The sequence below is a fragment of the Pristiophorus japonicus genome, chromosome 9 (genome assembly GCF_044704955.1).
Source record: "Pristiophorus japonicus isolate sPriJap1 chromosome 9, sPriJap1.hap1, whole genome shotgun sequence".
NCBI classification, from domain to species: domain Eukaryota; kingdom Metazoa; phylum Chordata; class Chondrichthyes; family Pristiophoridae; genus Pristiophorus; species Pristiophorus japonicus.
The window spans coordinates 24,109,432-24,181,520 of record NC_091985.1 but is presented as its reverse complement, the minus strand read 5'-3'; the positions used below and the strand labels follow the sequence as shown (position 1 = coordinate 24,181,520).

Genomic DNA, 72,089 nt, shown 5'->3' with positions numbered 1-72,089 from the left:
ACTTTTTCCATCATTGACATCAATCAAATGTTCAACATGTCCAGCAACAGAATACAAAGGCAAAGCAGGCGGATGGTCCCCTCCCCCCAGACATTACAACAAATTGCATACACCCAGATGGAGATATAATACAGCCATCACCTGCAGACATGCGCCTCACTTTCCTTCCTCCCGCCCCTTCTTCTCCCCACCTCTACCCCTTCCCCTCCTCGCTCCACGGCGCCTGGCCCAGGACCTCCTCAGGTGGTGCCTCATTGGGGGGATGAAGGCAGATGCGGTGGTTGCATGGGTACGGGAGCAGGGGTGTGCTGAGGGGGCAACATTCTCTGATGCAGAAGCAGGATCTTGGTCCTTGCTCTCATCTGTCGTTCGCAGTGGTGGTGCGGAACCTAGGGGTGGAGTGCCGCGCTCTGGGACCACTGGGAGGCCTGTGCCAACAGTGTTCCTGGCTATCGCATCCAGGGCCTTCACCATCCGCGGAATGTACTCAGTCATGGTGGTCAGTTATCGGGATATGCCCCCCAATGCTTGGATGAGCTGGTCACCAATGTCTACAGTCCTCCTGGACAACTGTACCATCTCCCCGCTGTCATGTGGCGCTCGTGGACCAGATCTGCCGCGTCCACGAGGCCTCCGCGGGGTCGGTGCCGTCCTGGGGACAAATGGGGTGCCCTGAGGCGAGGTGCTTGGGGCCGGCACCTCCAGAGTGGAGGCGGGAATGACCAGAGGACCACTAGATGGCCTTGGGGTGGAATGGCTTCTGGAGCGTGGCGATGCACTTTCCTCGAAGTCCACGCTCTCATCCGTAGAGAACAGACCCAGCGGATTGACGGGCGAGAATCGGAGCTCCTCAGCAGATGTAGGATCGTCCGGAGAGTCGGGCCCCGCGCCCCACTTTCTGGCCTCTGGTCTTGCCTGGGGCTGTGCTACTGGCTGAGCTACAAAACACAAATGAGGTTATTAGAGGAGAAGGGGTTGCTAGGGTCACAAGGTGATTCCAGCGCTACACACAGCATATTCACGACAAAAGCACCACCGCTCTCAAAATCATCGCAGACCTCACATTTCATGACCATCAACACATTTGCATTGCAATGATTTTCATTAAGCCAGCATTATTTCTAGGACTATTTTAGAAATCATCTATCATATATGATTGTTCGGATATGAGTGGGTGTGGCATCTATTGACTTTACATCACGCAATGGTGTAAGCTTTACTCACGTGGCATACTTCAGGGTCTGCAGATGGTTGCATGGCCCTCCGGGGGTGCTTCCCCACGAGTACGAGCACCCGCTCCTCCATCTCTGTGATGTTGCTGGGGACTGGTGGCCCCCCACCCATTCGTCTCTGCACGGACCTCATCGTCGATAGCTTCTGTAAAAGGTGACAGGACGACATGGCATGAGATCATTGCTTGATATCATTGCTAGGTACTGTCACAGGGACTGATACAACACATAACCGACAGATGTAATCATGATTATTATGAAAATTATCATTCTTTACCTAAAGACGTACACCGTGACCGCAGGCTTTGAGTAAAACATTCCCGGTAAAAGTGAAATACCTCACATCTGATGATAGTCACTCATGACAGTTACAAATCAAATTATATAAATACATGTAAATCAATGTAATACTTTTGCGGATCCCACAAGGTCATTCCATCATTTGCGGCATTGGTTGCCCTCTCTCACCTTGATGGTCGCCGTCAAGACCACCTCTGCTATCTCAACCCTATATCCTCTGGTAGGCCTTTGGGGTGGGCTTCCCACGCCCTCCCTGTGTCAAATCACCCCAATGTGTCTCGATCTCCTGCAGGAGGGAGGCATTTGACTCGTCCGAGAACCTCCTGGCTCTTTTGCGCCCTCCAATGTGCTCCTCTCCCACCTCACTGCTCTCTCCAGTGTCAGGCTCCACAGTGTGTTGTGTCGCCTCCTCCTCTCCCTCCATTATAGGCCAAATTCGGGCAAATATCTGGCTGGTAACAGTTACCTTTTGTTTTCCTATTTGCTCTAAAGCTCTAAACTCTTCCCAAAGCAGCCACACCACACCCAGACACGCCTTCACTCCTTCTCAGCTCCCTCTCTCTCTGTCTCCTCTTCTGCGCATGTCATGATGATCCTTAACCTTCTGAATCACGGGAATCAAGCGTTGCCATGCTGTTGCTAAGGACGGCGACACTTTACAGCAAACGGTCAGAGAAATTTAATGCTGCCGTCCATTTCCTATTGCTCGCGGTAACGCCCAATTTCAAAAATGGAGACTAGGGGCTTTGAGAATGGGTGACAAGCCGGCGAACTGAAAATCCATTTTTACCGCACATGCCCATTTTTGGGCGATCTGCACAAAGGTGTAAATCTAGCCCATAGTGTCTGGGTACACGGGTTTATAGTACGGGCCTGTGTGTGTACACGGGTTTACGGTACGGATCTGCGTGTACACAGGGTTACAGTACACGTTTGTGTGTGTGTACACAGGTTTACAGTGTGGGTCTGTGTGTGTACACGGATTTACAGTATGTTTGTGAGTGTGTGTGTATATACACGGGTTTATAGTACAGGTGTGTGTGTGTACACAGATTTACAGTATGGGTCTGTGTGTGTGTGTGTTTGCACATGGGTTTACAGTACGGGTCTGTATGTGTGTGATATACAGATTCACAGTACGGGTATGTGTGTGTGTGCGCACGTGGGTTTACAGTACGGATCTGTGTGTGTACACAGGTTTACAGTACGGGTGTGTGTGTACACTTATTTACAGTGTGGGTCTGTGTGAGTAGCGGGTTTACATTATGGGTCTGTGTGTGTGTATACTCAGGTTTACAGTATGGGTTTGTGTCTGTGTACTTAGGTTTATAGTACAGGTCTGTGTGTGCACGCGTGTTTACATTATGGGTCTGTGTGTGTACATAGGTTTACAGTACGGATCTGTGTGTGTGTATGCGCGTTTACAGTACGGGTCTGCACGACAGTCATTTCAAGCTGATTCCCATTGACTTTTTCTTTGGAACAGAGGGGGCTGAGGGGAGACCTGATTGAGGTGTATAAAATTATAAGGGGCTTGGGTAGAGTGGATAGGAAGAACCTGTTTCCCTTGGCGGAGGGATCAAGAACCAAGGGGCATAGATTTAAAGCAATTTGGAGACGTTTTAGAGGAGATATGAGGGGAAATTTCTTCACGCAGAGGGTAATGGGGGTCTGGAACTCACTGCCTGAAAGGGTGGTAGCGGCAGAAACCCTCACCACATTTAAAAAGTACTTGGATGAGCACTTAAAGTGCCATAACCTACAGGGCTACGGACCAAGAGCTGGAAAGTGGAATTAGGCTGGATAGCTCTTGGTTGGCCGGCACGGATACGATAGTCCGACATGGCCTCCTTCTGTGCTGTAAATTTCTATGATGTTGGGGGAGATGGCCCATCAGGGGAAGGCAGCAGCAGCCAAGTTCATGGCACCATGGGTGGCTCTGCTGCACAGGAGGGCAGGAAAAAGAATGGGAGAGCTATAGTGGTAGGGGATTCAATTGTAAGGGGAATAGATAGGCGTTTCTGCGGCCGCAATCGAGACTCCAGGATGGTATGTTGCCTCCCTGGTGCAAGGATCAAGAATGTCTCGGAGCAGCTGCAGGGCATTCTGGAGGGGGAGGGTGAATAGCCAGTTATCGTAGCGCATATAGGTACCAACGATATAGGTTAAAAAATGGGATGAGGTCCTACAAGCTGAATTTAGGGAGCTAGGAGTTAAATTAAAAAGTAGGACCTCAAAGGTAGTAATCTCAGGATTGCTACCAGTGCCACGTGCTAGTCAGAGTAGAAATAGCAGGATAGTTAAGATGAATACATGGCTTCAGGAATGGTGCAAGAGGGAGGGATTCAAATTCCTGGGACATTGGAACCAGTTCTGGGGGAGGTGGGACAAGGACAAACTGGACGATCTGTACCTGGGCAGGACCGGAACCGATTTCCGAGGGAGATCATTCGCTAGTGCTGTTGGGGAGGGTTTAAGCTAATATGGCAGGGGGATGGGAATCTATGCAGGGAGACAGAGGGAAGTAAAATGAGGGCAGAAGCAAAAGGTTAAAATGAGATAAGGAAAAGTGGAGGGCAGAGAAATCAATGGGAAAAATCAAAAAGGGCCACATTACAACATAATTCTAAAAGGACAAAGAGTGTTAAAAAAACAAGCCTGAAGGCTCTGAGTCTCAATGTGAGCAGCATTCGTAATAAGGTGGATGAATTAACTGCGCAGATAGCTGTTAACGGATATGATATAATTGGGATTACGGAGACATGGCTCCAGGGTGACAAAGGCTGGGAACTCAACATCCAAGGGTATTCAATATTCAGGAAGGATAGACAGAAAGGAAAAGGAGCGTTACTGGTTAAAGAGGAGATTTAGCAATAGTAAGGAAGGACGTTAGCGTGGATGATGTGGAATCTTTATGGGTGGAGCTACGGAACACCAAAGGGCAGAAAACGCTAGTGGGAGTTGTGTACAGTCCACCAAACAGTAGTAGTGAGGTTGGGGTGGCATCAAACAGGAAATTAGGGATGCGTGACTTTAATATACATATTCATTGGGCTAACCAAACTGATAGTAATACGGTGGAGGAGGATTTCCTGGAGCGTATAAGGGATGGTTTTCTAGACCAATATGTCGAGGAACCAACTAGAGAGCTGGCCATCCTCGACTGGGTATTGTGTAATGAGAGAGGATTAATTAGCAATCTTGTTGTGCGAGGTCCCTTGGGGAAGAGTGACCATAATATGGTAGAATTCTTCATTAAGATGGAGAGTGACACAGTTAATTCAGAGACTAGGGTCCTGAACTTCAGGAAAGGTAACTTCGATGGTATGAGACGTGAATTGGCTAGAATAGACTGGTGAATGATACTTAAAGGGTTGACGGTGGATTAGCAATGGCAAACATTTAAAGATCACATGAATGAACTTCAGCAATTGTACATCCCTGACTGGAGTAAAAATAAAACGGGGAAGCTGGCTCAACCATGGCTAACAAGGGAAATTAGGGATAGTGTTAAATCCAAGGAAGAGGCATATAAATTGGCCAGAAAAAGCAGCAAACCTGAGGACTGGGAGAAATTTAGATTTCAGCAGAGGAGGACATAGGGTTTAATTAGAAGGGGGGAAATAGAGTATGAGAGTAAGCTTGCAAGAAACATAAAAACTGACTGTAAAAGCTTCTATAGATATGTAAGAGAAAAAGATTAGTGAAGACAAATGTAGGTCCGTTGCAGGCAGAATCAGGTGAACTTATAATGGGCAACAAAGAAATGGCAGACCAATTGAACAAATACTTTTGTTCTGTCTTCACTAAGGAAGACACAAATAACCTTCCAGAAATACTAGGGGACCAAGGGTCTAGCGAGAAGGAGGAACTGAAGGAAATCCTTATTAGTCAGAAAATTGTGTTGGGTAAATTGATGGGATTGAACGCCAATAAATCCCCAGGACCTGATAGTCTGTATCCCAGAGTACTTCAGGGCGTGGCCCTAGAAATAGTGGATGCATTGGTGGTCATTTTCCAACATTCTATAGACTCTGGATCAGTTCCTATGGATTGGAGGGTAGCTAATGTAACACCACTTTTTAAAAAAGGAGGGAGAGAGAAAGCAGGGAATTATAGACTGGTTAGCCTGACATCGGTAGTGGGGAAAATGTTGGAATCAATTATTAAAGATGTAATAGCAGCGCATTTGGAAAGCAGTGACAGGATCAGTCCAAGTCAGCATGGGTTTATGAAAGGGAAATCATGCTTGTCAAATCTTCTGGAATTTTTTGAGGATGTATGTAGTATAGTGGACAAGGGAGAACCAGTGGACGTGGTGTATTTGGACTTTCAAAAGGCTTTTGACAAGGTCCCACACAAGAGATTGTTGTGCAAAATTAAAGCACATGGTATTAGGGGTAATGTATTGACGTGGATTGAGAACTGGTTGGCAGACAGGAAGCAAAGAGTAGGAATAAATGGATACTTTTCAGAATGGCAGGCAGTGACTAGTGGGGTACCACAAGGTTCTGTGCTGGGGCCCCAGCTGTTTACATTGTACATTAATGATTTAGACGAGGGGATTAAATGTAGTATCTCCAAATTTGCGGATGACACTAAGTTGGGTGGCAGTGTGAGCTGCGAGGAGGATGCTATGAGGTTGCAGAGTGACTTGGACAGGTTAGGTGAGTGGGCAAATGCATGGCAGATGCAGTATAATGTGGGTAAATGTGAGGTTATCCACTTTGGTGGTAAAAACAGGAGGGCAGATTATTATCTGAATGGTGACAGATTAGGAAAAGGGAAGATGCAGCGAGACCTGGGTGTCATGGTACATCAGTCATTGAAAGTTGGCATGCAGGTACAGCAGGCAGTGAAGAAGGCAAATGACATGTTGGCCATCATAGCGAGAGATTGAGTATAGGAAGAGAGAGGTCTTACTGCAGTTGTACAGGGCCTTGGTGAGGCCTCACCTGGAATATTGTGTTCAGTTTTGGTCTCCTAAATCGGCTAGGCTTATACTCACTGGAATTTAGAAGAATGAGAGGGGATCTCATAGAAACATTTAAAATTCTGACGAGATTGGACAGGTTAGATGCAGGAAGAATGTTCTCGATGTTGGGGAAGTCCAGAATCAGAGGTCACAGTTTAAGGATAAGGGGTAAGCCCTTTAGGACCAAGATGAGGAGAAACTTCTTCACTCAGAGAATTATGAACCTGTGGAATTCTCTACCACAGAAAGTTGTCGAGGCCAGTTCGTTAGATATATTCAAAAGGGAGTTAGATGTGGCCCTTAAGGCTAAAGGGATCAAGGGTATAGCACGAATGGGGTGCTGAAGTTGCATGATCAGCCATGATCATATTAAATGGTGGTGCAGGCTCGAAGGGCCGAATGGCTTACTCCTGCACCTATTGTCTATATTTCTATGATTCTATGACTGGGAGATGACAGTTGACAATCATGTGTCATAAGAACATAGGAAATAGGAGCAGGAGTAGGCCATACGGCCCCTCAAGCCTGCTCCGCCATTTAATAAGATCATGGCTGATCTGATCATGGGCTCAGCTCCACTTCCCTGCCCGCTCCCCCATAACCCTTCACTCATTTATTGCTCAAAAATCTGTCTCTCTCCACCTTAAATATATTCAATAACCCAGCCTGCACAGCTCTCTGAGGCAGAGAATTCCATAGATTTACAACCCTCTGAGAGAAGAAGTTCTTCCTTATTGCAGTTTTAAATGGGCGATTATATTTTCGGAGTGATTACTTGCACTGCATTTTAGGCTCTCTCTGTACATACGCACCTGCTTGCTACTGCACGTGTGCACTCATAAGAACATAAGAACATAAGAAATAGGAGCAGGAGTAGGCCATACTGCCCCTCCACAGCTCTCTGGGGCAGAGAATTCCATAGATTTAAAACCCTTTGAGGGAAGAAATTCCTCCTCATCTCAGTTCTAAATGGGCAACCACTTATTCTTAAACTATGTCCCCTAGTTCTAGATTCCCCTATGAGTGGAAGCAGCCTCTCTGCATCTACCTTGTCGAGCCCCCTCAGTATCTTACATGTTTCAATACGATCACCTCTCATTCTTCTAAACTCCAATGAGTACAGGCCCAACCTGCTCAACCTTTCTTCATAAGTCAACCCCCTCTTCTCAGGAATCAATCTAGTGAACCTTCTCTGAACTGCCTCCAATGAAAGTATATCCTTCCTTAAATAAGGGGAGCAAAACTGTACACAGTTCTCCAGGTGTGGTCTCACCAATACCCTGTACAGTTGTAGCAGGACTTCTCTGCTTTTATACTCCATCCCCCTTGCAATAAAGGTCAATATTCCATTTGCCTTCCTGATTACTTGCTGTACCTGCAAACTAACTTTTTGTGTTTCATGCACAAGGATTCCCGGGTCCCTCTGTACTGCAGCACTTTGTAATCTCTCTCCAGAAATAATCATTTGTTTTTTTGTTTTTCCTGTGAAAGTGGATAAACTTACACTTTCCCACATTATACTCCATCTGCCAAATGTTTGTCCACTCACTCAGCCTGTATATATCCCTTTCCAGATTATTTGTGTCCTCCTCACAACTTGCTTTCCCGCCCATCTTTGTATCATCAGCAAACTTGGCTACATTACACTCGGTCCCTTCATCCAAATCATTAATATAGATTGTAAATAGTTGAGGCCCCAGCACCGATCCCTGTGGCAACCCACCAGTTACCGCTTGCCAACCGGAAAATGAGACATTCATTCCGATTCTCTGTTTTCTGTCAGTCAGCCAATCCTCTATCCATGCTAATATATTATCCCCGACCCTGTGAGCTCTTATCTAGTGCAGTAACCTTTTATGGCACCTTATCGAATGCCTTCTGGAAATCCAAATACACCACATCCACTGGTTCCCCTTATCCACCCTACTCATTACGTCCTCAAAGAGCTCCAGCAAATGTGTCAAACATGATTTCCCTTTCATAAAACCATGCTGACTGCTTGATTGTATTATGCTTTTGCAAATGTCCTGCTACTGCTTCGCTAATAATGGACTCCAGCATTTTCCCAACGACAGATGTTAGGCTAACCGGTCTATAGTTTCCTGCATTCTGTCTCCCTCCTTTTTTAAATAGGGGCGCTACATTTGCGGTTTTCCAATCCACTGGGACCTCTCCAGAATCCAGGGAATGTTCGTAGATTGCAACCAATGCATCCACTATCTTTACAGCCACTTTTAAGACCCTGGAATGCAAGCCATCAGGTTCAGGGGACTTGCCCACCTTTAGTCCCATTATTTTTTCTTTAGTGATAGTGATTGTATTAAGTTCCTCCCTCCCTTTAGCCCCTTGATTATTATTGGGATGTTTTTAGTGTCTTCTACCGTGAAGACCGATTACAAAATATTTGTTCAAATTCTCTGCCATTTTCCTGTTTCCCGTTATGAATTCCCCAGTCTCATCCTCTAAGGGACCAACATTTACTTTAGCTACTCTCTTCCTTTTTATATACCTGTAGAAACTCTTACTGTCTGTTCTTATATTTCTTGCTACATTACTCTCATAATCCATTTTCTCTCTCTATTATTTTTTTAGTCATTCTTTGCTGGTTTTTAAACATTTTCCAATCCTCTGGCCTCCCACTAGTCTTGGCAACATTGTATGCCACTGTTTTATACTTCCTTTACTTCCTTAGTTAGCCACGGATGGTCATCCCTTCTCTTGAAGTCTTTCCTTCTCACTGGAATATATATTTTTTGAGAGTTATGAAATATCTCCTTAAATGTCTGCCACTGCTTATCAACTGTTTTACACTTTAATCTATTTTCCCAGTCCACTTGAGCCAACCCTTCATACCCTTGTAATCGCCTTTATTTAAGATTACATGGTTTGAGACCCAACTTTCTCACCCTCCAACTGATTTTGAAATTCAACCATGCTATGATCAGTCTCTCCAAGAGGATCCTTTACTATGAGATCATTTATTAATCCTGCCTCAATACACAGTACCAGACAGTACAAGATAGCCTGCTTCCTAGTTGGTTCCACAACGTACTGTTCAAGGAAACCATCCCGGATATACCCAATCAATATGAAGATTAAAATCACCCATGATTATTGCCGTACCTTTCTTACAAGCCTCCATTATTTCTTGATTTATACTCTGTCCTACACTGTAGCTACTGTTAGAGGGCCTATAGACTACACCCACCAGTGACTTCTTCCCCTTATTATTTCTTATCTCCACCCAAACTGATTCTACATCTTGATCTTCTGAGCTAATATCGTTTCTCACTAACGCACTGATCTCTCCTTTTCCTTTCTGTCTGTCATTCTGATTTGTCAAATATCCCTGAATATTCAGTTCCCAGCCTTGCAACCACGTCTCTGTAATGGCTATCAGATTATACCCATTTATATCTATTTATGCCGTCAACTCATCTAGCTTGTTACGAATGCTGCGTGCATTCAGATAAAGAACTTTTAATTTTTGTCTTTTTACCATTTTTCCCTGCTTTGACCACACTTTCTGATATACTCTTATTTTTATACATTCTGTCCCTTCCAGTGTCAAACTGCAAACTTCCCTAACTAAACTCCAATTAAACTCTGATGAGTTTGCGTCGTAAAAGGGGATTTCTACTTTAAATTCAGCTCCATGTTAGCAGAATTACATGGTATAACACTCTTGTCGTGAAAGAGTAGGGCTGAAATCTGGCCTCCCGATAAGGCCTCTGGCTGCCGGAGAGCGTCAGCACGGGGCAGTGCGGAATGGCCGCCGACTTGCTGCGAAATGACCGTCATTAGCGAAATTCAGCTCCGGGCTTGTTGCTGCGGTGTGGAGATCCGCCTCGCCTCCCCCCACTGCTGCACCCCCCCCCCACTGCCACCCCGCCCCCCCCCCCCACTGTCACCCCGCCCCCCCCTCACTGCTGCCACCCCCTCACTGCTGCCCCGCCTCCCCCCACTGCTGCCCCCACCCCACTGCCGCCCCGCCCCCCCCCACTGTCACCCCGCCCCCCCCCCCACTGCTGCCCCCCCCTTACTGCCGCCCCCCTCACTGCTGCCCCGCCCCTCCCCACTGCCACCCTGCCCCCCCCCACTGCTGCCCCCCCCCACTGCCACCCCGCCCCCCCTACTGCCACCCCGCCCCCCCCCACTGCCACCCCGCCCCCCCCACTGCTGCCCCCCCCACTGCCACCCCACTGCCACCCCGCCCCCCCCACTGCCACCCCGCCCCCCCCCACTGCCACCCCGCCCCCTCACTGACACCCCGCCCCCCCCACTGCCACCCACCCCACTGCCACCCCACCCCCCCCCATTGCCACCCCACCCCCCACCACTTCCACCCCGCCCCCCCCACTGACACCCCGCCCCCCTCACTGACACCCCGCCCCCCCCACTGCCACCCCGCCCCCCTCACTGACACCCCGCCCCCCTCACTGCCACCCCGCCCCCCTCACTGCCACCCCGCCCCCCCCCACTGCCACCCCGCCCCCCTCACTGACACCCCGCCCCACTGCCACCCCGCCCCCCCCATTGCCACCCCACCCCCCACCACTGCCACCCCGCCCCCCCCCACTGCCACCCCGCCCCCCCCACTGCCACCCCGCCCCCCCCCACTGACACCCCACCCCCCCCACTTCCACCCCGCCCCCCCCCCACTTCCACCCCGCCCCCCCCCCCACTGACACCCCGCCCCCCCCCCACTGCCACCCCGCCCCCCCTCACTGCCGCCCCCCCCACTGCCCTCGCTCCCCGCCCACTGCCACCCCACGCCCCCCCACTGCCACCCCGCACCCCTCACTGCCGCCCCCCCCACTGCCACCCCGCCCACTGCCGCCCTGCCCCCCCCACTGCTGACCCCCCCACTGCCCTCGCTCCCCCCCCACTGCCACCCCGCGCCCCCCCACTGCCACCCCGCCCCCCCCTGCCACCCCGCCCCCCCCACTGCTGCCCCCCCACTGCCCTCGCTCCCCCCACACTGCCACCCCACTGCCACCCCGCCCCCCCCACTGCCACCCCGCCCACTGCCGCCCTGCCCCCCCCACTGCTCCCCCCCCACTGCCCTCGCTCCCCCCCCACTGCCACCCTGCACCCCCCCCCCCCATTGCCGCCCCCCCCACTGCCGCCCCCCCCAATGCCACCCCGCTCCTTCTGATGTGTCATTAAAGGCACCATCAGAGTACGCACTACAATGGAGCCGCCCCAGGAGGGAAATTCACCTCCAAAAGTTTTCCGGCCGCCGATTGGTGCCCCTGACAGCTTTTTCTGTCGGTACGCTCCTTGTTGGTCGGCGGCGCAGCCGGCAATGCCAATTAATTTTTTTCTCGGCCGACTACCAGGTCGGCCCAACAATTATGTCCCCGGGTTCAGCCGGGCTGCCAAGAGGCAGTGCGCCACCCCCTCTTGGTTGCCAGGCCGCTGGCCCGGTCAAAACCCTCCCTGATGGCCCAGTGGACATAACTTAAAAACATGCAGAGCTCGCAGCGGCCCTCCCCTTTAACTGATTGGGAGAGACATTGTGATGCGCCAGCGCGATGATGTCACCAGCCCGGCGCTGATGACTGACAGCGGTCGAGACTCTGTCCTGCCCCCACTTCCGCCCTGCTCGTGATGGTCACTCCGTCCCGCCCCCATTATGACCGACTGCTGCCCCGCTCGCAAAAAAGACAAAGAGCTGAGTTTCGCAGGATGGGCCATCCAAAACACCGTTTCCGGCGGGGGTGTATCCTGCAACTTAACTCGGCGGGTTAACACAGGCTCGCTGGGGCCAACTGGCCTGCTCCAAAGGGAGATCATATGCATTCTAAAACTAACAGACCTCAAAGCATGGTGGGGAAGCATTGGATCTTCAGCCCATTGAACCACGTTTGATCCCTCGACATCACTGAGCAGGGGGCGGGTGGGGGCAGTGAGGGGAAAGAGTGGCGGGGGAGGGCGGGGGGAGGTCAGGTTCTTTCCAACGGGGTTGTGGGGAAATTGCAAAGACAAACCTTGGGGAGAGCTGCCCACCAGTGCACTCAATGTCACTCCTGGCGGCTGACAAGACCGGGGTCTGCGATGCTGTTACGTCCCCGGGCGGTGCGTGTCCTAGAGGGCAACCGAGAGAGTCTGAGCAGAAACATAAAAGGGCTTCAAAATAATGTGAACAGCTTCAGAAAGTGGGATAATTTCCTACTATGTCTGCTTTGTCACGGAATGCTATCCTTAACTCCATCCAATGGCTCGGATGGTTAACACAGCAAGTAGCTGGTCCATGCATTAATATCCTTGGATATTATCTCCTGGTCTTAAGGCTAGATCATCTTAAATTAGTTATGTCTAATGCTGAACTGAACCTACTTTAATAACTAGGGACTTACTACTCAGGGAACATTTTGAGTCACGTAAGGACTAAGGGCAAGTCTTGCGCATCTCTGATTTCCTTCGCTCCACCATCGGTGGTCGTGCCTTCAGCTGCTAAGGTCCCAGGTGCTGGAGCTCGCTCCCTAAACCTCTCTGCCTCTCCATATCCCTTTCCTTTTTTAAGTCTCTCTTTAAAACCTACCGCTTTGACCAAACTTTTGGTCACCTGTCCCAATATCTCTTTATGTGGCTCAGCATCAGTTTTTTTTCTGATAACGCTCCTGTGATTCACCTTGGGACGTTTTACTGCGTGAAAGGCGCTTTATAAATGCAAGTTGTTGTTTGCTGATGATGGAAGAGCTTTGAGCTATTGACTTCAGGCTCTCACACAAGACGTGTCTCGCACAATATTAAAGCGCGTTGTCGTAGTGCAATCTTTTTTCCATGGTCTATTAGTTAATAAATAATCCTAAAGCATTGCTTAGAGTATTTGCTCTCCTGTCACTGTGTCTGAATATCACAGTGTAGCAGCTTAGTAAATAAAATTAGAATTTTTTGCTGTGAATGAGAAGAGTGTATGTTGGGAAGTCACACGCCTGCCCTCACTGATGATCCGTCATGGCCTAACTTTATTTCCCATTCAGACGGCACGTGTGCAGTGCAGTGCCATCTATCATCTTCACCAACAGAAGTTAGTGAAGCAATTTATTTTCACTTGGACAGATTGCTTTATCACAAGTGGTTGTTGAGGCAGAGACTGTATAACCTCACTTAAAATTAAATTGGGTAAGTATTTGAAAAGCTAGGATATAAATAGTTAAGAGGAAAGGGCAAGGAAATGGAATTAGCGAAGGCAGCCTTCAGTTGAAGATCTGGTACAGGCATGATGGCAGCCTCCTGAGCTGAGATTTGATGGAACGCCATCATTGCTCCTTTGAATCCGACAGATTTAGCGCACACGCAGATAAACCCGGAAATCCTGAAGTTACAGTTAATCATTCCCTGCTCCGACACAGGCTGTGCTGTGGAACTCCTCACAGCCGGCAATCAGTGAAATCAGTGGTACTGATGAAAACTTAAGCTTTTCTAATCTAATTGTGCTGTTGAAACACCCCATTAAAAGTTCAGCCTTGCTGGAATAGGTGTAACTGGGGTTTTAACAGCATAATGACTGCTGAACAACCCTGAAAAACAAATCTTATATTGGGGAGTGTCAAATTTCTTCACTATGATAGAAAATTACCATCTTTTTAAAATAATAAAAAAATATATTTTGACTTTGTTTATGATATTTCAGCTTCTACCTTAATCCCATGTCTATATCCCAATCTTTATTTAACTCTCTGTGTGATAAATTTAAGTGAATTGAATCAGTGCTTTTTATTTCCTGTTTTGCTGTGTGTGAGAATTTGTCAATGTGGTTGGCTGTTTTTTGACAGCGCTACAATCAATTTAACATCAAGTTCTCACCACAGAGATTACGAGATCTTTGTGGGCAGCTTTGTTCGAGATCAGCAGTAATCGCTGTCGACCGCAAATTCCCAGCCTTTGTTTCCACTTGCGGTGAGACCAAAACTAGGGGCCGTAAATATAAGATAGTCACTAATAAGTCCAATAGGGAATTCAGGAAAATCTTCTATACCCAGAGAGTGGTTAGAATATGGAACTCGCTACCACAGGGAGGTAGTTGAGGCGGATAGCATGGATACTTTTAAGGGGAAGATAGATAAACACATGAGGGAGAAAGAAATAGAAAGATACAAGAACAACTTGTATTTATATCGCGCCTTTAACATAGTAAAACGTACCAAGGTGCTTCACAGAAGTGTTTTAAGACAAAGCAAAATAAATTTGACACTGAGCCGCAAAGAAAGAAATTACGGCAGATGACCAGAAGCTTGGTCAACGAGGTAGGTTGTTAGGGTGAGATGAAGTAGGGTGGGAGGAGGAGGCTCGTGTGGAGCATAAACACTGGCATGGACCAGTTGGGCTGAACGGCCTGTTTCTGTGCTGTATAATTCTAATTGAATGGTAGAACAGGCTGGCTGGGGCGGAGTGGCCTGCTCCTGTTCCTCTGTTGTTTAGAATGCTAGGGTCCTTTTTCGAATTGTTTCTGTTTGCATTGACCCTCACTCCTCCTGTCTCTCTCTCTCTGTTTGGCTGCAGGACCTGTGTCTGTACGTAGGCTACACCTCCTCGGTATACTGCACGGCCTCGGTGCTGACCCTGGCCGCCATCGCCCTGGACCGTTACCACGCCATCATCGACTGCTTGCAGTACAACTCGCAGAGCACCGTGCGCCGGACTGTCGCCACCGTGGTCTGGATCTGGCTGCAGTCGGCCATCAGCAGCTGCCCTCCGCTGCTGGGCTGGGGCCGCTTTGGCTACTCGCCGGCCATTTACAGCTGCTCGGTGGAGTGGACGGACAGCTTGAGCTACACGGGTTTCGTCACCGTCTTCTCCTTCCTGCTGCCCGCCTCCGTCATGATCTTCTGCTACGTGCGGATCGTCCGGGTGGCCCGTGGCCACGCCAAGCGGATCCACGACATCGAGAACCAGCTGCAGCGCAATGTGGCGGGGGCCGCGGGGGCACCCGACAGGCCCACCTTCTCCGAGCTCATCTCCAGCGTCAACTCGCGCATCATCTCGGAGCTGCAGTGCGAGGAGGCCCGGGCCAGCTGCGGCCTGGGACCCAGCCACCTGCTTCCCGCCTCGGCGGCCCACGGCAGGCGGTCGGACATCTTCTCCAAGTACAGCTCTCCGGGCCGCGAGCACCACGGCGCCTTCCGCCTCTTCCTGGTCATCTTCGCCTTCTTCTGCTGCTGGGTGCCCTACGAGATCGTGGGCCTGGTGCAGGCCGTGGAGGCGGCCCTGGGAGGCCGGCGGCCCTCCAGCATCCCCCCCGGCGTGGTGACGGCGGCCCACTGGCTGGCCCTGCTCAACTCCGACATCAACCCGCTGCTGTACGCCCTGCTGAGCAAGCGCTTCCGCAAGGCCCTGCGGCACTGGCAGCGGCGGCTGGAGGCCAAGGTCAGCCTGGGCCCCCGGAGCGGGGGGCGGGGGGCGGGGGTCGGTGGAGCCTCCTCCTCTGTCTTCCACACCCAGCCGCCGCCCTTCAAGCAGCGGCGCACCAGCTCCAACGCCACGGGCATCACCCAGGTCAGCCCCCGCGAGCCCCGGCTCCACGCCCGCTCCTGCTCCGTCTTCTCCGTCAGCTCCTTCCCCCACGGCGGGCCGGGCGAGCACCTGGATGGCTTTCTGTCGGCGCAGATCTCCGGCGCGGCCTCCGCGAACTCGCTGGTCTTTGTGCCCCGCGACCGGGCGCCGGACAACCCACGGGACCTGAAGGCCGAGGCTCTCCCCAAACAGTACTTGACAGTCCCACAGATCCCACCAGAGCCCGACACCATGGTCCTGCCATCACAAACATTCGCCGAGAAACAATCCTCCACATATGTATTTGGAAATATAATAGTTAAGGTTGAAAATGATGCAATTGACTTGTAGATATTACACTTTTAATATTGCTGCGTATATTTGAACCTTGTATGTTACTTACGGGGGGGGGGGGAGGGGCTTCTCTCCTGTAGACCATGAGCGTGCCAAAGCAACGAGGCTTTCACATTGAGGGAGGCCAGGTACTGACTCATTGGTGGGACAGATCTCGCGTTCCAGTGCAAGGTGCTGCATAACAGCCCAAATTCATGGCACAGGTGCTATGCACACACAGCCATAAACTTATTTCACACAGATCCTCGATGGCCAACAGAGAGCAAGAGAAGAAGAAAAAGGCAGAGACCAAGAAAGAGACACAACAACATGTAACATTGGTGGCCAAGAAAAGGCCAGCTGGTCCATCAAGCCTGCCCCACAATTCATGGTGCACGGAGCATCGCTGACTAGACACTTCCTACCCCGTCACACCCACCCCCTCCTCCCTCAGTCCCCCACCCCCACCCCTTAATCTCCTGGGAGAGGCAAAAAAAGCAGAGAAAACCCAGGGCCAGTAAGGGAATAAATACCCTGGAAAATTAATCCCCCATCCCCACCAGTCTCTATATTGAATTTGGTCAAGATCTCAGAGGTGAAAGGGCAAGGGTGCACCTATGTCGCACAGCCCCCTCTACAACCAACTTCACCTGACATTTGGTTTACCATGCATTTGACATGAGTGTGCAACACTTCAAAATTGCCCACAGTCCCACACAGATTGGCTGCTGCTACATTGGATAGATACCTAGAGGCAGTGAGCATTGCCGTGGTGCTATTTTACACAACACCTTCTGCACATTAACTGGATGGTTCTCGTGGAGGGATCGAGGTGATGTGACTCCAACCCTAGTTTTGATCTTACATGCTTAAAAAAAAAATCATTCCCTTCAATCAAGCTGATATGTGCATTTTAATGTTTTGTTTGATAAATATGAAAGCAAACTTCTTTTTTATGTGGTTGGAGGTACGAGGTTAAAGAACCGAAGTGGAGACAAGCTCCACATTTCTGTTCAATAAGATAGAGGTGGGCTGAGAGTTATGTGTATCCTAAATCACTTAAGGCCCGAAATTCATCATATTACTGCCCACCTACCGCCCAGAAATGCGAATTTGATCAAAAAAATCAATTAATGCCCACCTACTGCCCACATTCCTGCCAGTGGTAAATTCATCAGATATTTACCGCCGGTAGTCGATACTGCCCGCCCATCAGAGAAAGCCCAAAAACACAAATTTAATCACTAAGATCCATTTATCGCTAGGCCTAAATACCATCCTGAAAAGTAAGGTCTTACCTGATCTTACTGATCATAGGCTGACGGTACAATCCTTAGTACATCTTGAACAATTATTTTTTTTAATTCTTACACTCTCTCTTCACTCTCTTCTCACCTATCTATCTATAAACGGACTTTTCCTGCTTTGTCCTTTGTCTTTTGTACTTTCTGTTTTCTCTCTCTCTCTCTCTCTCTCTCTCTCTCTCTCAAATCTTCTGACTGTCTTCTCTCTCGTTCGAACTCCCTGTCCCTCCCAAGCTGTTCTGCGCATGCGTGGTCGCCCCCCCAATTACGGGGGTTGACCACGCAAAAAAAAATTGTGTATGTGCAGAACTCGGTCTCCGATGTTTGCCGAGTCTAATGCCCTCCACCGCCCGCTATACCCTGCTCCCGCTACCACCCGCTAAATAATGATGAAATTCACGCTCCTCGATCTCAGCGGTATGTGAACGGTAAAAAACCAAGGAGCACCCGAATACCATTGAGAAATGGGCGGCAGTGGGTCTTCATGAATTTCAGTCCCTTTGTAGTTGTTTCTAAGATTCCTTCATTAGATTAGTGTTATGGGCATGACTGTTCAGAACCTGCAGTAATGTTCCTGGGTACAGGCTCGAGGGGCTGAATAGTCTACTTCTGTTCCTATGCACAAGTGTTAATGGCCTAACACTAATGAGCTAATTAATTAGCCCATTGTATGACATTCCTCTGCTCGTGTAATAGAAGTGTTAACCCGATTACTTTAAATGAGTTAATGTCTCTGCTAGAAGAACAATATCATCTAGTGATCCCCCAGCTCTGCCTCTGTGCCACCTCTCTCAGCACCTCCACTGTCTCTGTGCTGTCAGACTGTCCGACATGCAGTCTTGGGTGAACTGTAACTTCCTCCAGCTAAATATCGGCAAGACTGAAACCGTCATCTTTGGCCCCCCACCCCATCCACACAATCCGTACTGCCCCCCTTCTCCCCCACACTCAGCCACTGGTTCAGACCGCCCACAGTTTCATTCTCCTCAAACCAAGCTTCCAACCCCAGACCCTCTCCCTCACAGAGACCGCTTACTTCCACCTCCGTAACAGTGCCCACCTCTTATCTCAGCCCATCTGCAGTTGAAACCCTCATTCATGCCGCTGTTATGTGCAGACTTCATTACTCCCTGGCTGGCCTCCCATCCTCCACTGACCATCTCATTCAAAACTGCTGCTGGTGTCCAATCTCACACCAAGTCACACTTACCCATCACAACCATCCACGCCTACCTATGCTATGTCTGGTCTTCCAACACCACAAATGCAGAACCCTTATCCTTATGTTTAAGTGCCTCCACTGCCTTTGCCCTTTCCTATCTCTCTAACCTCCTCCTGTGCTACAACCCCCAAACTCTCGGCTCCTCTGATTCCGGCCTCTTGCACAGCCACCATTCCCCCGCCCTGCCTTCCTTTCCTCTGTCATTAGTGGCCATAACTTCAGCTGCCTGGGTTACACTCTGGAATTCCCTCCCTAAACCCCTCCACTTCCCTCTCCTCCAGCAAGACCCTCATTAAAAGCCATGTCATTGACCAAGCTTTTGGTCACCCTTCCCAATCTTTCCTCCTCGGCACGGCCTTCCATTTTGTTCCTTATGCCCCTTGGCATAATTTTCTTTTACATTAAAAGCGCTATTATTAATGCAAGCGGTTGTTGTTGTTAAATATTTTACAAACAACAGTTTCATTTAAAATGACTTGTTTCCTCTGCCTAATTGTGAACTTCAGTCGAGTTTCAGGTTTTCTACTCCCGCCCTGAAACCGATTCCTGAAACCCTGAAGGTTAAAAGTTGCAACCCGTTGATTAACAATGAACCTCTCTTCAAAGTTCTTTCTGCACAAATAACCTGTGGGCCATTGCTGGTTGGGTCGCTAGGTGACAGGTTCATGAAATGAAACAAAGTGGGTAGACAAACCTTTGTCAATAAGTACTCCCCACAGCACAAACAGTCTGCTCAGAGGAACTCACTGTGCCTTTCTTGTTAAGAGAGACCGTATGAATTTTAGTTGATTGTGGTCCAATGATAATAAAATTGCTTCAAAAACTGTTCCAATGGTCCCAATGAGTCTTCACTATGGTGGCAGACTAGCCGCTGATCTATTATGCGTCAGACATTATGATTTTGGATGAGGAGAAGGATTCCTTACGTGTAAGAACATAAGAAATAGGAGCAGGACGAGGTCATACGGCCCCTCAAGCCTGCTCCGCCAGTCAATAAGATCATGGCTGAATCTGTACATCAACTCCACCTTCCCTCCCTATCTCCATATCTTAGTGCCCAAGAATCTATCGATCTCAGTCTTGATGATTTAAAATTTGCGATTAAAAGCTCCTTCCACTTGACTTTCTCTGTGACGATGTATAGGACAAGAAGCTCCTGTAGGAATTGGTGCTACATTGAAAAACGTTTCCACCAACTGTTTCAGCTGCCATTTTAAGGGTCATCCTTTCACGTTCCCAACTTGTGCATTATTCCCAAATGAGAGAATGGGCAGGGAGCTGTCTTCAGCTCGTGGCTATTCAGTTGTGTGCCCTTGTCGAGGCCAATGTGTGACTTTAGCCTCTGATTTTCAATCGCTAGATGGTACAGATTAATTCAGAGTACATAGGGAAAAGGTATTCTCCTTAAGTGGTTCAATAACCAGAGGTCATAGATTCAAAATCATTGGAAAAGGATCTAGAGGGGAGACGAGGAGAAATGTTTTCGCTCCGAGAGCTGTCGGGATCAGGAATGCTCTGCCTGAAAAGGTGGTAGAAGCTGATTCCATCAATAATTTTACTTGAGGATGAGGAACTTACAGGGTTACGGACAAACAGCGGGGTGTGGGATTGAGCACAACCGCTCTTTCAAAGAGCCAGCACAGGCACGACGGGCCGAAGGACCTCTTTCTGTGCTGTAACTTTTCATGATTCTAATTACAAGTATAAACTCATGTCCATTTACTCAATTTATTTGGATCCCAAAAAGTTAGTTTGCAGGTGCAGCAGGTAATCAGGAAGGTGAATGGAATGTTGGCCTTCATTGCGAGAGGGATGGAGTACAAAAGCAGGGAGGTCCTGCTGCAACTGTACAGGGTATTGGTGAGGCCGCACCTGGAGTACTGCGTGCAGTTTTGGTCACCTTACTTAAGGAAGGATATACTAGCTTTGGAGGGGGTACAGAGACGATTCACTAGGCTGATTCTGAAGATGAGGGGGTTACCTTATGATGATAGATTGAGTAGACTGGGTCTTTACTCGGAGTTCAGAAGGATGAGGGGTGATCTTATAGAAACATTTAAAACAATGAAAGGGATAGACAAGATAGAGGCAGAGAGGTTGTTTCCACTGGTCGGGGAGACTCAAACTAGGGGGCACAGCCTCAAAATACGGGGGAGCCAATTTAAAACCGAGTTGAGAAGGAATTTCTTCTCCCAGAGGGTTGTGAATCTGTGGAATTCTCTGCCCAAGGAAGCAGTTGAGGCTAGCTCATTGAATGTATTCAAATCACAGATAGATAGATTTTTAACCAATAAGGGAATTAAGGGTTATGGGGAGAGGGCGGGTAAGTGGAGCTGAGTCCACGGCCAGATCAGCCATGATCTTATTGAATGGCAGAGCAGGCTCGAGGGGCTAGATGGCCTACTCCTGTTCCTAATTCTTATGTTCTTATGTTCTTATTTTCAGAAGGCATTCGACAAAGTTTCACATAATTCTTTTTTTAAAGATGACTGAATTTCATAAAATGAATGTCAGGAATGCACAAGCTGCCCTTGTTAATGTCATTAAGGTCTAAGTGGTGGAAAATATATATTCCAGTCACTTGCCAATCACTGCAATGCGCCCGCCCATATTTGGTGGAAAATCGTAAAAGTGGCCTCAGGATGAACTGCTTCCCATCACAATTTTCCTTCCCCTATCTTCCGAGGTTAAGCTGGATTACTAGCGTAACTGACAAGGAAATTCAACCTTAATGGGCTAGAACCTCCACTTTCTTTGCATGCTTAACACCCATTTTACCGCTGAAATGACGTATAACGACCATATGTCATCCATTTTGGCATAAAATGGAAACTGACGGGCATTTTTAGGAAACTTATCGCCGAGCGTTACTTTCCCCATGTGCTTAATGCCGGGAAAAAATATTACCGCCTGCCCACTTTTTTTGGGCGGAATCATCAGAATGGGCAAAATCAGCGCCCATAATATCGCCCAGCGTTAATTTCCGCACTGATTTAATGTCGAGATTCAATAATACTGCCCACCCACTTTATTTTGTTGTAAAGAGTATATTTACCAAAACTAGCGGCCATGCGATCACCCTGCGTCACACACATATCGCCCACAATATCGCTCGCTGAAAAAAACGCCCAGAAAAAATGGAACTAACCGGAACTAATCACAGCGTTATGGACGCCATGTTCTAGATCACATGTCGCGTCCTTTAAAAGGCTGCTGTGCTTCAACCTCGGTGGAGTTCGGATGTATTCTGCAGGTCGTTGGAGTTGACGTGAACATCTCTACAAACATCTTGACCATACTGTGACCGATTGGAATTGAATATATGTTTTCATCGGGACCTTCCTTGCTTGTGACCAATTGGTGCAAAACAGAGAGCTACTGCAATGGGGCCTGTCCTTTCTCACCCTCTCTTGGTGACCAATTTCATGCAGCAGACTCGAGATCGCCGAAGACACGCTCCACTGCATTATGTACCCAATGTAAGACGTGACAGACAGATGAGGAGGACCAGACGTTGCACCTCCCGTAAGTACATTCTTACCTCGACTTGCCCGACACCACCTGCCTTCGGGGACTGCGCTTCCACAAAGAGGTTATCACTTAAGTATGCCAGCTGATAAGGGCAGATCTGCAGCCTGCCAGCACCATCAGTACTGCACTGTCCGTCGAGGTCAAAGTCACCGCGGCACTGTTGTTCTATGCCTCGGGTTCTTTTCAGGCCACAGCTGGAGACATGTGCAGACTTTCTCAGCATTCCACACATCACTGCATTAGACAGGTCACTGAAGCCCTGTATGCACGCAGGAGGGACTTGATCAGCTTCCCTATGACCAGGGAGGCACAGAGTGAAAGAGCTCTAGGATTCTCCAGAATTAAAAACTTCCCCAAGGTGCAGGGAGTAATAGACTGTATGCATATCGCGATGCGGTCACCTTTTCAGGATGCAGAGATTTTCAGAAACCGCAAGGGATTCCACTCCCTGAATGTGCAACTCGTTGTCGACCACCAGCAAATTATAAAGAATGCTAAATCCATGATGCTCACATCCTGCGTGAGAGCACTGTTTAACAATCAGTCACAAGGTCAATGCTAGATGCTTGGTGACAAAGGATATACATAAGAACATAAGAATTAGGAACAGGAGTAGGCCATCTAGCCCCTTGAGCCTGCTCCGCCATTCAACAAGATCATGGCTGATCTGGCCGTGGACTCAGCTCCACTTACCCGCCCGCTCCCCATAACCCTTAATTCTCTTATTGGTTAAAAATCTATCTATCTGTGACTTGAATACATTCAACGAGCTAGCCTCAACTGCTTCTTTGGGCAGAGAATTCCACAGATTCACAACCCTCTGGGAGAAGAAATTCCTTCTCAACTCAGTTTTAAATTGGCTCCCCCATATTTTGAGGCTGTGCCCCCTAGTTCTAGTCTCCCCAACCAGTGGAAACAACCTCTCTGCCTCTATCTTGTCTATCCCTTTCATTATTTTAAATGTTTCTTGCCACCTGGCTGATGACCCCCCTGCATGACACCCACACTGAGGCCGAGAGGCGATACAATGAGAGCCACAGAGCAACTTGCAATATTGTGGAGAAAACCATTGGAGTGCTGAAGCAGCGCTTTAGATGCCTGGATCACTCAGGAGGCGAGTTCCAATATCACCCTGAGCAGGTAGCTCAATTCGTGATGGTGTGCTCCATGCTGCACAACTTGGCTATCAGGAGGGGACAAGAATTGCCTGATGAGTCTGACAGTCCACCTCACCAGAGAGAGGAAGAGGAGGACGAGGAGGCGGACGCTGACATCGGGCCAGACAATCAGGCTGACGCTGAAGCCATGCCCCTGCCCCCCTGTAGACCACATGAAAGGGCCCATGGTGGTATGATAGCTGCAAGAGCCTTACGTCAGGAGCTCATCAATGATCGCTTTGCCTGAAAGAACATTGGTGGTATTTACAAGGCTGACACACTGCTGGGTGTGCAGGTCATACATCAATGGTGGGCATCATCTTGGTGACAGTAAAGTTTAAGTTGATTGAAGTTAAATGTAATTATACCCTTTGATGTTAAGGAATCACCAGCGTGTAACGGTGCAGCTATCTGAGCCAATGCGCTACAAGGTTTTGTTAAATAAAAAACATTTAAACCGAACATTAGTCTGAAATCATCAGTATTCCTGTACAAACCAACCCTTCCCCCCCCCCACCCGCTTCTCCTCCCCACCTCTACCTCTTCCCCTTCCCCTCCTGACTCCAAGCCGCCTGGCCGAGGAGCTCCTCAGGCAATGCTTCATTGAGTGGGGGGGGGGGGTCGGTGACGGCCGAAGCGCTGCTTGGACAGATACGGGAGAGGACGGTCCCGAGGTGGGAACGTGCTCTGAGCCAGAAGCAAGATGTTGCTGCTGGCTCTCATGTCTGGTTGGCAATGGGGGTGCGGCACCTTGGGGTGCAGTGCCGCGCTCCGGAACCACTGGGAGCTCTCTGCCACCAGTGTTCCTGGCTACCAACTCCAGGGCCTCCTCCATCCCTTCCATGTTATATCTTATTTGTTGGACAAAAACTCGGTGCCAACTATGTTCTTGGTGCTTAGTAGGCTTTTTGCTGCTGGTGAATCTCCCTCGTGTCTCCCACAACAGCCAGACAAGCACACACCACAGCCACACACGCTTTCAGTGCCTCTGAGCTCCCCGTCTATCTGTCTCCTCTTCTGCACATATCATGATGACCCTTGACCTCCTGAATCATGGAAATCGAGCGTTGCCATGCCGTTGCTAAGGATGGTGACACTTTACGGCAGAAGGTTAAAAAATTTTAACGCTAACGCCCATTTCATATCAGTTGCAGTAACGCCCATTTTCAAAAATGGAGACTAGGTGCTTTGAGAATGGGTGAGAAGCCGACGATCTGAAAACCCTTTTTTACCGCCCACGCCGGAAATATCGCCCAAAATGTTCTAGCCCAATGACTCACTGATGGCAAAGAAGTGACCAGGGTTGAACGGTGTGGGCTGTAGGGTTGAATTAGTACCTTGGAGAGCTGGTTGAGGATTTTTCACGGAGGTTTATCTACTTGGAGGTTTTAACTTTGGCTGATTATCTCTCTCGGGGGTTTGAGTGGATTGAGCGCCCATAGATTTGCACAGTCTATGCAGAGAATGGGCTTGATGGGCGCAATGGGCTTTTCTCATTTTCTTATACGTGTACCATTAACTTGCTCCTCATTGGTTGGCAGGAAAAGCATTTAATGGGGCTGCTTTTCAAAATATGCGAGTGGTTAATTAAAAAATATGTAATCAGAAATATCCAGCATACAAAGTGGCTGGGCAAAGGAACTCCTGGTGCTCAGTCACCTCGACACCCCTCAAGATACAGGCACAGTGGTGAGCACAGTGGGAGGTTGTGCATCTATTCATGCGAGTCACTCTGCCGTCGTATGGCGTTTGTTACAGCTACAGTGACCTCTCGCGGACTTTTCTTAAGATCAGGACGTGCACTGGAGTCTGACTCCGTGATGATGGTTGGCAAGTTAACTCAAATGCATCTTACTTTCATTTGTGGTCGCACTTTGCCTTATTTTAAGGTAAGGGCCAGGAGACAGAAATTGACTGTTACTGACACTGTCCGATAAATGCGCACAACACGTTGATGTGACATTCTTCTGTGTGCTATTTCATTGGGACAACATCCTGAGGTTGTGAAAAGCATCTTTCTATTTTGAAGCAGGTGTTAGATGGCTTACTGCTTTAGTTAAAATAGTGGATGGAGGAATGTCACCCGAATGCATTCATTGATCGCCCTCGGCGAGGGATGGCAGTAATGTCAACTGCAATTGCACTATGTTGGTACATTTCAAAGACGTTTTTAGCAGTGGTGCTGCTGGCTACCTTACGCAGGGCAATGTAGAGTGCAAATGAACAAAAAACACCCAATTGCTCGAATGCAGAAGTTCAAAACAAACTCCAGACAAGAGATTGTTCCAGTACCTCTAGTGCTGAGCCAAAGGAAGGGGCAATAACTGCTGGCCCAACCAGCGACGCCCACATACCAGGAAGGGGGGGAAAAATTGTCGATTACATAGAATTATATCACAGAGACAGTCCATTCGGCTCAACTAGTCTGTGCTGGTGTTTACATTCCACACACAAGATACCTCCCATTCCATCTCCCTCATTGCACCTTATCTTTCTATTCCCTTTTCGCTCACGCTGATATTTCTGTGTCGACATTCGTAATAGTGCAGAAAATATCTCAGAATTTCTCCCTTTTCAAAGGAAAAAAAATGGGGGCTTTTCATGAAAGTGAATTTCAAAATGACAGATTTTTGCCTAATTTGAAAGGAGAAATGGCCAGCTTCTGGCGAAATTGTTTCCAAACATGGATTAGCAATGGGCTACCAAGGATTATGTTGTTGACATTCTCAGTACAGGTTTAACTTGCTGCTCGTCATTGTCACCATGTCTGCATTTCACGCTTTCTCCCCTTTTACTGAGTTTTATATAAGTGTCAATTTTGACTGGGTGAGTCACTAGTTACTGCTAATTATAACCCTTATTTAAATAGTGTGAGAAACCAAGCTTGCAGTAACTGTACTGTTGAACGGTCCTACAGTCCCACTGATTGGGCCATTTTAATCCACTGGTCTGAATAAAGTGCACTTAAAGATCAAAGTAACCCGTCTTATATTCTAGGGCAATAAAACATAGCACAATGACCAGCTGGACATTTACTCTTGAATTCTAGTTGTCTGTGATTGGGTACTTTTGGGTCAATTGGCTGATTTTTCTTTTGCACACGTTATAAATGTTTTTACTTGAAATGAGATTCTTTGTGGTCTTAATGATTTTTATACGTAGAATAAGGGATGGCAGGCAGGGTGATACAGGAAATCATTGAATTGAGGAGCTCGCGACACCCTTGCATTTGCAACACTGTCAGAATCCTGAATTAAATGTGTCCCCAAATCCCCCATCCATTTACTCTCTAGTATTTCTGACTGGTTCAAAGGGATGAGGTGGGTTGAGTTGGAAGGGGGGGTCCGGTGGGGGGGTGTCAGGTGGGTTGGATGGGGCCGGTTGGGGTGGGGGGGTGTCGGATGGGGAGGGGGGGTTTAGATGAGGTGGGGGAATGATGGGGTTGGGGGTAGGATGGGGGTTTGGTGCAGATGGGGTGGGGGGGTTTGGATGTGGTAGGGGTGTCAGAAGGGGTGGGGGAGCGGAAGGGGGTGTGGGGGAGTGGGATTGGGTCGGATGGTATGGGAAGGTGGAATGGGTTGGGAGGGTCGGATGTGGTGGGGGGGTTGGAAAGCGGTGGAGATGGGATTGGGTTGGATGGGGTGGGGAGGTGGGATGGGGGGGGAGATGCATTTGGAAAGTGGTGAGGTGCAAGGAGATGTTTTTTCTTTAAAAAAATTCTTTCAGAGGGTTTAAAAATTACAGGAATAATAAAACTTGTTAAAAGCAAATAAAGAACTTGGTAACATTTCTACAGAATTCACAGCAAGACGTATAAACTGAAATGGGCTCTGCATAAAATTAAACAGTAAATTCTCTCTTCCTGCCTGAATGAAGGAGACAGAAAGGGCTCTAATGTGGTTCTTACTATTAAAGAGGTTCACGTGTGCCCAAGGATACGATGGCAATCAGTTCACAGTGTTTACAGGCACGTGTTTGAGTCCTGTACATAGGCTGGATAATTCCATCTGTGAATATTCACTTGTCATATATGTTTATAATCAGTGTATTTTTATATCATTCATTATGGTTAAATTATAAAGTGTTCACATTTGATAACAGGAGAGCAATACGTACAGATATAAATTAAAAACTGCACAGTTCTCTAAAATTGTGTCCAGTTTTAGTGCTGACTTTGAGGAAAACACATGCGAGGAAAACACATCCTAGACTGGGTGATGTGTAATGAGAAAGGACTAATTAACAATCTTGTTGTGCGAGGCCCCTTGGGGAAGAGTGACCATAATATGGTAGAATTCTTTATTAAGATGGAGAGTGACACAGTTAATTCAGATACTAGGATCCTGACATCAGTAGTACTGGGGAAAATGTTGGAATCAATCATTAAGGATGAAATTGCAGTGCATTTGGATAGCAGTGACAGGATCGGACCAAGTCAGCATGGATTTATGAAAGGGAAATCATGCTTGACGAATCTTCTGGAATTTTTTGAGGATGTAACTAGCAGAGTGGACAAGGGAGAACCAGTGGATGTGGTGTATTTGGACTTTCAAAAGGCTTTTGACAAGGTCCTGCACAAGAGATTGGTGTGCAAAATCAAAGCGCATGGTATTGGGGGTAATGTACTGACGTGGATAGAGAACTGGTTGGCAGACAGGAAGCAGAGAGTCGGGATAAACGGGTCCTTTTCAGAATGGCAGGCAGTGACTAGTGGAGTGCCACAGGGCTCAGTGCTGGGACCCCAGCTCATTACAATATGCACTAACGATTTAGATGAAGGAATTGAGTGTAATATCTCCAAGTTTGCGGATGACACTAAACTGGGTGGCGGTGTGAGCTGTGAGCAGGACGCTAAGAGGCTGCAGGGTGACTTGGACAGGTGAGGTGAGTGGGCAAATGCATGGCAGATGCAGTATAATGTGGATAAATGTGAGGTTATCTACTTTGGGGGCAAAAACACGAAGGCAAAATATTAAATGGATGGCGGCAGATTAGGAAAAGGGGAAGTGCAACGAAACCTGGGTGTCATGGTTCATCAGTCACTGAAAGTGGGCATGCAGGTACAGCAGACGGTGAAGAAGGCAAATGGTATGTTGGCCTTCATAGCTAGGGGATTTGAGTATAGGGGCAGGGAGATCTTAGTTGTACAGGGCCTTGGTGAGGCCTCACCTGGAATATTGTGTTCAGTTTTGGTCTCCTAATCTGAGGAAGGACGTTCTTGCTATTGAGGGAGTGCAGCGAAGGTTCACCAGACTGATTCCAGGGATGGCTGGACTGTCATATGAGGAGAGACTGGATCAACTGGGCCTTTATTCACTGGAGTTTAGAAGGATGAGAGGGGATCTCATAGAAACATATAAAATTCCGATGGGACTGGACAGGTTAGATGCAGGAAGAATGTTCTCGATGTTGGGGAAGTCCAGAACCAGGGGACATAGTCTAAGGATAAGGGGTAAACCATTTAGGACTGAGATGAGGAGAAACTTCTTCACTTAGAGAGTTGCTAACCTGTGGAATTCTCTACCGCAGAGAGCTGTTGATGCTAGTTCGTTGGATATATTCAAGAGGGAGTTAGATATGGCCCTTACGGTTAAAGGGATCAAGGGGTATGGAGAGAAAGCAAAAAAAGGGGTACTGAGATGAATGATCAGCCATGATCTTATTGAATGGTGGTGCAAGCTCGAAGGGCCGACTGGCCTACTCCTGCACCTATTTTCTATGTCTATGCGGTATGTGCAACAGCCATAGATTAGTTGAATAAAAACGGAAAATGCTGGCAACTTAATCGCCCCAAACGTTAACTCTATTTCTTTCCCTCCAGATGCTGCCTGACCTGCTGAGTGCTTCCAACATTTTCTGTGTTTTTTTTCAGATTTCCAATATCCGCAGTATTTTGTTTGGTTTTCCGGATCCCTGGAGTTTGTAACCACTCGAGAACCAGGCATAAATCTGCTTGGGTCGCTATTTCCCCATCTGACATATGACCGACTCTGCACGGTTATTAATGCTCAAATACTTAATACGTTCAAATAAATCCCCCTCTGTTTTCAATTTCAGTGTTAGCTGTGGCTCAGTGGGTAGCAGCCTCGCCTCTGAATCAGAAGGTTGTGGGTTCATATTCCCACTCCAGAGACCTGAGCACAAAAATCCAGGCTGACACTGCAGTACAGTACTGAGGGAGTGGCGCACTGTCGGAGGTGCCGTCTTTTGAATGAGATGTTAAACCGAGGCCCCGTCTGACCTCTCAGGTGGACATAAAACACCCCATGACACTATTTCAAAGAAGAGAAGTGGGGTTATCACCGGTGTGCTGGCCAATATTTATCCCACAGGGTGGATAAGGGGGAACCAGTGGATGTGGTGTATTTGGACTTCCAGAAGGCATTTGACAAGGTGCCACATAAAAGGTTACTGCACAAGATAAAAGTTCACGGGGTTGGGGGTAATATAATAGCATGGATAGAGGATTGGCTAACTATCAGAAAACAGAGAGTCACGATAAAAAGTTCATTCTCGAATTGGCAATCAGTAACTGGTGGGGTGCCGCAGGGATCAGTGCTGGGACCCCAACTATTTACAATCTATATTAACGACTTGGATGAAGGGACCGAGTATAAATTAGCCAAGTTTGCTGATGATACAAAGATGGGAGGAAAAGCAATGTGTGAGGAGAAAAAAAAAACCTGCAAAAGGACATAGACAGGCTAAATGAGTGGGCAAAAATTTGGCAGATGTAGTATAATGTTGGAAAGTGTGAGGTTTTGCACTTTGGCAGAAAAAAAATCAAAGAGAAAATTATTATTTAAATGGAGAAAAATTGCAAAGTGCTGCAGTATAGCGGGACCTGGTGCATGAAACACAAAAGGATAGTATGCAGGTACAGCAAGTGATCAGGAAGGCGAATGGAACCTTGGCCTTTATTGCAAAGGGGATGGAATATAAAAGCAGGGAAGTCTTGCTACAGTAATACAGGGTATTGGTGAGGCCACACCTGGAATACTGCATGCAGTTTTGGTTTCCATATTAAAGAAAGGATATACTTGCTTTGGAGCCAGTTCAGAGAGTTTCACTTGGTTGATTCCGGTGATGAGGGGGTTGACTTATGAGGAAAGTTTAGGTTGGGCCTCTACTCATTAAAATTTAGAAGACTGAGAGGTGATCTTATCGAAACGTATAAGATTATGAGGGGGCTTGACAAGGTGAATGCAGAGAGGATGTTTCCACTGATATGGGAGACTAGAACTAGAGGGCATAATCTTAGAATAAGGGACTGCCCATTTAAAACTGAGATGAGGAGGAATTTCTTCTCTCAGAGGGTTATAAATCTGTGGAATTTGCTGCCTCAGAGAGCTGTGGAAGCTGGGTCATTGAATAAATTTAAGACAGAGATAAACAGTTTCTTAACCGATAAGGGAATAAGGGGAGCGGGCAGGGAAGTGGACCCGAATCCATAATTGGATCAGCGATGATCGTATTAAATGGTGGAGCAGGCTCGAGAGGCCGTATGGTCTACTCCTGCTCCTATTTCTTATATTCTTCTGTTCTTATCAACATCACTAAAAAGATTATCTGGTAATTTTAACATTGCTGTTTGTGGGGTTTGCTTGCGCAAAACTTGGCTGCCACGTTTCCAACATTACAACAGTGACCACACTTCAGAGAGTATTTCATTGGCTGTAAAGCACTTTGGGATGTCCCGAGGTTGTGAAAGGTGCTATATAAATGCAAGTTTATCTTTTATTATTAGCAAAAGCACAGGCCCGTTTCAAATGATTGGATTAGCATCTCCATTGAAATAGGATAGAAACATATTTCAGGGTCAATTCTGCGCTCCCAGTGGTGAGTGACGCTTGTAGGGAGCACATTGCAGGAATCCGTAGGTCTGTAGGCCGTGATTTTCCATCCAATCGTTTTAATAGGCGGATACCACGGAATGCCGACTCAGAGGGCTGAATTTCAACAGTCAAAACCGGGTGGGTTGGGGTCGGGATAGATGGTAAGATTTTAAAAATCTGAATCCCATCTCCAGCCTGCCCACTTCTCAGTTTTATGGAGGAGGGACAAGGGGTGGGCAGCCAACCCACTCCCAGGAGGCGAGTTGGCAATTTAAATATTTTAATGAGGCTGGCAGCCTCTGATTTAACCTGCCCTGCTGGTTTTACAGTGGGCGGCCAGGTTTCCCAAGCCTCGGGAAACGCGTCAGCTGAAAAGAGGAGAGGGCAACTTTAGGGAGAAGGTAAATGTCTTTACAGCATTGCTTGTGGGCCAGCAGGAACAGGATTGCTTCACCCAGCACCTCCACCGCCCCCCACCCTGCCAGCCCCCCCCCCCCCCCCAAGCTCCCTCGCCATCCATAACCTGCCTCCATACAAAGACCCCTGGGATTATACAAGAACATAAGAAATAGGAGCAGGAGTAGGTGATTTGTCCCCTCGAGCCTGCTCCGCCATTCAGTAAGATCATGGCTGATCTGATATTGCCCTCAACTCCACTTCCCTGCCCACTCCCCATAACCCTTCACTCCCCTATCGTTCAAAAATCTATCTTCACCTTAAATATATTCAATGACCCAGCCTCCATAGCTTTCTGGGGTAGAGAATTCCAAAGATTCACGACCCTCTGGGAGAAGAAATACCTCCTCATCTTGGTTTTAAATGGGTGACCCCCTATTCTGAAACTATGGCCCCTAATTCTAGATTCCCTTACAAGGGGAAACATCCTCTCTGCATCTACCCTGTCAAGCCCCCCTCAGAATCTTATATGTTTCAATAAGATCACCTCTCATTCTTCTAAACTCCAATGAGTATAGGCTCAACCTGCTCAACCTTTCTTCATAAGACAACCCCTTCATCTCAGGAATCAACCTCATGAACCTTGTCTGAACTGCCTCCAATGCAACTATATCTCTCCTTAAATAAGGAGACCAAAACTGTACACAGTACTCCAGGTGTGGTCTCACCAAAAGCCTATATAGTTGTAGCAGGACTTTCCTGCTTTTATACTCCATCCCCCTTGCATTTCTAATTACTTGCTGTACCTGAATGCTAACTTTTTGTGTTTCATGTACAAGGTTACCCAGATCTCTCTGTACTGCAGCATTTTGTAGTCACTCTCCATTTAAATAATTTGTTTTTATTTTTCCTACCAAAGTGGATAACCTCACATTTCCCCCCATTATACTCCATCTGCCAAATTTTTGCCCACTCACTTAACCTATCTATATATTTTTTCAGATTCTTTGTATCCTCCTCACAACTTGCTCTCCTACCCATCTTTGTATCATCAGCAAATTTGACTACATCACAGTCGGTTCCTTCATCCACGTCATTAATATAGATTGTAAATAGTTGAGGCCCCAGTACTTTTGAATTGTAGTTGCTGTTGAAGTGTGGGGGGCGGGCAGTCAATTTGCACATGGCGGGCTCCCACAATCAGCAATGTGAAAATGACCAGATGATCTGTTTTGTGTTGTTGATAAATATTGATGGCGGCGCACTGAACCTTGCCTCCTTCTTGCACAAAGATGGCGGCTGTTAGACTGGGCCCTGTGACCAGGAGAAAGCCCCAAAGCTGCAAACGCGGGACCTTCAGGTTATTATTCTGCACTTGTTTGTGAAGCCTCCCTGTCCATCTGCCGGTCGATTGCTCACCTCCGCCCCATTGGCCCAGAGGAGGCGAGGGCCCAGGGGCAGCACGGGCCAGCCCACAATGCAATATGTGTGCGCACTAGGTCCATGCAGCAGAGCTGGTCTCCGGTTGTCTTAGTTAATCCTTGCCACTGGACCAAGGCCTAGCTCAGTCAAGCCCGTGTGGTGGCTGGTGTGCACATAATAAATAGGAGCAGGAATAGGCCACCTGGCCCCTCGAGCCTGCTCCGCCATTCAATATCATGGCTGATTTGATCATGGACTCAGCTCCATTTCTCTGCCCGCTCTCCATAACCCTTTATTCCCTTGTCGCTCAAAAATCTGTCTATCTCCGCCTTAAATATATTCAATGACCCAGCCTCCACAGCTCTCCGGGGCAGAGAATTCCACAGATTTACAACCCTCAGAGAAGAAATTTCTCCTCATCTCAGTTTTAAATGGGCGGCCCCTTATTCTGTGACCATGTCCCCTAGTTTTAGTTTCCCCTGACTCTGCCTGACTGTGTATTATGATTGTATTAGGGATTGGACACCTCCACCTCCCCTCTTCTTCCCCCGCCCCCAGGATTATGAATCGTACCTATCTGCTCTTGCGGCCTCCTCTGGAGACCTCCCTGCCCGACTGAAAGCCAAGTCCGTAAATCAGGCTGACTTCTGAGCGGCACCCCACTAGTCACTGCCTGCCATTCTGAAAAGGACCCGTTTATCCCGACTCTCTGCTTCCTGCCTGCCAACCAGTTCTCTATCCACGTCAGTACATTACACCCAATACCACATGCTTTAATTTTGCACACCAATCTCTTGTGTGGGACCTTATCAAATGCCTTTTGAAATCCACTGGTTCTCCCTGGACCACTCTATCAGTTACATCCTCAAAAAATTCTAGAAGATTTGTCAAGCAGGATTTCCCTTTCATAAATCCATGCTGACTTGGACCGATCCCGTCACTGCTTTCCAAATGTGCTGCTATTTCATCTTTAATAATTGATTCCGACATTTTCCCCATGACTGATGTCAGGCTAACCGGTCTATAATTACCCGTTTTCTCTCCCCATCCTTTCTTAAAAAGTGGTGTTACATTAGCTACCCTCCAGTCCATAGGAACCGATCCAGAGTCGATAGACTGTTGGAAAATTATCAATGCATCCACTATTTCTAGGGCTACTTCCTTAAGTACCCTGGGATGCAGACTATCAGGCCCCGGGGATTTATCGGCCTTCAATCCCATCAATTTCCCAAACACAATTTCCTGCCTAATAAGGATTTCCTTCAGTTCTTCCTTCTCACTAGACCCTCGGTCCCCTAGTATTTCTGGAAGGTTATGTGTGTCTTCCTTTGTGAAGACAGAATCAAAATATTTGTTTAATTGGTCCGCCATTTCTTTGTTCCCCATTATAAATTCACCTGAATCTGACTGCAAGGGACCTAAGTTTGTTTTCACTAATCTTTTTCTCTTCACATATCTATAGAAGCTTTTGCAGTCAGTTTTTATGTTCCCAGCAAGCTTCCTCTCATACTCTATTTTCCCCCTCCTAACGAAACCCTTTGTCCTTCTCTGCTATATTACAAAATTCTTCGTCCTCAGGTCTGCTGCTTTTTCTGGCCAATTTATATGCCTCTTCCTTGGACTTAATACTATCCTTAATTTCCTTTGTTAGCCACGGTTGAGCCACCTTCCCCGTTTTATTTTTACTCCAGACAGGGATGTACAATTGCTGAAGTTCATCCATGTGTTCTTTAAATGTTTGCCATTGCCTATCCACCGTCAACCCTTTAAGTATCACTCGGCAGTCTATTCTAGCCAATTCACGTTTCATACCATCGAAGTTACCTTTCCTTAAGTTCAGGACCCTAGTCTCTGAATTAATTGTGTCACTTTTCATCTTAATAAAAAATTCTACCATATTATGGTCACTCTTCCCCAAGGGGCCTCACACAAAAAGATTGCTAATTAGTCCTTTCTCATTACACATCACCCAGTCCAGTCCAGCCAGCCCTCTAGTTGGTTCCTCGACATATTGGTCCAGAAAACCATCCCTAATACACTCCAGGAAATCCTCCTCCACCGCATTGCTACCAGTTTGCTTAGCCCAATCAATATGTAGATTAAAGTCGCCTATGATAACTGCTGTACCTTTATTGCACACATCCCTTATTTCTTGTTTGATGCTGTCCCCAACCTCACTACTACTGTTTGGTGATCTGTATACAACTCCCACTAGCGTTTTCTGCCCTTTGGTATTCCGTAGCTCCACCCATACTGATTCCACATCATCCAGGCTAATGTCCCTCCTTACTATTGCATTAATTTCCTCTTTAACCAGCAACACTACCCCACCTCCTTTTCCTTTCTGTCTATCCTTCCTAAATGTTGAATACCCCTGGATGTTGAGTTCCTAGTCTTGGTCACCCTGGAGCCATGTCTCCATGGTACCAATTACATCATACCCGTTAACTGCTATCTGCGCAGTTAATTCGTCCACCTTATTCCAAATACTCCTCGTATTGAGGCACAGAGACCTTCAGGCTTGTCTTTTTAACACTTTGCCCCTTTAGAATTTTGCTGTAATGTGGCCCTTTTTGCCTTGGGTTTCTCTGCCCTCCACTTTTTCTTTTCTTCTTTCTATCTTTTGCTTCTGCCCCCATTTTACTTCCCTCTGTCTCCCTGCATAGGTTCCCATCCTCCTGCCATATTAGTTTAACCCCTCCCCAACAGCACTAGCAAACACTCCCCCAAGGACATTGGTTCCAGTCCTGCCCAGGTGCAGACTGTCCGGTTTGTACTGGTCCCACCTCCCCCAGAACCGGTTCCAATGTCCCAGGAATTTTGAATCCCTCCCTTTTGCACCACTCCTCAAGCCACGTATTCATCTGAGCTATCCTGCAATTCCTACTCTGACTAGCACGTGGCACTGGTAGCAATCCTGAGATTACTACTTTTGAGGTCCTACTTTTTAATTTAGCTCCTAGCTCCCTAAATCCATCTTGTCGGACCTCAACCCGTTTTTTACCTATATCGTTGGTACCTATATGCACCACGACAACTGGCGGTTCACCCTCCCTATTCAAAATGTCCTGCACCCGCTGCGAGACATCTTTGACCCTTGCAACAGGGAGGCAACATACCATTCTGGAGTCTCGGTTGTGGCCGCAGAAACGTCTATCTCTTCCCCTTACAATAGAATCCCCTATCACTATCGCTCTCCCACTCTTTCTCCTTCCCTCCTGTGCAGCAGAGTCACCCACGGTGCCATGAACTTGGCTGCTGCTGCCTTTCCCTGGTGAGTCATCCCCCTCAACAGTACCCAAAGCGGTGTATCTGTTTTGCAGGGGGATGACCGCAGCTGACCCCTGCACTACCTTCCTTCCACTGCTCTTCCTGTTGGTTACCCATTACCTATCTGGCTGTGTAACCTTTACCTGCGGTAAGACCAACTCACTAAATGTGTTATTCACGACATCCTCAGCATCGTGGATGCTCCAGAGTAAATCCACCCGTAGCTCCCTTGGGAGTCTGTTGCATTAACTGATCACTTGAACACTGAAACAATATTTCCGCAGATTACATAGATCTCAACGTGCAAGTATTTTGCTCTTTGCATTTTCCAGCCCAAACTGGGATTCTTCTGACATTGAGTCATAGAATATTAGTCAGGCCACCCTTTGACCGGATGCAGGTGGAGGGGTGAAGTGGGATGTCCTTCTGAACACTGCTGGGAACAATAGAGGCAGCTTCACTGCTCTACGTCAGGTCCAAATACTGCTTAATTCTGGAACTAAGGGCAGGGGAGGTCGTCCTTGGGGATAAAGACAGGTACTGTTCCTTTAGATCAGCAAAAAAAATACTAAAATATACATCAAGGTCAAATCACCATTGAGACAACAGAATTTATTTCAAAAAATACCACCATGATCACAGCAAGATACAAGTTGTGAGTTAATTATTTCATCGTTTTGTATAACAGTTCTAAGTATCCAATGGGCAACAGAATCCATCCAACAGCCTTTATTTAAAAAAAAGATCCAGTGAATTGATTATTTGAAGTTTCATTATCGAACAACTTTTAATTGGGGGGGGGGGGGGGGGGAGGCATTATGTTGTCAATACACTGATTAAAGACATAAAAATAGAAATACACTTTGTACTGGTAATGCCATAACCTACAAAGTTACGGACCAAGAGCTGGAAAGTGGGATTAGACTGGATAGCTCTTTTTCGGCCGGCACAGACACATAAACCTCTGATTGATTCTGTACAAATGGTACAGCTACTGAGACATTGGAGGAATGTCACAGTGAAAGGGTCTACAACAGCCATCCCCAGGGCAGAGTCAGGTTGGGGGGGGGGGGTTGGGAAAATACCTCTGGTCGCTTTGCATCTGTGACATCGTAAACATACAAGGAAGATTTCCTCTGTTTGGTAAGGACGTTCTTTTAGAATGGTTTAATGAGAAATGGGAACCAAAGGAATTTGTGTCCCCACCGCTAACATATAGCAGTCTTCTCCATGATCTTTATTTACAGGCCCCCCCCCGCACCCTTCCCCCCCAAACATTAGTTTCAATTTGATTAAGCAGGGTCGTTTTTGGGTCAGTTTAAACAGGAATCTGGGGCGTCACTAGGATTTCTCGCACCACCCCCACTTGAACTTGGGAAAAATCATCCAGCAGTTCAAATGTAGATTCTATCCTTCCAAAGTTAGTTTGTACTTGAAGAAAGCAAGTCTGTCACTGGTGACGGTCGTGAGAGGAGCTATTTAAAGATAATCACACAACACTGAAATGTGTTGGCTTACATGCATCTTTTGCCTCTATAGTACATTAGCACCAATATGCTAACTAAACTAGTGATGGTATTGAATCCGTTATGGCCCTTGTTTCTGTCAAGGCCGAGCTCCATCTAGCTACTACCAGCTGTCTGATCCTCGGCAGCTTTAGAAATCACTTTTATTGTAGAAAGACTCAACATATACTGGTTTAATTCAATTTCTCCATATGTTAACCGTTAATTATTAAATATACATATATCTCCAAACCTATATGCCAGCTGAATATTTTGTGCTTAGATATAAAAATTAAACGAAGGCTATTTGAAGTGACAAATTGTGAAATCAAGATTTCATCAAAAACAATTTTGGGGGGATTCGGATGTTTTTAAAATAATGTGTGCAGCTAAAGGGAAAACTGGACCTATTTAAAATTAAAATAAATTCATTTTAATAGTTTAATTGTGATTAGGGCCAGTTCTGCACCAACTCCTGTAGTGGTTGAGAAATCCAGCTGATGTTACACTGGTTTGTCAGTCATCGCCCCAACCCTCTTCTCAATCTACCTCGCCGCCATGCTCCACCTCACTCAACAAGCTCCCCGCTGGAGTGGAACTAAACTACAGAACCAGTGGGAACCTGTTCAACCTTTGTCGACTCCAGGCCAGGTCCAAGACCACTCCAACCTCTGTCGTTGAGCTACAGTACGCGGACGACGCCTGCGTCTGCGCATATACAGAGGCTGAACTCCAAGTCATAGTCGACGTATTTACTGAGGCATACGAAAGCATGGGCCTTACGTTAAACATCCGTAAGACAAAGGTCCTCCACCAACCTGTCCTTGCCGCACAACACTCCCCCACCTCCCCCCCCCAACTTATCAAGATCCACGGCATGGCCCTGGACAACATGGATTATTTCCTATACTTCGGGAGCCTCTTATCAACAAGAGCAGACATTGACGACAAGATTCAACACCGTCTCCAGTGCGCCAGTGCAGCCTTCGGCCACCTGAGGAAAAGAGTGTTTTGACAACCAGGTCCTCAAAACTGCTACCAAGCTCGTGGTCTACAGGGCTGTAGTAATACCCGCCCTCCTGTATGGCTGAGCGACATGGACCAGGTACAGTAGACACCTCAAGTCGCTGAAGAAATAGCACCAATGATGTCTCCGCAAGATCCTACAAATCCCCTGGGAGGACAGACACACCAACATCAGCATCCTCGATCAGGCCAACATCCCCAGCATTGAAGCACTGACCACACTTGATCAGCTCCGCTGGCCAGGCTACATCGTTCGCATGCCAGACACGAGGCTCCCAAAGCAAATGCTCTCCTCGGAACTCCTTCACGGCAAGCGAGCCAAAGATGGGCAGAGGAAACATTACAAGGACACCCTCAAAGCCTCCCTGATAAAGTGCAACATCCCCACCGACACCTGGGAGTCCCTGGCCAAAGACCGCCCTAAGTGGAGGAAGTGCATCTGAGCACCTCGCGTCTCGTCGCCGAGAGCATGCAGAAATCAAGTGCAGGCAGTGGAAAGAGCGTGCGGTAAACCAGTCCCACCCACCCCTTCCCTCAACGACTATCTGTCCCACCTGTGACATGGACTGTGGTTCTCGTTCTGGACTGTTCAGCCATCCAAGGACTCATTTTTAGAGTGGAAGCAAGTCTTCCTCGATTCCGAGGGACTGCCTATGATGATGATATGATGATGATCGCCAGCAGAGGGAGCACTATCTCTGTGCTGCAATCGGACACGGAGACATGACCCCTGACCAGTTAGCCTTCTGATGTTGCGCTATTTTTTTGAAAATTCTCTCACAAAATTAATTTCATTTTCAAAGTGTTGAGTATGATTTTTGAAACAATTTATACAGTGATGTCACTCGGATTTTGTGTCAAGCGCATTATGAATAGTCAAGTAACTACAAAAGGACATTCAGCACGTCCCTCTCAATGTAGTGGGACAATTTGAAACTTTGTGCCGTTGCTGCCGATCAGTATAAATTATAGCTTCTGCCCTTCCAAACCTGGGTTGTATCTGGAGAGAGCATTTTGAAGTAGGTCAACACACGGGTGGTCACAGCTCAGTCACTGGTGGTGGAAGAAATGTGAGGCAATAAATTAAGTAGGTCAGGCAGCATCAAAGTGTATTAGTTTTAGGTGCAACTTTTTCCACATCACACTGCAACCAGCGTGCTACATAAACCGGCAACACCGATAACGGCACAAAGCAACAGCAAGAAAATGGTCGTCGTATCATTCTACCCAGAATCCAGTGCAACAGTGTTCCCTTCAGGGGCACAATATCTTCGGTTTGCCCTCTGTAATGAAATTGTAAATGTGTTTGTTATAAAACACGTTTACGACTTCACTACAAATACCAAACAGTGAAAGGCTTAAGCCCGGAGCGGTGACTGTGTAGATCATCGTAACTGTCCTTCTCCAAGGCATGGCCGTGCACGACTGGTGAATCTACTGATGGCTGACCATTGCTGAAACAGGGTGCAATTGCTAATTTCAGGGATCATTCACCACCACCATGCAGCCGATCTCTCGACCACCACCGTTCTCAGGAACTGCCAATAATGTCTGACACAATCATTTCCACTGCGGTGTGCAGTCGGTCGTGGCTGGACATCGACAGCCACCTGTTCCCGAGAGCTGACTGCCCGAGTGTCACCCCCACTGACGGGGGGGTTAGATTTTGCTGCCGTGCTCCTGCGGTTGAAATCCCCCACCTTCCATTTTCGCCTTGTATTTCAAAAAGTCTCTTCTTTTGTCAAAATACTTTATCTGGTGAGTAAAGAGCAGAGTCAGTTATAACCTACCCAATGGCAATGGAAAAGCAGTTCGGATGTTAAATAATAATAGTATTTTATTCTTTTATATTTGATATTATCAGTGCTGATGTTACTCACATCTTCTGCCGCAGGAACAGGACTCCCTGCCATTACTGCCATGACCCACTGCTGCAACCCAGCGATGAATAGCACACTGCTGGTTTAGTCATTGCTATTCATGTGGTGAGCCCACTTGTGTAACTATCACACTCCTGCTACAACCGATCCTCTCTACTGTCCCAGAAGATTTACTTTATTATGGAGCGCACGGGACGCTATTTCAATCTTCGCTGGTTGATTTTATTTTCTTTCCACTTTCTTTTTATGCTTTGCAAATGATTTGCCTCATCTTTGGTCCAGCTGGCTTCAGCACCTCCACTATTGTGAGTGGAATGGGTCTGTCGCTGCTGGAAAGCAGTAGAGATGCCCCCTTTTCCAAAGTTCCTGCTCTTCTCTCTCCTAACCTACCCCGGCCCTGGACAGAGGGGATGAAACACAGTCTCCTCAACTGTGATGGCCCAGACCCTCAACTGATTGAACAGGCCCCAATCCTTGCCTGTTTGTGAAAGCTCTGGCATCACAGCACCACCTGCTGGCTGACAACTTTTAACAAGAGAATTTAATTTTCCCAAAGTGTTGCAGCAAATGGGGTTGTGCTTTCAATAATAACAGTACCATGATTCGTATGTACCAGAATAATTCCGTTAAATACTGAATTTACCTCCAAATATCTGACCGAAAAATGGGGTTGGGGGTAATATATTAGCATGGATTGGCTAACTAATAGAAAACAGAGAGTCGGGATAAATGAGTCATTTTCCGGTTGGCAAACAGTAACTAGGGGGTGCCGCAGGGATCGGTGCTGGGGCCTCAACTATTTACAATCTATATTAATGACTTGGAGAAGAACTGCGTGTGATGTAGCCAAGTTTGCTGATGATACAAAGATAGGTGGGAAAGTAAGTTGTGAGGAGGACACAAAGAATCTGCAAAGGGATGTAGACAGGCTAAGTGAATGGGCAAAAATTTGGCAGATGGAGTATAATGTGGGAAAGTGTGAGGTTATTCAATTTGGCAGGAAAAATAAAAAAGCAAATTATTATTTAAATAGAGATTACAAAATACTGCAGTACAGAGGGACCTGGGGATCCTTGTGTATGAAACACAAAAAGTTAGTATGCAGGTACAGCAAGTAATCAGGAAGGCAAATGGAATGTTGGCCTTTATTGCAAGGGGGATAGAGTATAAAAGCAGGGAAGTCCTGCTACAACTGTACAGGGTATTGGTGACCACACCTAGAGTATTGTGTGTAGTTTTGGTCTCCTTATTTAAGGAAGGATATACTTGCATTGCAGAAAGTTCAGAGAAGGTTCACTCGGTTGATTCCTGAGATGAAGGGGTTGACTTATGAATAAAGGTTGAGGAGGTTGGGCCTATACTCATTGGAGTTTAGAAGAATGAGCAGTGACCTTATTGAAACATATAAAGATACTAAAGGGGGCTCAACAAGATAGATGCAGAGAGGATGTTTCCCCTCGTGAAGGAATCTAGAACTAGTGGACATAGTTTCAGAATAAGGGGTCGCCCATTTAAAACCGAGATGAGGAGGAATTTCTTCTCTGAGGGTCGTGAATCTGTGGAATTCTCTGCCTCAGAGAGTTGTGGAGGCTGGGTCATTGAATATATTTAAGGTGGAGATAGACAGATTTTTGAGCGATTAAGGGAGTGAAGGGTTATGGGGAACGGGCAGGGAAGTGGAGCTGAGTCCATGATCAGATCAACCTTGATCTTATTGAATGGCGGAGCAGGCTCGAGCTCCTCTTTCTTATGTTCTTAAATTTGAAGTAAAAACAGAAAATACTGCAGACATTTCTGACAAAGTGCCTCCACCCAAAATATTAACCTGCCTTTTCTCTTGCTGCTGTACACTTCCAGCATTTTGTTTTTACAATGACTATTTAATTACATCGAATAAAATGGGTCTTTTCGGGCAGGCTTGTCCAAGCTTTAGTCAGAATGGACTGGATAGGTGTGCAGCATGGTGCCTTGGGCTCATGTATAAATCTATGTTCCCGTCAATTTGTATATATCCCAAGTTGCTAACGGATCTTGTGATTTAAGATTTATCCCCCTGTGCTAAGAATAGCCCGCGAGGCAGAGTGGTGGAGCCATGAATACCACAATTGTTTAAGATCCATCTAGATGTAGAAGTACTGGGGTGAAGATAGTGTAGGGTTGTTCTAGACGATGTATTAAAATGGGCTGGATGGCCAACCTCGTCTTTAAGTATCTTGTGATGTTGTTTAAAAGGTCACCACCACCTTAATTTTGTTACTCACCCATTGCTGTGGGCAGCTGCCTTCAAATAGTGTTCTATACTTCTGACATTCCGAAGTATCCTTCTCACTCTCATCCAGACACTGCCAGTACCTATCCCTCGCTCCCCAACAGGTCTTCCTCTCCTCTGCTGTTGGAGCATTCATTCTGCCTGAGAAATTGTAATTTATATGGAGATCAATGTAGATATACAGGAAAATCTGCCTCAGTGTCTCTGAGCGCCTTTATAGATGTGCAGACAGATACCAGGTACAGCTACACGCACATAGAAACATAGAAAATAGGTGCAGGAGTAGGCTATTCGGCTCTTCGAGCCTGCACCACCATTCAATAAGATCATGGCTGATCATTCCCTCAGCACCCCTTTCCTGCTTTCTCTCCATACCCCTTGATCCCTTTAGCCTTCAGGGCCATATCTAACTCCCTCTTGAATATATCCAACGAACTGGCCTCAACAACTCTCTGCGGTAGAGAATTCCACAGGTTAACAACTCTGAGTGAAGAAGTTTCTCCTCATCTCAGTCCTAAATGGCTTACCCCTTATCCTTAGACTGTGTCCCCTGGTTCTGGACTTCCACAACATTGGGAATATTCTTCCTGCATCTAACCTGTCCAGTCCCATCAGAATTTTATATGTTTCTATGAGATCCCCTCTCATTCTTCTAACCTCAGTGAATACAGGCCCAGTCAATCCAGTGTCTCCTCATATGTCAGTCCTGCCATCCCAGGAATCAGTCTGGTGAACCTTTGCTGCACTCCCTCAATAGCAAGAACGTCCTTCCTCAGATTAGGAGACCAAAACTGAACATAATATTCCAGGTGAGGCCTTAGTAAAGCCCTGTACAACTGCATTAAGAGCTCCCTGCTCCTAAACTCAAATCCCCTAACTATGAAGGCCAACATGCCATTTGCCTTCTTCACCGCGTGCTGTACCTGCATGCCAACTTTCAATGACTGATGTACCATGACACCCAGGTCTCATTGCACCTCCCCTTTTCCTAATCTGCCGCCATTCAGATAATATTCTGCCTTCATGTTTTTGCCACCAAAGTGGATAACTTCACATTTATTCACATTATACTGCATCTGCCATGCATTTGCCCACTCATTTAACCTGTCCAAGTCACCCTGCAACCTCTTAGCATCTCCTCACAGCTCACACCGCCACCCAGCTTAGTGTCATCTGCAAACTTGGAGATATTACACTCAATTCCTTCATCTAAAATCATTGATGTATATTGTAAATAGCTGGGGTCTCAGCACTGAGCCATGCGACACCCCACTAATCACTGCCTGCCATTCTGAGAAGAACCCGATTATCCCTACTCTCTGCCCACCAGTTCTCTATCCACGTCAGTACATTACCCCCAATACCATGTGCTTTAATTTTGTGTGGGACGTTGTCAAAAGCCTTTTGAAAGTCCAAATACCACACCCACTGGTTCTCCCTTGTCCACTCTACTAGTTACATCCTCAAAAAATTCCAGAAGATTTGTCAAGCATGATTTCCCTTTCATAAATCCATGCTGACTTGGACCGATCCTGTCACTGCTTTCCAAATGCGCTGCTATTTCATCTTTAATAATTGATTCCAACATTTTCCCCACTACTGATGTCAGGCTAACCGGTCTATAATTACCAGTTTTCTCTTTCCCTCTGTTTTTTTTTAAAAAAGTGATGTTACATTAGCTACCCTCCAGTCCATAGGAACTGATCCAGAGTCGATAGACTGTTGGAAAATGATCACCAATGCATCCACTATTTCTAGGGCCACTTCCTTAAGTACTCTGGGATGCAGACTATCAGGCCCCGGGGATTTATTGGCCTTCAATCCGAACAATTTCCCTAACACAATTGGATTTCCTTCAGTTCCTCCTTCTCGCTAGACCCTCGGACCCCTAGTATTTCCGGAAGGTTATATGTGTCTTCCTTCTTGAAGAGTGAACCAAAGTATTTGTTCAATTAGTCTGCCATTTCTTTGTTCCCCATTATAAATTCACCTGATTCTGACTGCAAGTCACCTATGTTTGTCTTTACTAATCTTTTTCTCTTCACATATCTATGGAAGCTTTTGCAGTCAGTTTTTATGTTCCCAGCAAGCTTCCTCTCATACTCTATTTTCCCCCTCCTCTGCTGAATTCTAAATTTCTCCCAGATCTCAGGTTTGCTGCTTTTTCTGGCTAATTTATATGCCTCTGCCTTGGATTTAACACTATCCCTAATTTCCCTTGTTAGCCAGTTGAGCCACCTTCCCCGTTTTATTTTTACTCCAGACAGGGATGTACAATTGTTGAAGTTCATCCATGCGATCTTTAAATGTTTGCCATTGCCTATCCACCATCACCCTTTAAGTATCATTCGCCAGTCTATTCTAGCTAATTCACATCTGATACCATTGAAGTTACCTTTCTTTTATAAGTTCAGGACCCTAGTCTCTGAATTAACTGTGTCACTCTCCATCTTAATAAAGAATTCTACCATATTATGGTCACTCTTCCCCAAGGGGCCTCGCACAACAAGATTGCTAATTAATCCTTTCTCAATACACATCACCCAGTCTAGGATGGCCAACCGTCTAGTTGGTTCCTCGACAAATTGGTCCAGAAAACCATCCCTAATACACTCCAGGAAATCCTCCTCCACGTATTGCTACCAGTTGGGTTAGCCCAATCTATATGTAGATTAAAGTCGCCCATGATAACTGCTGTATCTTTATTTCATGCATCCTTAATTTCTTGTTTGATGCTGTCCCCAACCTCACTTCTACTGTTTGGTGGTCTGTACACAACTCCCACTAGCGTTTTCTGCCCTTTGGTATTCCGCAGCTCTACCCATACAGATTCCACATCATCCAAGCTAATATCCCGCCTTACTATTGCGTTAATTTCCTCTTTAACCAGCAACGCTACCCCACCTCCTTTTCCTTTCTATCTATCCTTCCTGAATGTTGAATACCCCTGGATTTTGAGTTCCCAGCCTTGGTCATCCTGGAGCCATGTCTCTGTAATCCCAATTATATCATAATTGTTAATAGCTGCCTGCGCAGTTAATTCATCCACCTTATTACGAATACTCATCGCATTGAGGCACAGAGCCTTCAGGCTTGTCTTTTTAACACACTTTGTCCCTTTAGAATTTTGCTGTAATGTGGCCCTTTTTGATTTTTGCCTTGGGTTTTCTCTGCCCTCCACTTTTACTTTTCTTCTTTCTATCTTTTGCTTCTGCCCCCATTTTACTTCCCTCTGTCTCCCTGCATAGGTTCCCATCCCCCTGCCATATTAGTTTAGCCCCTCCCCAACAGCACTAGCAAACACTCCCCCTAGGACATTGGTTCCGATCCTGCCCAGGTGCAGACCGTCCGGTTTGTACTGGTCCCAACTCTCCCAGAACTGGTTCCAATGTCCCAGGAATTTGAATCCCTCCCTCCTGCACCACTCCTCAAGCCACGTATTCATCTGAGCTATCCTGCGATTCCTAATCTGACTAGCACGTGGCACTGATAGCAATCCTGAGATTACTACCTTTGAAGTCCTACTTTTAAAATTAATTCCTAGCTCCCTAAACTCAGCTTGTAGGACCGCATCCCGTTTTTTACCTATATCGTTGGTACCTATATGTACCACCACATCAGCTACAGGATCAATCCAGGAGGAGGGGGACTGTACACAATATTATTAAAATACCTCCTGGACTCCAATGGCACAAACCAAATTTTCACAATGCAATGATTTTCTTTTAAATATAACTCTTTTCTGCCTCATCTACTTCCCACTTCCCTCCGCCATTCCTGAAGCACCTTCCCTCTCCGCGATTCCCAAACTTGGCTATTCTCACTTGGGGACTGTGCTCCCCACTTCAGCATAGGGACGGAGGAACAAGGATGATCGGACAAGTCCCATCCAAGCCAGTCACATGCCTGTAACAGGGAGTTGTGGGGCAGCTTTGCAGGGCTCGGGGAGCTGGTTGGATGTGGCCCTTGATTGCTGTACTCAAAGAAGGGAAGAATTATGTTTTTTAATTCAGCAGAGGAAAAGGGAAAACATTATCGCGAGAAAATGGAAAGTTCAATAGATAAACGGTACACGTACAGGATGATACTTACATTTTATCTGCTAATCCACCAGATCCTTTTCTTTTGAATATGTGAACTGTTTTTCATAGCAACTTAAGACCCAATAGTCAAACATTGCTTTAGTTTCAATTATAAGTCTTGCATCCCGTTTCATTTTCTCTTCATTCATAGGATGTGGATGTCATTGACAAAGCCAGCATTTATTGCCCATCGGAAGGGGGTGGTGAGCCATCATTTCAGAGGGCAGTTAAGAGTCAACCACATTGCTGTGGGCCTGGAGTCACATATTGGCCAGACCTGGTAAGGATGGCAGGTGGGTGAACCAGATGGGTTTTTAATACAATCCAGTAGTTTTATGGTCACCATTACTAACTTTTAAAACATTTATTCCAGATTTATTTAATTAACTGAATTTAAATTCCCCAGCTGCCGTGGTGGGATTTGAACTCATGTCTCCAGATCATTAGTCCAGGCCTCTGGATTATTTTCTTAGGCAGTCCCTTGGAGTCGAGGATGACTTAAATAAGTTCTCAGGTGACTGATGAGTCCAATGTGGGACCTATAGTATCGGTCACAGGTGGGGCAGACGGTGGTTGAAGGGGCGGATGGATGGGTGGGGTGCTCGGGTTGCCGTGCGCTCCTTCCGCTGTTTGCGCTTGGCTTCTGTTTGCTCCCGAAGAGACTTGAGGTGTTCGGCGCCTTCCCGGATGCTTCCCCTCCACTTTGAGCGGTCTTGGGCCAGGGATTTGCACTTTGAGTGCGTCCTTGAATGTTTCCTCTGCCCACCTGGGGCTCGCTTGTCTTGTTGGAGCTCGGAGTAGAGCGCTTGTTTTGGGAGTCTCGTATCGGGCATGCGGACGATATGGCCTGTCCAGCGGAGCTGATCGAGCGTGGTCAATGCTTCGATGCTGGGAATGTTGGCCTGAGTGAGAACACTGATGGTGCGTCTATCCTGCCGATGGATTTGCAGGATCTGGCGGAGACAACGTTGGTCGTACTTCTCCAGTGTTTTGAGGTGCCTGAAGTAGATAGTCCAAGTCTCTGAAGCATATAGGAGCACAGGTACTGCTCTGTAGACCATGAGCTTGGTGCCGGGTTTGAGGTCCTTATTGAAAGTAGGCTCCCGAGGTATGTAAAATGGTCCACGTTGTCCAAGGCCTCGTCGTGGATTTTGATAATCGGGGACAGTACTGTGTGGTGGGGGCAGGTTGGTAGAGGACCTTTATCTTACGGATGTTCAGTGCAAGGCCCATGCTCTCGTACGCTTCAGCGAAGGTGTTGACGATAGTTTGGAGTTCGACCTCAGAGTGTGCGGAAGCGCAAGCGTCATCTGCGTACTGTAATTCAATAACAGAGAATGGGACGACCTTGGATCTGGACTGGAGGCAACAGAGGTTGAACAGTTTCCCGTTTGTTCTGTAGATTAGCTCCGCTCCAGCGGGGAGCTTACTGAGGGCGAGATGGAGCATTGCAGCAAGGAAGATTGAGAAGAGCGTTGGTGCGATGACACAGCCTTGCTTGACCCCGGTCCATATGTGAATTGGGTCTGTGGTGAATCTGTTGATTAGAATCACGGCTTGCATGTCATCGTGAAGCAGGCGGAGGATGGTGACAAATTTTTGAGGACTGCTGAATTTGAGAAGCATGCTCCATAATCCCTCACGGTTGACAGTGTCAACCTTTGTGAGGTCAAAGATGGCCATGTACAGAGGTTGATGCTGCTCCCTATATATTTCTTGGATTTGTCGTGCGGTGATCATGTCTGTTGTGCCCCTTAGTGGGCGGAATCCGCATTGCGACTCTGGGAGGAGCTCTTCAGCTACTGGGAGGAGACGGTTGAGGATTTCTGCAATGATTTTCCCTGCGGCTGTCAGCAGGGAAACACCTCTGTAATTACCGCAATCGGATTTGTCCCCTTTCTTGAAGATGGTCACAGTTACAGCATTTCTGAGGTCCCCTGGCATGCTCTCCATCCTTCAGATCCGAGAGATGAGGTCATGGATTTGCGCCAAAAGTACTTCTCCGCCATGCTTCAGTACTTCGGCAGGGATTCCATCTGCTCATGAGGCTTTGTTGTTTTTCAGTTGTCGGATGGCCTTTTCAATCTCATGCCGGGCTGGGATTGTGCCGAGGTGGTGACTGGTGGCATGCTGTGGGATGGAGTCAAGGACACTCACGGCAAAGACAGAGTCTTGGTTGAGAAGATCCTCGAAGTGCTCCTTCCAGAGAGCACAGAATGCCTCTCTGTTCTTGGCTCTCAGTGGAATAGGACCTTGAGTGCTTGGGCCGCAGGTGGACCTGACTGCACTAAAAAATCCATGCACGTCGTGACTGTCGGCTAGATGCTGGATCGCCTGCACTTTTTCGACTCACTGTTTCTTCTTTAGGTTACGGGTTTTTCGTTGGACTTCGGCCTTCAGTTGTCTGTCGGTCTGCTTTCTTTCACTCGAGTTGTGGAGTTGTTTCTAATTCAGAAATGCCTTGCATTTGCAGTTTATTAGCTCCTGGATCTCCTGGTTGTTCTCATCGAACCAGTCTTGATGTTTTCTGGTAGAGTAACCAGCTGGGTGGGACTGCACTCGCCTGGTTCCATCCTTATCTATCTAATCGTAGCCGGAAAATCACGTGCAATGGCTTCTCGTCCCACTCTCGCATCGTTATCTCTGAGTAAAGGATCCTCTAGGAATGACTGACCATAACATGGTTGAATTTCAAATTCAGTTGGAGGGTGAGAAAACTGATTCTCAAACCAGGGTCCTAAGCTTAAACAAAGGAGACTACAATGGTATGAAGGCAAAGTTGGCTAAAGTGGACTGGGAAAATAGACTAAAGTGTGGGACGGTTGATGAGCAGTGGCAGATATTTAAGAAGATATTTCATAACTCACAACAAAAATATATCCCAATGAGAAGGAAAGACTGTAAGAGAAGGGATAACCATCCGTGGCTAACTAAGGAAATAAGGGAGGGTATCAAATTGAAAACAAGGGCATACATTGTGGCCAAGACTAGTGGAAGGCCAGAGGATTGGGAAACTTTTAAAAACCAGCAAAGAACGACTAAAAAAATAATAGAGGGAAGATAGATTATGAAAGTAAACTAGCACAAAATATAAAAACAGGTACATAAAAAGGAAAAGAGTGGCTAAAGTAAATATTGGCCCCCCTAGAGGATGAGATTGGGGAATTAATACTGGGGAACAGGGAAATGGAAGAGACTTTGAACAAATATTTTGTATCGGTCTTCACGGTAAAAGACACTAAAAACATCCCAATAGTGGATAATCAAGGGGCTATAGGGAGGGAGGAACTTAATACAATCACTATCACTAAAGAACTAGTATTCGTTAAAATAATGGGACTAAAGGTGGACAAGTCCCCTGGACCTGATGGCTTACATCCTAGGGTCTTAAAAGAAGAGGCTGCAGAGTTAGTGGATGCGTTGGTTGTAATCTAGCAAAATTCTCTGGATTCTGGGGTGGTCCCCGCAGATTGGAAAACCGCAAATGTAACGCACCTATTTAAAAAAGGAAGCAGAAAGAAAGCAGGAAACTATAGACCACTTAGCCTAACGTCTGTTGTTGGGAAAATACTGGAGTCCATTATTAAGGAAGCAGTAAGCAGGACATTTGGAAAAGCATAATTCAATCAAGCTGAGTCAGCATGGCTTTATGAAAGGGAAATCATATTTGACAAATTTGCTGGAATTTTTTGAGGATGTAATGAGCAGGGTGGATAAGGGGGAACCAGTAGATGTGGTGTATTTGGATTTCCAGAAGACATTTGATAAGGAGTCACATGTAGGGCCCAATTTTGGCCATGACTTGCATCAATTTTTTGGGGGTAAGTTGTTTTTTCTGGTGTAACTTAAAAAAAGCCATTTCCCCCAAAAAATTTGTTCCAGAGTAAGTCAGTCAGGTGCGATTTTTTTTCGCTGACACTTACGCCAGTTTTAGCCATTTAGCCAGCAAAAACTTACTCCAAATCGACATAGGTCAGCGTATGTGGCCAGCTCTGAAAAACCTTGCGGGCAGTGAAGAAAAAGCAGCGTACACATTCGGCAGACAATAGGGCAGGGATAGGGGAGGGAAGGGAACTGGAGAGGACCTCAACAACCAAGCACCAAACTTTGCAAGGAAAAGCTCAAACAATTAAAATATTAATAAAAATGAAGTAAATCCTACCGGAGAAATGCGAGCTGGTGGCCGCGATATCACAGAGTGGGGAGGGGGGGTAGCCAGAGAGAGAGAGATGCTGGTATACAAAACACTCTTTCTCTCTCCGCCCCCCTGCCCCACAAAAACACTCTTTCTCTCCCCCACCCCCACACAAAACTCTCCTCTCCCTCCCCCACCAAATCAAAAGTCTCAAGCACAGCCACTAAATAAAAAATAGAACCGAAGTCCTACCTCGCCCGGGAACTCAGCAGGCCTGCCGGTGCGGGATAGGGTGCGGCGAGATAGTGCGTCCTGCTCACAGCCCACAGGACGCGCTGGGAGGGCAGGAGCATGGACGCAGCCCTCTCTGAGCATGCACGCAGGTGCCGGCAGTGCTTTCTGCGTTGGCCTGTTGCTCTGCCACCCCCTTCAGTCTGCACGCCACGCCGGGGACTCTGAAGAGCGGCCAGGATGGGGCCCCTTTTTTTTGGCGCCCTTTCCAGCGCGCAAAGTCGGCACGTTACAGGTCAGTACGCCGAAAAAACAGCTTGGGCAATGTTGGGCCCAAAAGGTTACTGCACAAGATAAAAGTTCACGGGATTGGGGACAATATATTAGCATGGATAGAGGATTGGCTAACTAACAGAAGAGAGTCGGGATAAATGGGTCATTTTCCAGTTGGCAAACAATAACTAGTGGGGTGCCACAGGGATCAGTGCTGGGTCCTCAACTATTTACAATCTATATTAATGACTTGGATGAAGAGACCGAGTGTAATGTAACCAAGTTTGCTGATGATACAAAGATGGATGGGAAAGCAAATTGTGAGGAGGACACAAGAAATCTGCAAAGGGATATAGACAGGCTAAGCGAGTGGGCAAAAATTTGGGAGATCGAGTATAATGTGGGAAAATGTGAGGTTATCCATGTAAAGTTCTGTCCCTGCAGTACAGACTCACACGAGGCACATGCTGAAGTCAAGGTCACTCAGGACCTGTACCTTTATTTCACAGCTCTCGAATGCCCACTTGCCTGAGACCTGTCTTTATATACCTGTGTGGAACAGGTATGCAGTGTCTCCTGCAAGTGTACCCCTGGTGGTAAGGTATGCTAGTGGTTACAGGTCATAATTAGTTACAGTCATGTATAGCATGGTAAGATACAGTTATGTACAGTAATGTGAGATACATGACAATCCACTTTGGGTGAAAAAATAGAAAAGCAAATTATAATTTAAATGGAGAAAAATTGCAAGTATTGCAGTACAGAGAGACCTGGGAGTCCTTGTGCATGAAACACAAAAGGTTAGTATGCAGGTAGAGCAAGTAATCAGGAAGGCAAATGGAATGTTGGTCTTTATTGCAAGGGGGATGGAGTATAAAAGCAGAGAAGTCCTGCTACAACTGTACAGGGTACTGGTGAGGCCACATCTAGAGTACTGCATACAGTTTTGGTCTCCATATTTAAGGAAGGATATACTTGCATTGGAGGCTGTTCAGAGAAGGGTCACTCGGCTGATTCGGGAGATGAGGAGGTTGACTTAAGAAGCTAGGTTTGAGTAGGTTGGGCCTATACTCATTGGAGTTCAGAAGCATGAGCGGTGATCTCATCCAAACATATAAGATAATGAGGGGGCTCGACAAGGTGGATACAGAGAGGATATTTCCACTCGTGGGGAAACTAAAACTAGGGGGCTACCCATTTAAAACTGAGATGAGGAAGAATTTCTTCTCTGAGTTGTAAATCTGTGGAATTCTCTGCCCCGAAAGCTGTGGAGGCTGGGTCATTGAATATATTTAAGGTGGAGATAGACTGATTTTTGAGCGATAAGTGAATAAAGGGTTATGGGGAGCGGGCGGGGAAATGGAGCTGAGTCCATGATCAGATCAGCTATGATCTTATTAAATGGCAGAGCAGGCTCGAGGGGCTAAATGGCTTACACCTGCTCCTATTTCTTATGTTCTTATGTTCTCCGGTGTCCCCAAGGATCTATCCTTGACCCCCTCCTATTTCTCATCTACATGCTGCCCCTTCGCGACATCATCTGAAAACTCAGCGTTAGTTTCCACATGTACGCTGACGACACCCAGCTCGACCTCACCATCACTTCTCTCGACCCCTCCATGGTCTCTAAATTGTCAGTCTGCTTATCCGACATTCAGTTCTGGATGAGCAAACACTTTCTTCAGTTGAATATTGGGAAGACCGAAGCTATAGTTTTCAGTCCCCGCCACAAACTCTGTTCCCTAGCCACTGACTCCATCCCTCTCCATAGCATCCGTCTTGGGCTGAACCAGACTGTTCGCAACCTAAGCGTCATATTTCACCCTGAAAAGAGCCTTCGCCACATATCTGCGGCATAACTAAGACCACCTATTTCCACCTCCATAACATTGCCCGTCTTAGCCCTTGCCTCAGCTCATCTGCTGCTGAAACCCTCATCCATGCCTTTGTTACCCCTAGACTTGACTATACCAATGTACTCATGGCTGACCTCCCACACTCTACCCTAATTTAACTTGAGGTCATCCAAAACTCGGCAGCCCGTGTCCTAACTCGCACCAAGTCCTGTTCATCCAAACCCCTGTGCTCACTGACTTACATCGGCTTCCGGTAAGCAACACCTCGATTTCAAAATGATCATCCTTGTTTACAAATCCTTCCATGGCCTCACCCTCCCTAGCTCTGTAATCTCCTTCAGCCTCACAACCCCACGAGATATCTGCGCTCCTCAAATTCTGCCCTTTTCAGTATACCTAATTATAATCACTCAGCCATTTGTGGCCGTGTCTTCTGTTGCCGAGACCCCAAGCTCTGGAACTCCCTCCCTCTCTACTTCACTTTCCTCCTTTAAGATGCTCCTTAAAACCTACCTCTTTGACCAAGCTTTTGGATTCTGCCCTAATTTATTCTTATGTGGCTCGGTGTCAAATTTATTTATTTTTGTTTAATAACACTCATGTAAAGCGCCTTGGGACATTTTACAACGTTAAAGGCGCCATATAAATACAAGTTGTTGTTGCAAAGTACGGACTGAATGTCATTACCTGTAAAGCACGGACTGAGTGTCATTACCTGAAAAGTGCGGGCTGAGTGTCATTACCTGTAAAGTGCGGGCTGAGTGTCATTACCTGAAAAGTGCGGGCTGAGTGTCATTACCTGTAAAGGACGGACTGAGTGTCATTACCTGTAAAGCGCGGACTGAGTGTCATTACCTGTAAAGCGCGGACTGAGTGTCATTACCTGTAAAGCGCGGACTGAGTGTCATTACCTGTAAAGTGCGGACTGAGTGTCATTACCTGTACAGTACGGACTGAGTGTCATTACCTGTACAGCACGGACTGAGTGTCATTACCTGTAAAGCGCGGACTGAGTGTCATTACCTGTAAAGCGCGGACTGAGTGTCATTACCTGTAAAGGGCGGACTGAGTGTCATTACCTGTAAAGGGCGGACTGAGTGTCATTACCTGTACAGTACGGACTGAGTGTCATTACCTGTACAGTACGGACTGAGTGTCATTACCTGTAAAGTACGGACTGAGTGTCATTACCTGTACAGTACGGACTGAGTGTCATTACCTGTAAAGTACGGACTGAGTGTCATTACCTGTACAGTACGGACTGAGTGTCATTACCTGTACAGTACGGACTGAGTGTCATTACCTGTAAAGGACGGACTGAGTGTCATGACCTGTAAAGGACGGACTGAGTGTCATGACCTGTAAAGGACGGACTGAGTATCATGACCTGTACAGTACGGACTGAGTGTCATTACCTGTACAGTACGGACTGAGTGTCATTACCTGTACAGTACGGACTGAGTGTCATTACCTGTACAGTACGGACTGAGTGTCATTACCTGTACAGTACGGACTGAGTGTCATTACCTGTAAAGGACGGACTGAGTGTCATTACCTGTACAGTACGGACTGAGTGTCATTACCTGTAAAGGACGGACTGAGTGTCATGACCTGTAAAGGACGGACTGAGTGTCATGACCTGTACAGTACGGACTGAGTGTCATTACCTGTACAGTGCGGACTGAGTGTCATTACCTGTACAGTACGGACTGAGTGTCATTACCTGTACAGTACGGACTGAGTGTCATTACCTGTACAGTACAGACTGAGTGTCATTACCTGTAAAGGACGGACTGAGTGTCATGACCTGTACAGTACGGACTGAGTGTCATGACCTGTAAAGTACGGACTGAGTGTCATTACCTGTAAAGGACGGACTGAGTGTCATTACCTGTACAGTACGGACTGAGTGTCATGACCTGTAAAGGACGGACTGAGTGTCATTACCTGTACAGTACGGACTGAGTGTCATTACCTGTACAGTACGGACTGAGTGTCATTACCTGTACAGTACGGACTGAGTGTCATGACCTGTAAAGGACGGACTGAGTGTCATTACCTGTACAGTACGGACTGAGTGTCATTACCTGTACAGTACGGACTGAGTGTCATTACCTGTACAGTACGGACTGAGTGTCATTACCTGTACAGTACGGACTGAGTGTCATGACCTGTAAAGGACGGACTGAGTGTCATTACCTGTACAGTACGGACTGAGTGTCATGACCTGTAAAGGACGGACTGAGTGTCATGACCTGTACAGTACGGACTGAGTGTCATTACCTGTACAGTACGGACTGAGTGTCATTACCTGTAAGGTGTGGGCTGTAAAGGGAGACCACGGGACGGCCCGGGGAATGGGCTGAAACTCTCTGGAGAAGCTTTAATTTCCCACAATAAAGGTGTGGACCTGTTTCATTCCCCTTTGGTTCCCATAAATCAGGCAGTTTATGGGGGACACGTGGGGCTTGTTTTGGGGACTCGGGCGTTGATTCATGTTTACGGACAGAGAATCTCCGCACACCATCACTATCTTGATGCTGGGTACTTTAACTGTACAAATGTTCCTGAACCAAGCATAACATTGTACAAAACACGATATATTCATCACTTTTACCTTCGGGCACCTCCCGCTTCCGCAACCTTCGGTTCCCCGCTGCGCTAAAATGGCGGCGGCGGCCGCAGCTCAGCGGTCGGGAATAAAAACATTTCCGGAACTCCTGGTGAAGAGAACCCGAGTTAGTGGGACGGCATTTACGTAACGCACGAAACAGTTCCGGTCACAATGGAGCAAGCGTCACGTGATGCGCCGCCATCTTTCTTCAAGGCATTCTGAGAACAAAGTCCAATTGACCATAAACTGGGCACATCAACATATCAAAGACTTGCATTCCTATAGCGCCTTTCATGACCACCGAAGGTCTCAAAGCGCTTCACAGCCGCAGATCATCTTACTCCAAAATAACTGACGCTACTAATGACCCCAATTCCTGAAATACATTATTTATATGATTATTTCATGTTGATTCATAATTAATGCAGATTAATAACCTGCACGGTGATCACAAGATGGATACAGGTGAATTAAATTATTCGCCCTTTCTTAGTTTGTCGGTCTAAAATTAAAGAGATATATTTCCCCATCACCTCATCTAATTTGTGAGTGAGTTTTTGTTTAAAAAAAAACAGAAAACGCTGGAAATACTCAGCAGGTCAGGCAGCATCAAGAGAAACAGAGTTAACGTTTCAGGTCAATTACCTTTCATCAGAACTGGAAAAAGTTAGAGATGTAACAAGCTTTACGCAAGATCAGGGGCAAGGGAGGGAACATAAAAAAATAATAGCCATTTGGCCCCTTGAGCCTGTTCTGCCATTCAATAAGATCATGGCTGATCTGATCTTGGCCTCAACTCCACTTCCCTGCCCACTCCCCATAACCCTTGACTCCCCTGTAGTTCAAAGATCTGTCTATCGCCACCTTAAATAAATTCAATGACCCAGCCTTCATAGTTCTCTGGGGAAGAGAATTCCAAAGATTCACGACCCTCAGAGAAGAAATTCCTCCTCATTTCTGTTTTAAATAGGCGATCCCTCATTCTGAAACTATGCCCCCTAGTTCTAGATTCCCCACGAGGGGAAATATCCTCTGTGCATCTACCCTGTCAACCCTGTAATATATAGCTCCCCGACTGGACTACTGCTCCGCCTGGTGGACTACTGTGGTAATACAACTGCAGATGTAAATACAATAAAAGGGTCATGATGACAAGTTCCTGTAGAACCATCTTGTGTGTGTGTGTTTGTGATGTTGCAGAGAAGAGATCACATTGGCGATGAGGAAAGGATAATCGGATTCCCTAGCTAAAATTTTTGTTGGTGGATAATCCTGCCAACCAACAGAGAGACTTTGAGAGGTTCTTTGTTTTGCAGAACAGCTAAAAATCCAAGGAAAATTACAAGCACACTTGGTTGAACTGGAGAATCCCGATGGCCGCGCCTATGGGAATAATAGGGTGCTTGGTTGAGTTCCATCGCGACTGAGAGACTTGTGGAGTGGCTAGAAATGTTTTTCACCACAAATAGTATCGTCGAAGGCCCCGATGATGAAAACCGTAACTGGCTGGTGTTAGGAAGAAAACAAGCTATTTTCTTGACTGAAGCAGGCCCCAAAGTGTATGAAACCTTGAAAAATGTGCTTGTTTGTGTTATATATGCAGACTATAGATATACTCTCTGGATGGTCACTGTATACTTGCATAAGATGGAGACTTGTTACATGATGTACTATCAATAAGGTTTACACTGTGTACATACTATGCTGGCACCACTAGAGGGTGCAACTGGTGGAGACCAGGGTTTCCTGCCACTGTGGCAGAGGCTGTCCACCAGAGGGCACTGCAGTGGGAGACCTGAGGGTCAGTTACCTGCATAGGTGTGCAGGCCCAGTATAAAAGGCTGCTCACCATGCTTGTACCTCACTCTGGAGTTATGAATAAACGACAGTTTGAGTACAACACATTGCCTCATGGAGTCATTCATAAGTGCATTATAGGCATAACAACTGGCGATGAGAATACGGACTTTCATGCGATTATGGCTACCTTTGGCACACTAAAAGACTTCGCAGAGGGTGATGATTGGGATGCCTTCACGGAAAGACTTGAGCAATATTTCGTGGCAAACGACCTGGCAGGGGAGACGGACTCATTGGCGGAGAATCACAAGGCTATACTGTTGACCAGTTGTGGGCCCGAGGTCTACCGCCTCGTCAGGGACTTGCTGGCACCCACGAAGGCCAAGGATAAGACATACGATGAGCTGACTGAACTAATTCGCAACCAACTAAAACCAAAAGAGAGCATTCCTCACAGCCAGGCACAGATTCTACACTCACCGCAGACCTGAAGGCCAGGAGATTGCAAAATATGCTGCCGACCTCAGGAGACTTGTGGCACTGTGTGATTTCGGCACGCACCTCAACGAAACATTGCGAGACATCTTCGTTATGGGAATTGGCCACGAGGGCCTACTTCACAAGCTATTATCTGCCGACACCACAGTCAACCTGCAGAAGGCCATCAGCATCAGTCAGGCGTTCATGACCTCGACCTGCAGCACCAAGCAAGTTATTCATCCTGTGGACTCAAACCCGGCAAGTACTATACACAGAATGGTGCCTTTCACAGGCAACACTGTAGAACATGGCTCTACCCAGGGCAGAGAGCACAGACCTCAGGGTTCCAGAACTCAGAGACCGCCGAGGGATGCTAATTGAGTAGCACCATGCTGGCATTGTGGAGGCAACCATAGGGCTCACCAGTGTCGGTTTGCTGAGTACATATGCAAAGCCTGTAACACGAAGGGCCACCTCAAGCGTATGTGTAAAAGAAATACGACCCACCGTCTAGCAGAGAAGTCGGTAGATGACTTTGAATCCAGCGGGGAGTATGATGATTTGGCCAGAGAGGCAGCTCAACCCCAAGAAGAAGTGTATGGAGTGTATACCTGCACACCGATTGGCCTCCAGTGAAGATGGAAGTCGAGATAAATGGCGTTCCAGTCTTCATGGAAGTGGACATGGGAGCGAGCCAGTCAGTGATGAGCCAGGATGCCTTTGAGAAGCTATGGAATGAAAAACGACCCGATCTGGTTCCCGTACAGGAAAAGTTGCGCACCAACACCAAGGAGCTGATCCCAGTCCTTGGTAGTGCAGATGTAAGTATAATCCATAATGGCATAGTGCACAAGTTACCTCTCTGGATTGTTGCAGGTGATGGTCCAACACTACTCGGAAGAAGGTGGATGGGGAAGACCCAGTGGAAATGGGAAGATCTCTTCATTCTAGCAATCGATGTCCCCCATGCTCAGAGGCAGAGCAAAACCTCACCTTCGCTTGGGCCAGGGATAAGAGAACAGAGCAGCGCAGCACCTGAGGCACAGACCGTCCATCATGACTGCGTGGCAATGATCCGACCGGAACGACCTAAAAGTACCTTCCCGGCTCCAGTGCCAGGACTCCTGGGGAGGGAGATCGAATTCACAGGCACTCTTCCAGCTTTTGTGGCAGAATCGCGGGAGAGAAGGATCGAGGCAGTCGACCTCGAGGACAGAGGCAAGATGGCGTCCCTGTTGCAGCGAGGTGCAGCGTGGCTGAAAGAAAAAGATGACCGCGGCCATATCACGAGTTGCAATGCTGAGGGACCAACACGTGGTGTCTAACAAAGGATTTGATTGGGGTAAAGCCAGCAGGGTTCTCTTAAAGGAGACCTGCAACCAACTGAACTTAAAGGGACACTGTATGCATGGCAATCAATGTAATGAACCGATTAAGATTGTGAACAAAATGTTGTTGCGAGATGTCGGGAATAGAAGTAGCAAGCGAGCGAATTCGGGAGGGTACAGGCGCTGATCCTGATACCGTGCCCCAGGTGTTCCCACAAGTTATAGACAGGGACCTCAGGAGGGTGAAGGCACTGATCCTGATACCCTGCCCCAGGTCTATCCCACGCTACAGGCACCCGATGGCACTATTCGCCATGGACCTGGAAACGAAAATGGTGCCAATACACGCAGTCGGCCGCCGTTGCTCACCACCCGGGTGAGACATGTAGCCCCCAGACCCAGTCGCTACCTCGGCCATGTCCGGAAGCGAAAGGTCAGAACCAACAAGCTCCCCAAATGGGACCAGGCACAGCCAGGTTCCCAACACCATTAGAGAGCAGGCAGAAGATTCTGCAGCCCTCAAAGGAGGACAGGGAGGCCACACACATCTGTGGCCCTGCCCACCACTAGGCAACGGCAAAGGCCCTGAGTCCTGGCAAGGTGGGCGAACCAAGCCCATCCGCTAGCACGGGGTGCAGCACCGCTATCAGATGACTAGGACCCCGTCTGGTTGCTTTGGAACCTGTGTCCTCGCATACCTGCACTGCTACCTCAGTACTCAGTACGAGGTGACTGTACATTAAATGCAAGCCACCCAATGCTGGCGCACAACCGCAAAACGTAACGAATGTAAGGCACTGAACCAAGGTGTCATGCTACAAACTGTTATATACGTAAACTTGTATTTGCTCTGTACAGCCACCAGAGGGCTCATCCCCTGGAGTCCCAAGGGATCCCATAATCCCTTGGGAGCACAGGTATTTAAGGAGGCTTCACAGGTTGGAGAGGCACTCTGGAGACCTGCAATAAAAGACTACGGTCACACTTCATTTTGAGCTCACAGTGTTCAGGCAGACTCTTTCTACATACACAACAACTGGCGATGAGATACAGATAGCGAACCCAAAGATGCAGAGAACAGTGGGCATCCTGGAGAAATTCTCGGAGGGAGATGATTGGGAAACTTTTGTGGAGCAACTCAACCAATACTTCGTGGCCAACGAGCTAGATGGGGAAGAGAACGCTGCCAAACGAAGGATGATCCTCCTCAACGTCTGTGGGGCACCAACGTATGGCCTCATGAAGAATCTGCTCACTCCAACGAAAACCACGGAGAAATCATACGATGATTTGTGCACACTGGTCCGAGAGCATTTGAACCCGAAGGAAAATGTTCTGATGGCGAGGTACCGGTTCTACACCTACAAAAGGTCTGAAGGCCAGGAAGTGGCAAGTTATGTCGCCGAGCTAAGACGCCTTGCAGGACATTGCGAATTTGAAGGACATATGGAGAACATGCTCAGAGACTTTTTCGTACTTGGCATTGGCCATGAAACCATAATTCGCAAACTTTTGACTGTAGATATCCCAACTTTGAGAGTAAGGCCATAGCGATAGCCCAGGTGTTCATTGCCACCAGTGACAATACGAAGCAAATCTCTCAGCACACAAGTGCTGCTACAAGTACTGTGATCGAAGTGATCTTGTTTTCGAATCAGAAGGTACAGGGCAGGTCACACATACCTGCAACTGCACGTCAACAGATGACTCAGAGTCCACCATTAAGGGTGAAGAATGCAAGGCCATTAACACCTTGTTGGCGCTGCGGAGGTGATTATCGTTTCCATTCATTCTGATTCAAAGAGTACGTTTGCAAGGGCTGTGGAACAATGGGACACCTCCAACGAGTGTGCAGGCGAGCTGCAAAGCCTGTTAAACCTGCAAACCACCATGTTGCAGAGGAGGACAGATCCACCGAGGATCACGATGAACCAGAGCCTCAGATAGAGGAGGCAGAGGTACATGGGGTGCACTCATTCACCACGAATTGTCCCCCGATAATGCTGAATGTTGAACTAAATGGACTCCCGGTGTCAATGGAGCTGGACACGGGCGTGAGCCAGTCCATCATGGGCAAAAAGACTTTCGAAAGGTTGTAGTGCAACAAGGCCTCAAGGCCAGTCTTAACTCCAGTTCGCACAAAACTAAGAACTTACACGAAAGAACTGATACCTGTAATCGGCAGTGCTACCGTAAAGGTCTCCTACGATGGAGCAGTGCACAAGCTACCAATATGGGTGGTACCAGGCGATGGTCCCACACTGCTTGGCAGGAGCTGACTGGGAAAGATACGCTGGAACTGGGATGCCATCTGAGCGCTATCGCCCGCTGACGACACTTCGTGTGCCCAGGTTTTAAACAAATTTCCTTCGCTGTTCGAACCAGGCATCGGGAAATTCGAAGGAGCAAAAGTGCAGATCCACCTAATTCCGGGGGTGCGACCCATCCATCACAAGGCGAGAGCAGTACCGTACATGATGAGAGAAAGGGTAGAGATCAAGCTAGACCAGCTACAAAGAGATGGCATCATCTCACTGATCGAGTTCAACGAATGGGCCAGTCCTATCGTCCCAGTCCACAAGGGAGACGGCACCATCAGAATCTGTGGCGATTACAAAGTAACTATCAATCGTTTCTCCCTGCAGGATCAATACCCATTACCAAAGGCCGACGGCCTCTTTGCCATGCTGGCAGGAGGAAAGACGTTCACGAAGCCTACATGACACAGGAACTGGAGGAATCATCGAAGACCCTCACCTGCATCAACACGCACAAAGGTCTTTTTGTTTATAACAGATGCCCGTTTGGAATCCGATCGGCGGCGGCGATATTCCAGAGAAACATGGAAAGCTGACTGAAGTCAGTCCCGCACACCGTGGTCTTCCAGGACGACATCTTGGCCACAGGTCGGAACACAGTCGAGCATCTGCAGAATCTGGAGGAGGTTCTTAGTCGACTCAACCGCGTGGGGCTCAGGTTAAAACGCTCGAAGTGCGTTTTCCTGGCACCTGAAGTGGAGTTCCTGGGAAGGAGGATTGCAGCGGACGGCATCAGTCCCACCAACTCGAAGACAGAGCCAATCGAGAACGCACCGAGACCACAGAACATGACGGAGCTGCGGTCGTTTCTGGGACTCTTGAACTACTTTGGTAACTTCTTACCGGGTTTCAGCGCACTGCTAGAACCACTGCATGTCTTACTACGAAAAGGGGACGAATGGATTTGGGGCAAAAGCCAAGAAAATGCCTTTGTAAAAGCGAGAACATTGTTTTGCTCAAACAAATTGCTTGTGTTGTATGATCCATGTAAGCATTTGGTACTAGCATGTGATGCGTCATCATATGGTATCGGGTGTGTATTGCAACAAGCTAATGATTTCGGGAAACTGCAACCGGTTGCCTATGCACCCAGGAGTCGGTCTAAGGCTGAGAGAGCCTACAGCATGAGTGAGAAAGAAGCGTTAGCATGTGTTTATGGCGTAAAGAAAATGCATCAATACCTGTTTGGTCTAAAATTCGAATTGGAAACTGACCATAAGCCACTTATATCCCTGTTCTCCGTGAGTAAAGGGATAAATACCAACGCATCGCCCCGCATCCAGAGATGGGCGCTCACCATGTCCGCATACAACTACGCCATCCGTCACAGGCCAGGTACAGAAAACTGCGCCGATGCTCTCAGTAGGCTGACAATGCCCACCACGAAGGTGGAAATGTCACAGCCCGCAGATTTAGCCATGGTTATGGAAGCATTTGAGAGTGAGCAATCACCCGTCACTGCCCGGCAGATCAAAACCTGGACGAGCCAGGACCCCTTATTATCTCTAGTCAAAAGGTGTGTGCTTCACGGGAGCTGGTCCAGTGTCCCAGTGGAAATGCAGGAAGAGATAAAGCCGTTCCAGTGGCGCAAAGATGAAATATCTCTGCAGGCAGACTGCCTTCTGTGGGGCAATCGAGTAGTGGTCCCCAAGAAGGGCAGAGACACCTTCATCAATGACCTCCACAGTACCCACCCAGGCATCGTAATGATGAAAGCGATAGGCAGATCCCACGTGGTGGCCCAGTATCGATGCGGACTTAGAGTCCTGCATGCACAGATGTAATACTTGCTCGCAATTAAGCAATGTACCCAGGGAGGGCCGCTAAGTTTATGGTCTTGGACCTCCAAACCGTGGTCTAGGGTACACATCGACTATGCAGGCCCGTTCTTGGGTAAAATGTTCCTCATGGTTATGGACGCGTACTCCAAGTGGATTGAATGTGAGATAATGTCAACTAGCACATCCGCTGCCATTCACCAGAAACACTTGGATCAAATCAAACTCAGATTCATGGACTATCCTGAGCACCCACCTTGGACCCTACCTTTTTTGATCCCCCAACATACACACCAGTGGCAACCTGCACCACGGTTGACACAAAGCAGAACCCATCATCCACAGCAGCCCAGCAGGGCCCAACACACCAGGCAGCCCAGCAAGGCCAGCTGCACAGCAGCCCAGCAGCCCAGCAGCCCAGCGAGGGCCCAACAAATGATTCAACAACGCCAGCTTTCACACCGAGACGATCAACCAGGGCAAGAAGGGCCCCAGATCGACTCACATTGTAAATAGTTGTTATATATGGAAACTTGTATTTACTCTGTACAGCCACCAGAGGGCTCATCCCCTGGAGTCCCAAGGGATCCCATAATCCCTTGGGAGCACAGGTATTTAAGGAGGCTTCACAGATTGGAGAGGCACTCTGGAGACCTGCAATAAAAGACTAAGGTCACTCTTCACTTTGTGTTCAGTCTGACTTTTTCTCCATACACAACACAAACTGTAACTCCCTTTCTTTGTAATTGCACTGTGTCTGATCCTGTATGTTAATGTAACGGGCCTACTGCATGACTCGCTGTGGGGGGGAATGGATGTGTTTTAGCCATGAACACACATATGGATCACACCTAGAACCCACTGGAACCTCCATTTCATCATCGAACCATCCAAACTGGTAACCACTACCCAACATTGTGGCAAAAGGACTTGGGGGTTAACAGGGAGAGAGCCAAGCCAAAGCACAGCCAAGGTGCAAGGGCTATTGACACTTAAGTCTGGGGAGAGCTAAGCCAGAGCACACAGTGCAAAGGTCATTGGCACAAAGGACTTGGGGGAGAGTGATGTTATATATGCAGACTAGATATACTCTCTATGTAGTCACTGTATAGTTGCATAAGATGGAGACTTGTTACTTGATGTACTATCAATAAGGTTTACACTGTGTATATACCATGCTGGCACCACTAGAGGGTGCAACTGGTGGAGACCAGGGTTTCCTGCCCCTGTGGCAGAGACTGTCCACCAGAGGGCACTGCGGTGGGAGACCTGAGGGTCACCTGCATAGGTGTGCAAAGCCCAATATAAAAGGCTGCTCACCATGCTTGTGCCTCACTCTGGAGTTACAAATAAAGGACCAAGATCACTACAGTTTGAATACAACGCATTGCCTCATGGAGTCATTCATAAGTGCATAACAGACACAACAGTTCCCATCAAGTCGAAGGACACGCCACTTACAGAGATTCTATTACCGTCCTGAGCCCCTGGAAATTGCTGAAAGTTATCGTTTTGGAACACATAATCAGTTGAATGAAAGAGAGTATCAGTCAGTACATTGTAGCTTTAAAAATCATCACCATCATAGGCAGTCCCTCGAAATCGAGGAAGACTGGCTTCCACTCTAAAAGTGATTCTTAGGTGACTGTACAGTCCAATACGGGAATTACAATCTATGTCACAGGTGGGACAGACAGTCGTTGAAGGAAAGGGTGGGTGGGGAGTCTGGTTTGCCACACGCTCCTTCCGCTGCCTGCGCTTGCTTTCTGCATGCTCTCAGCGACGAGACTCGAGATGCTCAGCGCCCTCCCAGATGCACTTCCTCCCTTTAGGGCGGTCTTTGGCCAGGGACTCCCAGGTGTTGCATTTTATCAAAGAGGCTTTGAAGGTGTCCTTGCAATGTTTCCTCTGCCGACCTGGGGCTCGCTTGCCACAATACATTATATAGATCTATAATTCATATTTATTTACATTATTCTGACAATCTACATGGGAGTAGTTTTGTCACTGCACTCCTGCCTGCGTAAGTAGAAATTGTAAGAGTTCTGCTTTGAAAAGGAGATATTAAAATGTACTGGTTGCAAACAAAAGAAACACACTACAAAATGTGTAGGAGTTCTGAGTAGAGCGCTATCCATTGATTGTCATTTCGGAAATTTTCAGAATCGAACATTGCGTGACCACTTTGTTTGTTGTTGACAACTCCTAACTTGACTTTTGATTTAGCTTGTCAGACTGCTATGTCGATGGATATGGCTGACCAATACTCCCGAGAATTTCGTGCCATTTCCAGTCATCAAACAACCGAGGTGAATTGGCTTCTGGTTAAAAATAAAAGGCAGTTGGGCCCCAAGGCCTCAGCAACTGGCCAAGGTAACAGCGCTATTGGTGCTTGGGACAACATATTGCTCAAAGTTGTCCATATGTGAAGGCAGAGTGTTGCTTCTGCAAGAAAATAGGACATCTTGCAAAGGCATGCCGACTGAAGAGTAAACCAACTTTCAATACTATAAGTAGAAATCGCCAGAGACTACATAGCATGGAAGAGAAGCAACAGGACGAGGAAGTTCTGGAGATACACGTCATCAGGAGCACGAGGGTATTTAACAACGATTCGCGACGTATCATCATCCAAGTAGAGGTTGCAGGAACCAGGATACCCCAGAAAGCGACACTGGTGCATCCGTGAGAGTAGTACTGGCATCGTTTATATCTCGACAAGTTGAGTGATTTTCCGATGGAGAAATCGAAGATAGAGCTGCGAGACTACTCGAGAGCAAATTCCTCTGGTAGGACGTATCACTGTACCGGTGCTTATTACAAGTTTCAAAGCTTGCCTCTCTTAGTAGTGGCAGGAAAAAAGCCTGCCCTAATAGGTAGAAATTGGTTGGGATCACTGAAGCTGGCTAACAAGGAAAATTAAGTTTAGTGTTAAATCCAAGGAAGAGCATATAAATTGGCCAGAAAAAGCAGCAAACCTGAGGACTGGGAGACATTTAGAATTCAGCAGAGGAGGACAAAGGGTTTAATTAAGAGGGGGAAAATAGAGTATGAGAGGAAACTTGCTGGGAACATAAAAATTGACTGCAAAAGCTTCTATAGATATGTGAAGAGAAAAAATTAGTGAAGACAAACGTAGGTCCCTTGCAGTCGGATTCAGATGAATTTATAATGGGGAACAAAGAAATGGCAAACCAGTTAAACAAATACTTTGGTTCTGTCTTCACGAAGGAAGACACAAATAACCTTCCGGAAATACTGAGGGACCGTGAGTCGAGTGAGAAGGAGGAATTGAAGGAAATCCTTATTAAGCGGGAAATTGTGTTAGAGAAATTGATGGGATTGAAGGCCGATAAATCCCCTGATAGTCTGCATCCCAGAGTACTTAAGGAAGTAGCCCTAGAAATAGTGGATGCATTGGTGATCATTTTCCAACAGTCTATCGACTCTGGATCGGTTCCTATGGACTGGAGGGTAGCTAATGTAACACCACTTTTAAAGAAGGGAGAGCGAGAGAAGGCGGGTAATTATACACCGGTTAGCCTGACATCAGTAGTGAGGAAAATGTTGGAATCAATCATTAAAGATGAAATAGCAGCACATTTGGAAAGCAGTGACGGGATCGGTCCAAGTCAGCATGGATTTATGAAAGGAAAATCCTGTTTGACAAATCTTCTAGAATTTTTTGAGGATGTAACTGGTAGAGTAGACAAGGGAGAACCAGTGGATGTGGTGTATTTGGACTTTCAAAAGGCTTTTGACAAGGTCCCATACAAGAGATTGGTGTGCAAAATTAAAGCATTATGTAATGACGTGGATAGAGAACTGGTTGGCAGACAGGAAGGAGAGAGTTGGGATAAACGGGTCCTTTTCAGAATGCAGGCAATGACTAGTGGGGTTCAGTGCTGGGACCCTAGCTATTTACAATATACATTAACGATTTGGATGAGGGAATTGAGTGTAATATCTCCAAGTTTGCAGATGACACTAAGCTGGGTGGCGATGTGAGCTGTGAGGAGGATGCTAAAAGGCTTCAGGGTGACTTGGACAGGTTAGGTGAGTGGGCAAACGAGTGGCAGATGCAGTGTAATGTGGATAAATATGAGGTTATCCACTTTGGTGGCAAAAACACGAAGGCAGAATATTATCTGAATGGCGGTAGATTAGGAAAAGGGGAGGTGCAACGAAACCTGGTTATCATGGTACATCAGTCATTGAAAGTTGGCATGCAGGTACAGCAGGCGGTGAAAAAGGCAAATGGTATGTTGACCTTCATAGCTAGGGGATTTGAGTATCAGAGCAGGGAGTTGTACAGGGCCTCACCTGGAATATTGTGTTCCGTTTTGGTCTCCTAATCTGAGGAAGGATGTTCTTGCTATTGAGGGAGTGCAGCGAAGGTTCACCAGAATGATTTCCGGGATGGCAGGACTGACATATGAGGAGAGACTGGATCGACTGGGCCTGTATTCACTGGAGTTTAGGAGGATGAGAGGGGATCTCATAGAAACATATAAAATTCTGACGGGACTGGACAGGTTAGATGCAGAAAGAATGTTCCCGATATTGGGGAAGTCCAGAACCAGGTGACATAGTCAACGGATAAGGGGTAAGCCATTTAGGACTGAGATGATGAGAAACGTCTTCACTCAGAGAGTTGTTAACCTGTGGAATTCTCTACCGCAGAGAGTTGTTGATGCCAGTTCATTGGATATATTGAAGAGGGAGTTAGATATGGCCCTTATGGCTAAAGGGATCAAGGGGTATGGAAAGAAAGCAGGAAAGGGGTTCTGAGGTGAATGATCATCCATGATCTTATTGAATGGTGGTGCAGGCTCGAAGGGCCGAATGGCCTACTCCTGCACCTATTTTCTATGTTTCTATGTTTCTATGAAGTGAGATTTTTCGTATTCAAACAAAATTTGCATGGAAAGATGATGTCATCAAGCAATATCTGAAGGTGTTCCACAAAACAGGCAGTCGATCCAAGGCTTCAACCCGAGTGTCAGGGTACAGAAGGTTGCTAGATCGGTTTACTGCAAACCACATCCCGTACCATACGAACTCAAGGAGAAAGTTGAGCAAGAACTCAAAAGACTAGAAACTGACAACATTATAAGAACATAAGAACATAAGAAATAGGAACAGGAGTAGGCCATACTGCCCCTCGAGCCTGCTCCGCCATTCAATAAAATCATGGCTGATCTGATCATGGACTCAGCTCCACTTCCCCACCCGCTCCTCATAACCCCTTATCGTTTAAGAAACTGTCTATTTCTGTCTTAAATTTATTCAATGTTCCAGCTTCCACAACTCTCTGAGGCACCGAATTCCATAGATATATAACCCTCTGAGAGAAGAAATTTCTTCTCATCTCAGTTTTAAATGGGCGGCCCCTTATTCTAAGATCATGCCCTCTAGTTCTAGTCGCCCCCATCAGTGGAAACATCCTCTCTGCATCCACCCTGTCAAGCCCCCTCATAATATTATACATTTCGATAAGCTCACCTCTCATTCTTCTGAATTCCAATGATTAGTATTGTGTTCCTGATACAGATGAGGCTGCACAAAGGGAGGTTAAAGTAACAGTGACCTCAGTCATTAATAAGACACTCCAGGGTGAGGAACAGGCCTTGAGATGCTGGGATCCCTTGGGAGTTCAGGGGATGCGCTCCCTGGTGGCGGAACATGGGAGTGCATGCTTTACAGATACACAACATCACTCCCCCACCAAAGTCAAAGAGAAAACTATTTACAAGGTGAGGCGGTCGGGAGCCTTTCTTTCCCTGGTGGACTGCCTCGGTACAAATGTCTGTTCTGGTGTGTTGGCTGTGCCCTCGCTGGGCTTGCGTGTTGTTAACCCTGCAGGGCTGCGAGGTGAGCCTGGCCTTGCTGGGCCGTTGGGTGTGGTGGGTTCGATTTCCTGGTCCGGCGTGGTGTCTTTGATCCTTTGGGTATGTGTTGTGGGCTCGAAAAAGGTGGTGTCTGCTGTGGGTTGTTCGGGGCAGACTGTGAACCGCAGCCTCGTTTGGTCCAGGTGCTTTCTGCAAATTTGTCCATTATCTAGTTTGACTACAAACACCCTATTCCCTTCTTTAGCTATCACCATGCCCGCGATCCACTTGGGATCATGTCCATAGTTTAGTACATACACAGGGTCATGCAGATCAATTTCCCGTGACACAGTGGCACGACCATCGTTTACATTTTTTTTCTGCCGCCTGCTCTCTACCTGATCATGCAGGTTGGGGTGAACCAGTGAGAGTCTGGTCTTAGATGTCCTTTTCATGAGTAGCTCAGCCAGGGACACCACTGTGAGCGAATGGGGTCTCGTGCGGTAGCTGAGTAGTACTCGGGACGGGCGGGTTTGGAGTGAGCCCTCTGTGACTCGTTTAAGGCTCTGTTTGATGGTTTGTACTACCCGCTCTGCCTGCCCATTGGAGGCTGGTTTGAATGGGGCCGAGGTGACATGTTTGATCCCATTGCGGGTCATGAATTTTTAAAATTCAGCACTGGTGAAACATGGCCCGTTGTCACTGACCAGTATATCAGGCAGGCCGTGGGTGGCAAACATGGCCCTTGGGCTTTCAATGGTGGCAGTGGCGGTGCTTCCCGACATTATTTCACATTCAATCCATTTTGAAAAAGCATCCACCACCACCAGGAACATTTTACCGAGAAACGGGCCCGCATAGTCGACATGGATCCTCGACCATGGTCTGGAGGGCCAGGACCACAAACTTAGTGGTGTCTCTCTGGGCGCGTTGCTCAACTAAGCACATACGCTGCATTGCCGTTCACAGGACTCTAAGTCAGAGTCGATACCAGGCCACCACACGTGGGATCTGGCTATCGCTTTCATCATTACTATACCCGGGTGTGTGGTGTCTCGATCTGAGATGAACGTCTCCCTGCCCTTTTTTGGTAGCACTACGCGGTTACCCCACAACAGGCAGTCTGCCTGAATGGACAGCTTGTCCTTTCGCCGCTGGAACGGCTTGATTGGCTCTTGCATTTCAACGGGGATGCTGGCCCAGCTCCCATGCAGTACACAGTTTTTTACTAGGGACAGCAGGGGATCTTGGCTGGTCCAAGTCCTAATCTGGCGGGCTGTGACAGGTGATTTATCATTTTCAAACGCTTCCATCAACAAGTTTGCAGGCTGCGCCATTTCCACCCCCGCGGTGGGCAATGGTTGCCGACTGAGAGCATCCGCACAGTTCTCGGTGCCGTGGCCTGTGGCGGATGGTATAGTTATATGCTGATAGCGCGAGTGCCCACCTTTGTATGTGGGCTGAGGCATTAGTATTTATCCCCTTGTTTTCAGCGAACAGGGATGTGAGGGGCTTGTGATTGGTTTCCAGCTCAAATTTGAGGCCAAACAGGTACTGATGCTTTTTCTTTACCCCGAACACACACGCTAATGCCTCTTTCTCAATCATGCTGTAGGCCCTCTCGGCCTTAGACAAGCTCCTGGAAAACATAGGCGACTAGTTGCAACTTCCCCGCAATGTTAGCTTGTTGTAATACACACCCGACTCCGTACGACGACGCATCACATGCTAGCACAAGTCTTTTACACGGGTTATACAGTACAAGCAGCTTGTTGGAGCATAAAATGTTTCTAGCTTTCTCAAAAGCAATTACTTGTTTTTTTCCCCATACCCAGTTCTCACCTTTGCACAATAATACATGTAGGGGCTCTAAAAGGGTGCTTAACCCCGGTAGGAAGTTACCAAGATAGTTGAGGAGTCCCAGGAACGACTGCAGCTCCGTGACGTTCTGTGGCCTGGGCGTGTTCCCGATAGCTTCTGTCTTGGCGTCTGTGGGCCGAATGCCGTCCGCCGTGATCTTTCTCCCCAAAAACTCCACTTCTGTTGCCATGAAGACGCATTTCGACCTCTTCAACCACAGCCCTATGTGATCCAGTCGCTGGAGGACCTCCTCCAGGTTTTGTAGGTGCTCGGCGGTGTCCCGACCCGTGACCAAAATGTCGTCCTGAAAGACCACCGTGTGTGGTACCGACTTGAGTAGGCTCT

The 72,089-nt window shown here is 47.3% G+C and overlaps 2 protein-coding genes across 5 annotated transcripts in view; one reads left to right on the top strand and one right to left on the bottom strand.

Moving 5' to 3' along the window:
• Positions 1-16,359, top strand: part of LOC139273869 (5-hydroxytryptamine receptor 1) — a 71,613-nt gene extending 55,254 nt beyond the window's left edge. Inside the window, exon 6 of the mRNA XM_070890945.1 lies at positions 15,019-16,359. Within this exon, the coding sequence (XP_070747046.1) occupies positions 15,019-16,359 (1,341 nt within the window). The remainder of the gene's footprint in view (positions 1-15,018) is intronic.
• Positions 16,360-39,819: 23,460 nt separating this feature from the next.
• On the bottom strand, positions 39,820-56,437 carry coa6 (cytochrome c oxidase assembly factor 6). 4 transcript variants are annotated; one of them, XM_070889179.1, is made up of 3 exons: positions 56,353-56,437; positions 43,151-43,299; positions 39,820-40,764 (listed from the first exon to the last, which is right to left on the bottom strand). In XM_070889179.1, exons 2-3 carry the CDS (start codon positions 43,292-43,294, stop codon positions 40,669-40,671), a joined length of 240 nt encoding a protein of 79 aa, XP_070745280.1. In that variant the 5' UTR covers positions 43,295-43,299; positions 56,353-56,437; the 3' UTR covers positions 39,820-40,668. The 4 variants fall into 4 exon arrangements, with proteins under 4 accessions (XP_070745280.1, XP_070745278.1, XP_070745279.1 ...); XM_070889177.1 differs by lacking the exon at positions 56,353-56,437 and adding an exon at positions 54,899-54,954; XM_070889178.1 differs by lacking the exon at positions 56,353-56,437 and adding an exon at positions 54,423-54,466.
• Positions 56,438-72,089: the final 15,652 nt, after the last annotated feature.

Bases quoted from the DNA above. Each gene is read 5' to 3' on its own strand.
- coa6 (XM_070889177.1), bottom strand. From the start codon at position 54,923: ATGACACTCAGTCCGTACTTTACAG. The intron at 43,300-54,898 runs GTAATGACACTC...ACAATTTCTCAG, and splicing joins ACTCAGTCCGTACTTTACAG to GCAGAATGAATGCTCCAACA. The intron at 40,765-43,150 runs GTGAGTAACAAA...TTTACTCACCAG, and splicing joins GCAGCTGCCCACAGCAATGG to ATAAAGTATTTTGACAAAAG.